We start from the raw sequence: 72,089 nt of genomic DNA on the forward strand, positions 1-72,089 counted from the left end.
TTCAATGTCAATTCTCTTATCAATCCGGTATCCAGCAGGCAGCGGTTGTTGACAAACATGAAGTCCAGCAGCAAATGAAAAACTGATCAAACTGACGTCTGCTATTTGATATGCTCTCTTTGGCCGTTGTACTGCAGCCTCAGCCCTCATTCTTTGATTTCACTACAGCACAGGATGCTGAAATCCGAGCTTTGATAAAAGGGTGAAACTGGACGAGCTCTTCAGTGGAAAGAGGAATGCGGCATTGAGTGCAGCTATGCTGGTCCCTTTTGTCTGAGTCATGTCATAAACTATTGTCTGAATATTTTTATGATCACATTATAATCTGCACATAAACCATAACAACAAAAAGGGACATGAGACATTGTTAGTGGGAGAACATAATATTAATTCAGCATGTTTGAAACTGAACAAAGAGATCGTTTAGTAGCTTTTTGCTCCATGTGACAATCCCTTGGTTTCACTTTTATATTCTTCTTTTATTTCTATTCCAACCTTGTTAATAAAGTAATACTTTTAACCGGGTTGTTTATGTCTTCTGTATGACACAACACCTTAAGAACACACAGGACGAAGTATCTAAGATTCACTTTTTTATAATCTATCTCCTGAACATTGTAGTTTCACTGCTGCAGACTAACTCCTCATAAATTCTCCTTCCCATCTTTCCTTGACCCTGTGACGTTTTCCACTGAGGCAAGGAACACTGGTTTGGGTTAGACGTTGGGAGGTCATTTTTTGGCTGACGACCAGTTATCCTATGGTTTGGCCTTTTGTGATCTACAAATTATTTCAGTTTTCAGAATAAGAGCACAACGGTTGTAAGAATCATTATATTCATTTATAAGAATAGGTAATAGCGTCATCATGTTTAAAACTGTACCCCATAGTAGCTTTAAAGGCCCTTTACATGTCAACGACATGCACTCATACACAATGCAATTAGCAAAACAGAAACATCCAACATCATTAAGATGAATTTGTTTTAATTTTCAAGTATAGAGTATAGAGCCAAACAAACTTTAAATCTAGGTTGCAGTTCCTTATATCATGATCTTTGCTATTTCACATGTATGAAATATGTCAGAACTTATACAAGGTTTCCTTCTGTCTAATTTTTGTACCAGCCTTTAACGCACGTTTGCTTGATGTAAAGCTGTGTAGAATTTAAATGATTTAACCCTTGTGTTGTCTTGGGGTCAAAATGACCCGTGTATGAGTGTATATGTATATGTGTTGATGGGTCATTTTGACCCCAAGACAACACGAGGGTTAACTTCACACAACAGACTTGATGTGTATTGTTGGCATAGCCCCTCTGAAATCACACCACCCTATTTATATTCATATTTTTCACACTTCACAAACACAAACAGCCACACCTATTAAATAACACTGTTAATGTCATTGTCTTAAAAGAAACAGCAGATTGAACACAAGCATGATGAGGTGTGTAAAAGTATTTTTTCTGTTCTAAAGTAAAAGTGTCTCTTTCCCCCTGCAGCAACTACAGCAGCTTTAGTTAGCTGACATCAGCAGAACCAGCTCCTTACATCACTCAAGCATGACTGTTCTGCAGTCTGACTGCAGCTTTCGGAAAATGATTAACTTGACAATTATTCTTTTTTATTTATTGTAGATCAACTAGCACTGTATAATTAAGCAAACAGTGTAGTGGACAGAAAAAAGAAAAAGCACTAGACTTTCCTGTAGTGGGACAGAAACATAACGTGGCATATAGTGAGACAACAGCAGTAAAAGAAAAACAATGCAGTGCCATATGTGCCTGTGTTTCTGATTCATAGCCAACTAATCACCCATAAGAGGTAGGAATATATGAAGAGTGTATAAACTGATTCAGCAGGAGAACCTCGAGAATAGGTCACGCTCTGTGCTGGCAGTGATAAAGGTGTGTGTCGTGTGTGAATTTAAAAGTGACATTTTGACTTAGAGCATTTGATTGTGTGATTAAAAGATTATGAGATGTGAATTATCACTGGATGCGCTCGCTCCAACCACGTACACCAAAAGTACCAAACACTCAATTCCACCGACACGCTTGCAACAAAATGTTACCTGCTTCTCTCATCCGCTACCTTTGTTACAGGGCAGTAATCAATTATCTCAGTATGATGTCATTCTGCTAACCCTCCCCCATGCTGTTCAACCCTCTTCCATGTCTATAGCATCACATCAGGAGGGGAAACTACAATGATAATCTTAATTGTGAATAATCTCTCAACACTAATAATAACTCAGGTTTATTTTTGTCACCATTAAGTCATATATACACACAAACACACACACACACACACACACACACACACACACACACACAAACACACACACACACACACACACACACACACACACACACACACACACACACACACACACACACATGCACACAGTCAGTACATCACGTCATAAGCAGTAATTTGATTACCGCTGAATGAATCCTCTGGCTTGATCACACTGAGTCATCTGGCCGCCATCCTCTCTGACAGGATAATTGAATGAGGGATAGTAATGAAGAGACATGGACGCCAACATGAAGGGCAGCATAGGGTCTTTGTTTTTGGGTTGCCTCTCTTTCTGAGTGGTTCTTAAAGCTGGATGCTTGCCCAAGTATAAATAACACCTCCATTACATGGTTATCCACATGACTTCACAACAGGCAAAGTTCAAGCCACACACATGCGGTAATAATTGCCATGGCAGGTGTTGTCATCGACCACACCAGTGCACGTTTCCTGCAGGAAACAGACAGAAGAGCTCCAACATATACACTGCTGTATGACTGAGGAAGCTGCTGTTCCCTCACTCTATGCAGAGCAGAACCCTGCAGCAATATGAAGATAATCCACTTAGCTTCTGTGTGTGTGTGTATGTCAAGATACCAAGTTGCCCTGCTTTTTCTCAGCAGCATTCACTCGGGCCCAGTGTAACAGATAGCAAAATGCATATTGATAAAAAAAGCCAGCCGCTCTGACAGAACAAGCAATCCGCAAAAATAAAACAACACGAGCCCGAGCAGAACATTGAGATAAACTGTGTTCCCATTTTTGGCAGCATCATTTCCGTCTCTAATTATGATTCCATGTGACACTTTATCAGCATGTGTTCAATTTATGATAAACCCTGGATTAGCTGCATCAAAAAACTAAACCCACTGAAGCCTGAGAGATGTTGTTGGATTTAGTCTGTAATCATTGCTGTTATTTACCCCATATGCTCATCAAAAGGTGCAGGTTTAAACCACTTCTTTATTAAAACCCAGTTTCAGTCGACTTTGTTGGCATTTCATTTTGTACAGCAGGGCACCCCCACATGGCATATCCGTCTTGGAGATAGCTGCTCTGCTCTGAGCCCTAAAGAGCGGAGCTAATCTTCTCAGTGCTCAGCTGCTCCAGTTCCGATTTTCCGAAGTCGAAAAGAAATCTTACAATCAAGAGCACACACATTAGCTTGATCCCTAACAGGAAATAATTGTATGAAACTTCACAAGTTCAGAATAAAAAAAATAAAAAAACACTATATTATTGTAGTCATTCAATCATGTTTCAGTTTAGGAGATATATAAAGCTATAGGAGCTGAGAAATAAAGATCTTGGCAGTAAAGCTATAACCCATTGGGGTCAAATGATACCATCTAGTTTGTGATCTGTTCTCAATATCAAATGACATCTTGTCTCTGTGTCTTTGCTGGAGACAGACTTGTTATTGATCCCTTTATCCTTTCGCTAAAACAGAGACCCGTCAGAGCAGACAGATGGAGAGAGAGATGCAATGTCTATGTGGATATATATGTATATATGTATACATACGTATATATATATATATATATATATATATATATATATATATATATATATATATATATATATATATATATATATATATATATATATATATATATATATACATATATACGTATGTATAATATATAACTTGTCCATATCTAATTAATATGTGATGGTTAAAGTGCATTTAAAAAAAGAAGACTATAATTCCCCTAAGACTCATTCGTATGTTTCCCCTCCCATAGTATTGTATTGATCCAACCCATTAATGGCAATACTTGGATACTAGCCATAACTCTTGCTCCAGTCTGTAACAGACATGAGGCCGTTGGGTTTTATAGCTGAGCTCTAGTAAGTCTGGGCCAATCACATTAGTTGAAGACCAATAAAGCCCAGAGGAGAACTAAAGCACAATTTACTGCCCTTATTTTATTTGTATGAGCCATAACGGATTCATGACAGAAAAAAAGAACATATTTGCCTTGTTTGTGGTAACTGAATGAGGTCACTTCCGGCAAGATCTAGCTTGAGCTTGGTGAGTGAGTCTGTCTATGAAAATACTTTGTGTGAATGTTTTATGTGGGTGATGTGGGTTAGCTGTCGTGCTGTCTGTGCAAATTACACTTATTAATGTGGTTCCTGTAATTACTGCAGGAGATAATCACTTATTTACCTGAGATATTAACACAGAGACAGTAAGCAATTTTATTCACACACACACACACACACACACACCATGGATTTGGGGAATAAATCCCTGAGCTGGCCTGGGAACGCCTCGGGATCCCCCAGAATGAGCTGGAGCATGTTGCGGGTGAGATGGAAGCCTGGGTCAGTCTGCCGGCCGCTGCCACCGCGACCCGACCCCGGATAAGCAGCTGATAATGGATGGATCCCTGAGCTCTGAAATTAGTTATCCAATGTCACACTTGTTCAGCCTGTATTTATAGGAAAATTCGACACAGGCCAGGTTTAAGTCATCTTATTTCTTAGCCTTGATAAGCTCGACAGCCATTGATAAATATCTGGCAAAGAAGACACCAAAAGAGCATGTGAAGTCCATATTGATACGTTTCGCTCATTGCCAACAGGCAAACATGTTCTGTTTGTTTGTTTTGTTTGCTTTGTCTTTCCATTTTTTGTTTTGTTCTGTTTGTCTCTGTCTCTTGTCCCCAGTGTAAAGCGTCTTTGAGTATCTTGAAAAGCGCTATATAAGTTTGAATTGTTATTATTATTAGACATGTGGCTATTATCAGAAATGGAGAAAGTGACAGTGAAAAGTTATGACAGTAAGCTAGTTTTCCTGTGCGAGCACTTATAAGGGAAAGCTCTCTATAATAATGTTGTAATATGGAGTCAAGGGACACCAACTGTCTGCCAGCAGATGAACCCATTTTTGTCTCCCCGCCATACAAGGTAAAAAAAAGAAAAAGAAACCTTGAGGATGAGTCTAATATTGAGGGGACAATTGTAAATGTGATAATATTTGTTGTAGTGTGCCACTTTCTGTGGAGAAAAAAAGCCCACTTTCACTTTTCTTACTCACTCATTCTCTTTTTATTCTTGCCATCACACATTTCCTTTTTCTCCATCCTTCCACTGCCCTGTCCATTACCTCATGCACTCTGCTCCTTTTACTGCTACCTCTACCTCGAGTGGGGTACATGGCCTATCGCCATAGTAACAGACAGCCATGACAGGTGCAGATAGGTAGTGCGGCGATGCATGACTCCCCCTGGGACTGCAGCATGCCAACACTATAGAATGAGAATGAGCAGAACAAGATCTCTTACACAAAGTCACCCTGCAAACTGAGAGTACTTTCAATTCATTAAAGCTTATGATCAGAGGGGTCCGTGCCTTATCTGTATTCTACACATGCAGCAAAGCCACACTGCCATTGTCTCTCTGTGTGGCCGGACACGAGGCAGAGAGGAGTTCTATGGATTTACGCAAGATGTGTGTTTCTATTTCGTTGCTCTCTATGGCTATCTGAACCGGGCCAAGCCAAGCCAATCTGTTTCATGTCAGCGAGGGTCTGGATTCTGCACTAACAAGATCCTTCAAATCCTCTGCAATGGGCTGCAGTCTTAGTGTGTGTTCAAATTGATTCTCTTGGAGATAGGAAATTATCGCAATCTAATTTCACACAAACACACACACACACACCCCTGCAGCAACTTATTTACATGCACTTCACATACATGCCATTTTCACACCCATATAACAAGTAGCATTTCATTACATGACATCTGTCTCAGGCACGGACACCATGTTCAGCACCACATCCCAAAGCCTGCAGTGGTCTTTGAGGGATGTCCCACACTTCACCACTGCATTAGTTGAACACGTGCTGGAGTTAGACAAAAGCTAGAGTTCTCTGAGTTGGATGCAAAAGACAGCCGTTTCTTTAATACGTAAACCGGCTTCAGAGCCTCACTAGGACGTTATAGGAGGATTTGGGGTTTGCAGATAATAAAAGGGCAGGAGCAAACAATCAACATAATTTTCAATGATATGACAGCTCACCGCTTGCGTTAGTGGCTTCATGAGCATTTGCCATGAGGAGAGAGTGATGAGAAAAAGCCACAGCAGAGAAAGACAAAAACAAAGACAGACAGTATACAGTGTCTGTAATACTATACCCCTCCGAGACTCACCATGAGCAAACCTACGGCTGATTCAGGCATGAGTTGGACAGCCATGATGGGATCCTCCTATGGATTCTTGTGAAAAGAGAATGTCGCCAATTTGCCAGAGGGTCTTCTTATCCTCTTCCTCGTTCCTCTTATTCTGAGGAGTCTTCACGCAGGAAGCAAGCTCACCTCTGTCCAGATGAAGTCGGTTTAATGGTCCGCCCACTCTGTGTCCTTAACCAGTCAGTGCTGCAGACAGCCTCTGGTCTCTAATTGCAATGCCACAACCCTGGAGAGCCTGTGACTCCCCAGTCTCTCTGCTGCTCTTCAGACTGAGCGTAAAGCAATCCTCCTTCCAGTTCTTTGATCTGAGAGCAGTGCAGACCCCCCCCCCACACTCCTCCTTTCACTTTTAAAACACTCCCCACAGACCCCACACCCACCTCCCCCAAACCCCTCTGACTCTGGCGCCTCTTGCTAAATGCTCCCCTCCCTCTGTTGCTGCCTTCTGCCTCCCTTTTCCAGTCAACTCTCCTCACAACACAAAGCACATCCAGGCGTGCGCGTGGGTTTTCGGTCTATTCTTTCTACTGAGCCTGTCCGGTCGCTGCTCCACAGGATGTAACCTGCATCAAGTGATGCTCCCCAGTATAAAGCACTCCTCCACTATGGTGGGAAAGACAAACGCTCAGCTCTCCACTCAGAGATCCAGCACAGAGAGATCTTCTGTAGGCTGATCCTCTGCCTCATATATCAGACAGTTTCCGAAGGGCAGAGGATGAGGTAAAAAAGCAGCCAGGAGGAGAGAGATGGATTGGAGAGAGGTCCCCACTGGGCTGAGCGTAAATGATGGTGGGTGGAGAAGAGGGAGGAGAGAGAGCAATGGAAATGCAAAGAGCGAGAGCAGACCGCGCCTATCGATACCAGACGAAACAGCAAGGCAGCATGGGATGCGAGTAATACACCTCAGCTCCCTTAATGAACAGAGTGTGCATGTGTGTTTGTGCACATATGATTTAGATTCATGGTAGCTGTCATGTTCACAGACACCTGGGCTCCAGACTGTGATTTTTTTTTAGAGTGGTGTTTGGCATAAATAATTTAGACTGAAAACAGTCACAGCGGCGTTTGTCTTGTGTGTGCATGAAAGAGCACACGACAGAGAGATACGTAATGAGAGAGAGAGAGAGAGAGAGAGAGAGAGAGAGAGAGAGGAAAGGTAGGAAATCATGTAATCATACAAATAATGAAGGCTGGAAATAGGCTGGAAATAAAGCTCACTGCTCAGATAACAAATATTGTATGCTCACATGAAGCATTTTAACAATCAAATACCGTTTTAAATATATTACATTTTTTCATTTGTTTGTTAGTTAGTTGTAAGCACTTACGTGTGTTATCCTCCTTGTTTTGTGAGTGTTACCATTTATTTTTAAAAATGTGTGTCACTTAAACAAGTGTCTAACAAAAGCAAATGGAATATACTTTTTAGAGTGTATAAAAAAAAAAAATTGAAAATTGAAAAAGAATAATTCACATTTACTCACAAGTACTTTGAAGTACTGTCATTTATTGACTAATATAACTGATGCACTGCCAGTCTCAGCTAAGCTTGCTAGTATAGATCATACCAAAAGAAACGAGATTCTTACACAGCTCCACCCCATACAGCACATACGGATGTGCCCTTCATAAGTTCCTCTCAATGCATGCTTGCTACCACTCATGTTTTCTAAGGAAGTCAAAAGATACGTCACAGCATTTTTATAGACGCTGAACAAATAGGGAAGAAAAGACAAAGGAACAATAATCCAGTTTGTATTTCATAAAAATCAGTAATGACAGATTTAATGCTAATGTGTGTTATTTGAGTCTATTTATTTGAATACATAAGTAAATCCTACTTCCAACAAATGCTTGAGCTTGCCATTTTACATTTTTTTCCAGTGTAAACTCCTCCCTTCGACTACAGCTTCAGGCGGCAGAGAGGGCGCAGAAAGTGAAACTCCCTCGTCCCTGTTAACGCAGCTTTGGTATGAACCAACTCTTGGATCTTCATGTGGACAACATTTAAAGAGATACATGGTGAGTAGAAGCCAGCTTTTTAATTAAGTATCCAGAACAAACAAGGGGAATGTTAGTGGAACATGGTTGTACGTGTCTTTACAAGCAAAAGCTGCCGTTACTCTCATGTCCGTGTTTAAAAGCTATGGCACTGTAATTACAACAAAAACTAATATCGAAGCAGTCATTAAACCACTTTATTTATATTTAGCACGATTTTCTATACTTTTTTCTACATTTCGTAATAGATTTGGGGTTGTAGCTGCTCTACCTGAATCCAGCAGGAGATGGAGCTGCTGAGCCACGAGACTAATGAGCCAGTTGGTAACGCAAGCTTGGAGAAATGGGAGTCAGTTGGCCAAGGGGGATTCGGTCGTGTCTACAAGGCCAGGCACAAGGACTTTGGCGTTGATGTGGCCATTAAGATACTCCGTGATGGGGTTGGGTAAATGAAAATATGTGCAAGTTCTCTGTAACTTAAACTTTTATATGATGCATGTGTTAAATAGTAGTTCAAGGTGCTCTTTTGCTTTCTCTCTACTCCTTTCAACAATCCCCTGCCTCATTGCAGCCACCTCATGTCACTGCAGGACGAGGCTATTTATATGGATATGGCTTCCTTTGAGTTTGTGGTGAGACGTTATGGAACCTATCAGGGATGTCCGCCTGGAGGGACATCCACGCAAGAGGGACTAGTGATGGAGTTCATGGACAGAGGATCTGTTGAGTCCCTGCAGAAGGACCTCTCTGGCCCTCCACTGTGGCCCCTGGTCTGCCGCTTGGTCCATCAAGTGGCTCTAGGCATGAACTTCCTCCATTCACGGAAACTTGTGCACCACGACCTAAAGCCAAATAATGTACTGCTGAATGTCGATCTCAACGCCAAGGTAGAGTGCCTTCGACCTAAACTATGTTTAAGATTCAAGATATTTTTTTATTCAAGATATTTTATCGTCATATGCACAGATACCAGGCAGTTATTCTGTACAATGAAAAGCTTATTTTGCAGGGTCCTTCTAACACACATAATTACAATAAACTTAAGGCAAAAAATAAATAAACAAGTCAACTATGACGCTAATTTAATCATTTATTTGATATTATGTGTCCCTTCTTTCTCTGCAGCTAGCAGACTTTGGTCTGTCCAGAGTTTCTACCAGTGCTTTGAACAGCAACAGAAAAACAATGGACGGGATTGAAGGTTCATACAAGTACATGCCTCCTGAGGCTTTTGATGTATCATATAAACCTAACAGTTCTTTTGACATCTACAGGTGAGACATAACATTAACAAATAATTCTACTCTGTACGGTACAAATCTTAACAGCATTAACATGTTACTGAAAATCTCCTCCTCTCTCTTGATCAGCTATGGTATCCTGCTCTGGTCCATTATCAATGGTGAAGAGCCTTATCCATGTAGGTACAATCTGTTTTATTGTCCCATCATGTTGACCTTTAATTTAAGTTTCCAATATTTTATGCAATGAACTCACATCCTACCATCAAATGTCTCATCTGTACTGTTTCCCTCACAACATAAAACTTAACTAAGTCTGTTATATACTGTGTATGTCCAGTTTACTCAATTGGTTATGCTTGTATGTTATCATGCATGTCTTCATTGTATCACATGCACTGTAGGCGCTGCATTTGATCTTGTAGAAGTGAAGATCCCTTTAGGGCAAAGACCTTGCTGTAAGGAAATTGACCAGATGAGGGAAGAAGAAGGGTTGAAAGAACTGGTTGAGCTCATGAAGAGGTGCTGGGATGGCAGTCCTGTAAAGAGGCCCCTCTTTAAAGGTAAATATTCATCATTTCACAACATTTCCTAGTCTGAAAAATATGCTTAAATCAAATTAACTTTTTGTCGACTAGCATGACAGATACATATTTAAAATTAAACTTTGCTTCTGTTTCAGATTGTCTTAAAGTCACTGAGAATGTGTTTTCAAAGCACAAGAAGGGAATTCACGATGCGGTCGGTCAAGTCTTGACAACACTGGAACAACGCAGCAGTGTAATTTCAGAAGATTAAATATAGTGCAGATTAATCCTGATTTATAATGGTGAGGAACACTTCTGACTGGTTTATCGGTTTCTCTAATACATCATACTTTCTCCCTGTTTTACTTCAGAAGTCATCGACCAGTTATCAATCAAACACAACGTTGGCTCGCAATGTTCCTCATCAGCCACCAGGTAGATTATCAATACTGTTTGTGAGTCGAGGGAGTTTTATTCTCATAAATGATCTCTAACTTTCCTTAATGAAACCTGATGTTTTCTTCTCTTTTTCAGAACAGTCAAATGATACGGTGGACAATGTCCTATTAACAACAACTGAACGGTCTCCAATACGGGTATGCTGAATGCGTTTTGACCATTGCCTCACAGAAAGTTGAAAACAAACCAATGAGTAACTAATAAGTAACTTTATTAACAAAACCATTTAGCCTATAGTCAAACCGAAAATACAATCAAGAGATGAGAGAATAGGAATATTGTTAAGTTTTAACAATGTTTTTTTCTATGATTAATTTAAATCAATATTATTTTGATGCAAATGGACAGTGGTTTATTATCATATTATACCACCTGTCATTTAGTCAGAAAGAAAGAAACAAAAACCAACCTGCTTTTTTGGATTTGGATTCTGAAACAAGTGTATGATACATTAAAATAGATTTTACAATATAGACTGAGAGAGCTTTTTATTTTTGCCAACAGGAGTCTGTCAGAATTTCTACTATGAGTATTACAGCCAAGGGTGAGTATTGTTGTTACTGTATTGATGTCGTCATGAAAAGAAGCTTTTTTTTCCTTTGTGTAAACAAAGATCTAAAATTAGCATGATATTGACATGTATCATTTCAATCACATGGTGCCTCATTAATGATTTGATTAAGCGTTTCATGTGCGTGCTTCCCTTCTTTTGTATTTTAAAACAGCAAAATTTGTTGATGACAAAAGGGCAGAGTTGATTCAAGACGTGGCCAATGTCATGGCAATAACAGAGACGCTTGGGGACATGGTCCACAATGAATCCTACTCATTGATTAATGTGGCAGGAACAAGCAAGGCCAAAATGAGAGTGCTTTATCAGGGGCCATTACGTTCAGGAGGAGAAGTGGTCAAAGCAGCCTTCTACGACGCCCTCAATAAGCATGAGCCCAGACTAGTGGAGAGGCTCGGTAGGATTTCCGCCTGCTAAAATGACCAAACATGGGAGTTATGACATTTTAATCACATTTTTTAATTTCACTTTACCTTTTTTCTACCTTTTATCTTTACCCTCAGGTGGCTTATTCTAAAGAAATGCCGGCCTTGCTGCATTTCCTGCATGTGTAAAAGACTTCCCTTGCCTCTCCTCCTACACTTTCATATTTTGGCATATATATATATACTTTGTTGAGATTGTTTCTATACTTTCCTAGTTATTGAACAAACCATATATAAATGATGGTGCTAGTTTAGTGTACAAGGTGATCAATGATTTGGGTTTCTCTCCTATTGAAAGAGGAGGAAGGACAACCAACAGAGGCAAGAGTTTTGCAGATCAACCTTCTCTATTTGAGAAAGTTATATAAGAGTGCTGCAGTTTTACTCATTTGAAATCAAGTCTAAAAGCAACCCAATCATCAAGAATAAACCCAAACAATTGATGTCTCTTCATGTTGTCATATCTTGTTGTTGTAGTGAATATGAACTATCTTGTAATTGTCTTTTCTATACGGTGGTAATCTTCTTAACACATATGGCATTCTCTGTTTCCTGGCCAAAGTCTACAGTTGTAAATTAGCTGATAGCTAACCCCGGTTACAGCTAAGAAGCTGTGCACTGTCCCAGTGAAATAAACAAATAAAAACACTTTTTTATTTTTATTTTTTATTTCATTTATTTTCTTAATAAACATATTTTTTCATAAATTTGACATACTCTTTTTCTTTTTGTTCAGAAAGTAACATGGTGTTTTGTGAAGGGGATGTGGCTTAATTATCATCAACAATATTATGAAAAGGGGATGTTGCTTGTTTCCTCCAGTGGGTGGGAGGGAGAGAGAGAGAAAGAAAGAGAAAGAGACTGGATAAGAGGCTTTTCTGGTTCAATCCCTCAGTAACTGTCACAAGCAGTCAGTCAGTCACCTGCAGATGATGGTGTCGAGGGCCCAGGAAACAAAGTTGCTCTCCTGTCTCAGTTTAATCCAAAGGTTTGTTGTTCACTACATTCACATTGACTACTGGACCAAACGGTGAACTGAAAGACAAAAAAAGAAAAGACAGGATGGAATTGTGTAAATTCATTCATTTGTTATATGACTCGTGGTGGTACAAATAACATTACCTTTAATTTTGCTGACGCTTTTCTCCAAAGAGATTTACATTTTTGCTCTATACACCGTAGACAGAGAACGGGGAGCAATTCGGGGTTAGGTGTCTTGCTCAAGGACACATCGACGTGGAGTAGTGGAGCTGGGGCTTGAGCCACCGACCCTCTGATTGAAGGACAGGCATGCTAACCACCGAGCCACAGTCGCCCCCGCAAATCTAACAGTTGACAACCAACAGTATTCTCCAAAGCCACTCTTAACTTCAGTCTAAAGGATCAATTATAACATGTTCTGCTTTTCTTCATGCACACACAGACACTATTTATGTCTGTCCTCTGTCTCAAATGAGCAAAGCTGGCAGCGTAATAGCATTCTGGGAGTTGACCTTTGTCTCATTCACAGTTCTGTCTCCTTGAGCTTTGCTAAAAAAAAAGAAAGGAAAAAAAAGCCCTCACACCTCTACACTCTGGTAATCCTCAGAGGGGAAAGTGTGTTCAAGTGTTATCCTTCTCTCCCTCAGCCCTACTGCCTCACTCCACCCTGCACACCCATCTCACCCCACCTCGCTGTACTAATGCTCCCAATCCTCTTTGTGGGAGAGTGACGTCTGCTACTGTCAGAAACAGAGTTAAGCTCGGCAGGCACTGGGAGAACAGAGTGGAGAGAAGCGCCGCAGATAACCAAGCAGCTCTGCATTCTGGGCCTCCAAGGGGACGAATCTCTGCCACCTAAGTAAGACCTGACTCCTCTTCAGCGGCTTCTCATGCCTCCGGCTGGGGGTTGTCATGGATTTCTAAATTTTGTGTGCCAAGATACTCAACTTCATCAACAGGTCAGCTGCGTGAGGACCTAGCTGGCCTTAAACTCCAGGGATGAGAGCTGACAAACTGGAATACAATCTCTTCTCAGGGCAAACAACTCACTTTCGAATTATTTCTGTTGCTGCTGCCTCTGCAGTTTTCAGATTTTACACGTTTTCAGAAAACGTAAATTTGTGAAATCTTGTAATAGCGGCTGTTTTGGTGAAACTGCTGCACTGGCCACAAAACAGATGCCGAGACAGCTTCCTCCAATGTCAGATGTGTCTGAAAGGTGTTTGTGTGGACATGTACTCAAAGCATTGGTTATTTATTAGGGCTTATAACTGAACAGCAATTTGAGTGTGTTGCTGTGTGTGGGACAATTATTAATTTTGTAAGAGTGTGACTTTGTCTGACTTGGAAACAAGTCAGAGTTGCTTGAAGAGTGTTTGTGTGTGTGTGTGTGTGTGTGTGTGTGTGTGTGTGTGTGTGTGTGTGTGTGTGTTAGTGAGTGGGGCCCTGTGGAGGCCGTAGCCCTGGATTTCTTGGAGATGGAGGGTCATGGTTATGACCGGTTTGGTGATGGGGAGAGGGACACTTATCAAATTGACTACCGGAGGATTGTAGGGGACATGGAACCAGCACGGCCACGCATCCCGAACAGAGATGGGGAACCAACTCAATCCTTCGGGTCCTTTGCCCACCCGACGCCACACGGACATGGGCATGAGACTGCAGCCCAGCGATACAGTGCGACACGTATCCAAGCTGGATACGAACCAGAGAGGTCAGTCTCTACTCTTACTCAGTCCATCCAAAGCTTTATAACTTGTATCTCCAGCAACAACGGAGATGTTTTCGCTTTGTAGCAGAGTCGGTTGTGTGCTTTTACAGGCCTGATTATCAGCTAACTGCAGCCAACCAAATCCTCTTACCTACTTCACTGCCGTCACAGGTGTATTGAAAGTTTTTCCAAAGATAAGAACGGATTTCTTTTGTTAGCGTTTCCTGTCTCCACTCCAACATTTGTAATAGGATCTGTTTACAGCATGTGCGTAAGAAACAGAGGTCAAGAATAAGACGGCAAAACAACATGTATGTCTTTGCACAAGAGATGAACACATCCAGACTAAACAAACATGCATTCTTTTTGTGACATTAGAATTATGCCCATTCATTATGATGCTCTGATGTACATGACATTAATTGTTGCATCTTTACACACCCTCCAAATATTCAGACCTGGTACTTAATACTTTTCAGTCACATTGTGTGTGCACATGTGCATTTTTCTATTTTAGCATGGCAGACTACTTGATCAGTGGAGGCACAGGTTATGTTCCTGAAGATGGATTAACAGCACAACAACTCTTTTCTATTGGCGATGGACTTACATACAAGTAAGTCCACAACAGAGATACATTTACTGCCTCATTTTATGGTATGACACAGTAAACACACGTGTGCACGTGCACTTATAGAATCACACGTTAGCGTTATGCAATGTCTTCCATTATTAAATGTTTAGTAATATCAGTGATGACACATCTGCTCTGGTTTTATATGGAGGATTATAATGAGTAATACTACTTTCAAGGATGACTCTGAGTGGGGTCACAACATTAAAAGCAATGTGTGAGTATTTGTGCATGTATCAGTGTGTTAATGGGTGTTGGTGTAGTTTCCTTAATGGAGGCTATATGCAGAGTTTATCAGAGTGCAGAGGATAAATGCAATGGGCTGAAAGGCTGACAGATTATGTCTGCTCACTGTCAGCTAAATTTAATAAACTGCTGCTTTGCAGGAATATCATGTGCGCTGTATAGTTCACATACACAACTAAAGCTGCATAATCCTTGTTTATGGTGATTGTTAGGAGTAATATTGATTATTCATAAAGACATGTCTAACTCTCCCAGTTCCAAAGCGAGATGTTCACATGTGTCTGTTTTGTCTCCCTTCTCAGTGACTTCTTGATCCTCCCTGGTTTCATAGATTTTACTTCTGCTGAGGTGGTACGTATCATTACACTGCTCTGCATATCACAAGCCACAAACAGGATACTGTTCCCTGGTTCACAGGATACCTTTTTCTTTTTTTAAGGTTCTTTGGACAAACATAATCAGTTACAATTCCTTTTTTTCATGTTCATTTTGGCATGTCATTACTTTGGGCCACAAACATGTTCTTGGCCTTGACCTCAATAAAACAAATGTTTACTGATATTTCATATTTCTGACAATATGTTGCATGCACGGACAGCTTTTGCTGTATGCAACCCTTATAATTCATCCCTAACTATCTGTTATGTTCCGTTGAGCACATGGTTGTTTGTTTGGCTTGCTTTGTTTTCGTCTTTGCAAGCTCTGCTGGGACATTAAATTAATTTCATGCCTGGGTCACATGGGTTTTTGCTGGATAGCAGGTGTTCAAAACAGACACACACTTGCGTCATTGAACACTCAGCAGTTGAATCCAACAAGTCAACCTCTAATCAGTGTAAACTGGTTCATAGGTTCATTCAATGCAAAATAAAAACCAGCCTCGGCATTTGGTTAACAAATGTGTTGCAGCTGCAACACTGTGGGGACGTTGTTTGTCGAAAATCATGTCATCAGTAGGCAGTGTTGGGGTAGTTACTCAGAAAAAGTAACTCGTTACAAGTTACTAGTTACTTCTGAAAATTGTAACTAGATTACTTTACTAGTTACTGCATTTGAAAAGTAACTTCACTACTAGTTACTTTACTTTCCATTTTTTTAAGCAAATGTCCAAATTAACCGCAAAGATACATGGACAAACATCATGGCCCTTTCATCACTTTATTTTCAATGTTCAATAAAGGGCATCTCTTAGCCTTTCCACATAGTGTATTGTAAACATGTAAAACAAAATGGCATACAAAACTCAGCCATTAACTTGAACAAACATTAACCCTGTTCACACTGTCTGACCAAAGAAGTATGCCTCACTTTAAAATCCACAAACAACAGGATACAAGAGGCTGCGTATGGTGGGGACATTCAGGTCAAACAGCATAACACATTAAAAACAGGCTTTTGGAAACATGAGACCCCACTAAACCAAATGGGGGCCGAGTCCTAAGAACAAAACCAACTTGTTATAGGAATCATTGTAGTGGTTTAAGAAAAATAGAAAAATGAATGGCACTTTTCCCCATAAAATAGAAACAGAAATGCACTTAACCCAAAAAATAGAAACTGAAAATGCAATTAAATAAACAGAAAATCCACTTCATCATTGCCTAAATAAACAGAAAGTGCACTATATCCTATGAAGTTAATCATTTTTCTCTATTCCCTAACCCTTCAAAATAGCGATTGTATCGCATGAGTAAAAGTCTCTTGAATCTTTTATCCGACAGCCTGCTCCTCCTTGGGGTCAGAACAATACTGCCCAGGCTGAAAAGCCTTTCGACAGTGTTGTAACTTGTTTTATGACATGATTTACTCTTATTGTGAAGAGCATGTAAACAGGAAGGGCTTTTACTTTGAAGGCATAAAGTACAATGATACGTGCTTGTTGACGCTAACTAATGGTGATGTTACGTATGGAAAATATATACATGTCGGGTGCAAGAGCGCATTCTCAATCGCTATAACAGTTGTAATACTGCAGTTCACCAGTAAAGTGATTCCGTTCATAACAGACGTGTCTTGTCCTCATTAGAAGCTCCACGTCATTACAGACAGGTGCACTTGATGGTATTGGAGTGTTGTATTGCTTTGCAATATCCTTAATCCTAGGGAACCTGGAGAGAACCTCCCAGTTGGATCCGGGCACTCCGTCTCCGTCTCCTCCATTCCCCGCTTCCCTCCTCCTACGCACCAGCAGCGACGTCACTCAAATCACTCAGATCGAGTTCTGTGATAGGTTGTTCATGCAGGAAGTGTCATGTGACTCGCGCGCCGCTAAAAGAGAACTTTTCGGACTGGTACAAATGTCTTGAGTAACGCAGGAACGCGCGTTACTGAGGTCTAGTAAAGTAGTGTAGTTACCAATATTTTGAGTGTAATGCGTTACTTTACTTCGTTACCTATAAAAGTAATTACGTTACTGTAATCCGTTACTTTGTAACTCGTTACCCCCAACACTGTCAGTAGGTCATAGCGAAGCATTCAAGGTTACATTTTAGATTTACTTTGTTCTAAGTGTTTACATGTGCTTTATGATCATAGCATTATTTTTGTTTCTAAATGCATATTTATTAGGATCTAACCTCTGCATTGACGAGGAAGATAACCCTGAAGACACCTCTTATTTCCTCTCCCATGGATACAGTCACAGAGTCATTCATGGCCATCGCCATGGCAGTGAGTACAAGCACGCAGCACACACACACACACACACACACACACACACACACACACACACACACACACACACACACACACACACACACACACACACACACACACCTCAACAGATTGCTCACTGAGTTTAGCATCCACCAAGTGCACAAGAACATTTTGGGCCCTGGATACTTTTTCGGTGTTATTTCATCAATTCATTCTTGTCTCTGATTGGCTGGTTTCAGTTGATGGGTGGGATTGGAATAATTCATCATAACTGTACTGCTGAGTTCCAGGCCAACGAGGTGCGCAAAGTTAAGGTAAGATGGACAAAGTCGACAAACACATGGAGTTACAGTTGAATGAGAAAGTCATCTGTGACACAATAAGATGGAAACTGTACACTTAATGGGCTATAATCATTCAACACTTGTGGTTTTGTTCTCACCAGAAATTTGAGCAGGGCTTTATTACCGATCCGGTGGTGATGAGTCCCCGACACACAGTGGGGGATGTGTTTGAGGCCAAGACACGCCATGGTTTCTCTGGGATCCCCGTAACAGAGACCGGCAAGATGGGCAGCAAGCTGGTCGGGATTGTCACCTCCAGAGATATAGACTTTCTGTCTGAGAAGGACCACGACAGACCGCTGGAGGAGGTGGGTGTATAGCTTATGTGTTTATGAGTGCATGTGTGTCAAAACATGATGTATGCATCAATCATGTGCTGTCAAAGAAATGGGTGGTATATTAATATACATGCACTTTGTTTTGATTGCAGGCAATGACAAAAAGAGAAGATTTAGTTGTCGCGCCCGCTGGAGTCACACTAAAAGAGGCTAATGATATACTGCAACGTAGCAAAAAAGGTACATCTGTGAAGTAGGTCACGTTACAGAAGAGCACAAGTCACCAGCACTTGGACTCAGATACAGGCTTCGGCTTTTCTCTTTCTTCTGTCACTCGTTTTTTTCACTCTGGCTCTCCTAGGAAAGCTCCCCATAGTAAATGACAGCGATGAGCTGGTTGCCATCATTGCGAGGACTGACTTGAAGAAGAACAGAGATTATCCTCTGGCTTCCAAAGACTCCCGTAAACAGCTGCTGTGTGGAGCTGCAATCGGTACAAGGGAGGACGACAAGTACAGACTAGACCTACTCATGCAGGCTGGGGTGGATGTGGTGGTCCTGGTAGGTTTTGACTGGGGTCTGACTCAGCTTTTGGTTTATTTGTGTCACACACTAGTCAGAAAGGTTATCAGAAAGGTTATCAGATGGGATGAATGTAGTAGCTTTGGGGTTTCTTGATGATTTTATTAAGTGTGAACTGCTCTAATTTACGTAAATATATCTATATATTTTAATTAGACATACAGTAGGTGCTTCATCTTTCATTGAAACTGTTTCATTTTAACAGGATTCCTCCCAAGGAAACTCAGTGTATCAAATCAATATGATAAACTACATCAAACAGAAATATCCTGAACTACAGGTAGTTGGAGGAAATGGTAAGCTCTCCTCATGTTTTTATGCATATGTACATTGGAAACACCCTTTAACCTTGTATTTGTATAACCTGTTATACCTCTGTCTATACACTGAGCTCTTATCTGTTTGTCTGTCCCCCTCTAGTGGTGACAGCTGCTCAGGCCAAAAACCTCATTGACGCTGGTGTGGATGCCCTGAGGGTGGGCATGGGGTGTGGCTCTATCTGTATCACCCAGGAAGGTATGTTAAAAAGGGCAGTACCGTAAACAACAGCTGGTTTAAGATAAACACTTGTGTACTCAAGAAAGCAAACACAACTGAAAATATAGATTATGCGTAATAAACCTAAAACAGGGTTGTAATACACAGTATTATGCTCTCGTTCCTCAGTGATGGCATGTGGACGGCCGCAAGGTACATCGGTGTACAAGGTTGCAGAGTATGCCCGACGTTTTGGAGTGCCAGTAATTGCTGATGGAGGCATTCAGACTGTTGGACATGTGGTGAAGGCTCTGGCCTTGGGAGCATCAACAGGTAGATACATGTTTTCTTCTGTGTACTACCGTTTCCTCAAGTCTTTGGATCATTCAGTGGACATTTGTTGTGATATTTTGAGCAGGATTCAGAAAGTCTGAAGGTGCTGTCACTGTTAGATAGCAACATAGTCTTTTTGTCCTTGCCTGTTTATCCTCCGCAATATGCATAACCGCATCCTATATTTTTGTCCTCCCATATTTCTGCCCTCAGTGATGATGGGGTCATTGCTCGCGGCTACCACTGAAGCTCCAGGAGAGTATTTCTTTTCAGATGGTGTCCGTCTGAAAAAGTACAGAGGAATGGGCTCCTTGGATGCCATGGAGAAAAATAACAGTCAGAAACGCTACTTCAGGTGAGGGAGTGGGGTTACAAAGGTCCTGAGGAAAATGTATAGTCATAGGATGTCACAATGATACCTTTATTTCTTTATCTCTCACTCTGTGTGAATTGTGTTTGTGTATCCAGTGAGGGAGATAAGCTGAAGGTGGCTCAAGGTGTCTCAGGATCAGTGCAAGATAAAGGCTCCATTCATAAGTTTGTTCCCTACCTCATTGCTGGTATCCAACATGGCTGTCAGGACATAGGAGCTAAGAGTTTATCCATTTTGCGGTAAGTTTGAAATGGTGTGTGTTTGTGTGTGTGCATGTGCCCAAGTGTGTAAATTTGTAATGTGTAAGGGCCTTTAGATATGAGCTGTGTGGTTTTGCACCAGGTCGATGATGTACTCTGGAGAGCTGAAGTTTGAGAAGAGAACCATGTCTGCTCAGATGGAGGGAGGAGTGCACGGCCTCCACTCGTAAGTCTGACCTCTGACCCCTGATCCCTGGTTTCTGACATTTCCCCTTCCTCTGGAACCCCTTCTTACTCTCTGTGTCTCTTTTCTGTATTCCCCTTTCTACTGTTTAAATAATTCTTTCATCATTGGTTTTCTCTCTGATTATTTACTTCATGACAGTAAAGGTACTAATGATGTGTGTCGGCTTCATTTGTATTCAGACATTTTCATCAGAAAACGTTTAAATGGAATTTATCTGTGCTTAGCAGCATCAAAATGTGTCTTCTCTCTTCTTCTTTTCTTACCCATGCTGTCACATTAGATATTCTTTTGTGCCATGTAAGTACATCCATGTGGTTATCACACCTGCATCTTCTTTGTTCATTTATTCATCTCCATCCAATATTGCTTTTATAGCAGGGAAATGTTATCTCAACACGGGAGACGCTTAACCTCTTCTTTTTCTCTTTCATGTTTAGTTACGAGAAACGACTTTACTGACACGGGAGGAAGAGGAAACACTCGAACAGGACCAAATGTCCCGTCCCCAGCAGCTATCAGCAGATGCACCGGGCGCATGTGATCAAACTACAAACAGAAAGCTGTTGTTTTAATGTAAAACCTACACAAATGTAAAACCTAAGACTGCTTTTTTTTGCATTCTCCCCTCTAGTTCTTGTCTCTCCCATCGCTGATCCCATCAAAGATAGACCAAACAACACACTTAAACCTCAATTTAAAGTTCAAACTTTACATGCAGTCACTTCTGCCCTTGAACTCTTTATCTGTCTTTCTTCCACTGTGCCAAGGTGCAGTGGAGTTCATGTAATTATCTGATCCTTTCAACAAGCAAACGGATGTTACTTTAGAATAAGCTCATCATTGCTGATCTAACGGGAGGCCCATCTCCTGGTTGACCTCTGAATTACACCCTGATCCAGGCGAGTAGGCAATACAACAAAGCTTGCAGAGGTGCAATGTCACATTTTCATGACATAATTTGTGTGTAGCGCAACATGCATTGACTTTTGGAGGACATCAAGCAGTTAGATACTTTATTTGGAGAATACAAATGTTTCCCAATTAATTTCAGAATAGGAGTAAAGTAACAGATACATTAAACAGCCTTATTACAGCTCTGTGCTGATATTTTGTGTATAAATATTACTTAACCATGAGGAAACATCTACATATAGTAAAATTGCGTTCTCATTATATTCTCACACCTGCTAGTTTAAGCAAACTATATATAATTTCTTTAAAAGATGAATATTTTGCTTTTACATAATGGATTCTCTGCTCTGATCACCCTGAATGTAATCTCACCTCCAGATTGGGATTCTTTGAATGTGCTGCTGCTGTTGCAAAAGTGACCAAAGTTTAGCATCAGCCTTAATTAAAATATTTGTGTCAAGGAGCGCTTTGTAAATTCATTGTAAATTAATTGTTCACTCTACAAACAAACTGTTTGGGTGATACAACAGAAAACTATACACACTTTACATTTCTGATTATCTGAATATCATTCCTGACATTATCCTCATTTTATATTTACAAATAAGTCTGAGTCACATTGGCTTGACATGTTGTAATCTTCCATAATTTAATTTAGCAAAAACACAGTGTTAATTACATGACTAGTGACTGTACATAATACATAATAAAGGTAGTTATTGTCTTTTTTTCAGGTTCATTTAAATATATATATATATATATATATATATATATATATATATATATATATATATATATATATATATATATATATATATATATATATATGTATATTGTGAGTCAATGAAATAGAGCGATAAAGTCAGTAAAGAAGGGTTGGAACGAAACAATGGCCCAGGATATATTTATTTATTCATGTAGTCAAAAGTTTTTTTGAAGTTGATTTATCATTTTTAAATGTAATTTCTTATTGTTCTGGATGTTACTCAACATATTTGGTATAACACAAGTTGTTCTATGATAAATAGTTTATCTTAATGCTATAGCTATACTACTAGCTGTACTGGTTGATCAAGTTTCTTAATCGCTTCTTATTTAAAGGTTACAGAAAATATTGTATTATTATATTTTCTTCCATAACCCGCTGGGTTCAAAATGATGTCTATGTTAATAGTGTTGGATGAATAAAGATAATGTTGACATGGGAGTTTAAAAATTGTTATAACAATTCTGTCAATTCACAAGTATAGAAAAAAGTGTTGTTTTTCTTTTCTCCACTAGAGGGCAAATATATTTTAATGTAACCACTTCACTTTTCACTTTCACCCTTTCACAAGTGTAAGATGATTGCTACTTTCTGACTGTAGTGCTGTAACATATTAAAGATACCACTCAAATGGTTGACTATAGAGGCAGTACACAAAAATCATCCTGTGTATGCGTGAATTTTCCTTGGATTTCCAAGTTTATTACACCACACTGGAATACTTTATGATAACCCAGTGAGAAAAGCAGTACATGCCAAAAGGTTGGCTAACTTTGGACACAATGCAATGGCCAGCAAGGTGCTGATCACGTGTCTGCAAAATATTATGCTTCACCATCACAAAGAGCTCCCTTCGGTGAATTACATTTTTATTTGTATAGTTATTGTTTAACACTGTAGATGAAACTATGTCAAAACAATCTCAATGGGGAAGAGGTCATGGTGACTTATCTTCTGAGCACATCAAATATTTTTCACTATCTAAAACGCAACAGTACATCAACGGTGTAGTTTGTTGACTAACTATTAAATAAGGCCATCCGTTAGCTGTAAATCCCTTTCAATTTCTCACTGCAGCTTCAAATATCACAAACATGTCAGTTGTACAAATATTAAAGCTGAGATGAACTGTGATGAAGACAGCCTTTAAAGTAAAGTTTTCAACATACATAATATCAAGAGTACAGTATTTATAGAAAATAAGTTAGGTCTAAATATTGTATCAATAATGTTAATTCTTTTTATTAGTTCACATAATTATCACAGGGTCACATGCATTTGAATCATAACTGAACATTTACAACTTTCTACAATTCAATGGTGTCACTGCAAACACTCAGAGTGTCAATTTGTCGGCACACATTGACAAACTCTGCCTGCACAGCCAGATCCCATTCCAGCTGTTTGCTCTCACTCAGGTGTCTAGTGCCTGCCAGGCGGCCAGATCCACGACTGTCCCGGGAGGCTAAGCTCAGGGTTCTGTAACGCCGGTGGTATGACAGGTGGGGGATTGCTCGGGGGAGGCTGCTCTGAGCAAAGTTTTGACCTCTGTTGGCCCACGAATGTGAGCGCAGCTTTCCGGTCTCCTTGGGATTGCTGCACAGGCCCTGTGTTGAACCAGAGACGCTCTCTTTCCAATCCCATTGCTCCGTTGACACTGGTGGCTTGCTGTGAGATGTCAAAGAACTCTGTGGCTGGGAAGGTCTTGAACTGGAGAGGACGTTGTCTTGCTCCATGTCACCACAAGAAGAGGTTCGGTATAGGGCATTTTCTATAGAGCTAGGACCTTCCTGTAATGCACCCTGGCTAGGAGAGCCCAAAGAGAGGCTGGAAGAAGCATGGAAGAGTCTTGGCCAACCAAAGATACTGCGAGAGAATAGGGATTCATTGAACAGAGCCTGGTCAATGCTGCGGGACAGGTCTATGGGAGATGGGGGCCGCAGATCAACAGTTGAGTAATTCTCCATTCCTAGGCTACCCAGTGACCATAGCTGAGACTCAGCTGCATTTGTTGGCTGGTGCGGTGGGCTTGGGGGTACAGGGAGAGGTAGTACAGTGCTCTGGGCTTGGCTGGACTTGGGGACAAGCCCATTCCCAGGAGGATCCACTATTGAGAAAAGAGGAAGAGCCTCTGACTGTCCCTTTGTTATAACATCACAGACCACCAACTTTTCCTGCTTACCCTGGGACCAAGAATTGTGAGAGGAGAGGACAGGAGAATCTGCACCTCCCTGAGAGGGCAGGGTGAGCCTTCGTGAAGGGGAGCTACAGGAGAGGCGGGACCAAGATCCTGGCCGGGGGTTAGTTATGGTCTTAATAGAGGAGTTGTTTTGACAGAATAGAGGGTGTGAACCAATGAGAGACAAACCTAGACACACTCCAATCTCACAGACCCTACTGCCTACTTGGTAGCCCCACCAGGGCCAGGGCTGGAACCCATAGCCATCGACCCCGCCCAAACCAAGGGCATGCAGGATCCCATAAAACTGGAGGCCTCCACACCCTAACAAACACAACGCAGCCCCTAATCCAGCTCCTGCTGCCCTTCCCCAGTCCTCCGCTTTGGCAAAGGGGCAACGTGTAGGTGACATCACTGCAGAAGATCCTCCACTCTCTCCATTGTCATTCAGCCGGTAGATGTGTTTAGTGTTGAATTGCATCAAGCAGTAGAAGACGAGGTAGGAACATGAGAGAAAGATGGTAAGACATACAAACACACCCTGAGGAAATAGCAGGATCATTGAGGGGAGGCTGTGGAAGAGCTGAAGCATGCCAACACACCCAAGAGAAACCCCAGAATACAGCATGGACATACACAGTAACAGGCACGGTCTGGGAAAAGCTGAGAACAAGGTGGAATTAGCAAGTGGGAATGAAAGATCCATGCGTGAGCGTAAGGAAAGAATAATGAAGGCGAGGGAGAAGGCTGAAATCAAGCAGGGAAAGGGCAGCTCAGAGAGCAGCAAAGAGCCCAGAGGGGGAAGCCGATCTTGGTGATTGTAAGCATCATAAAGCAAACAGAAAGCTTGGATCCCTGCAAACGCTAGAAGGAACAAGTGTAGCAGGGTGAAGTAGGGGCTTCCCGGGGGACACCGCAGGGGCAGACCTAACAGGCAAACCACAGAGATTAGGCCAAATACAGTAAAAACAGACCCTAGGCCATAGACGTGTGCTTCCCATGCAAATCCCCATGTGGCGAGGGCAGAGTTCCAGTCCGAATACAGAGGGACGAAAAGGACAGAGCTGAGAGTCAGATCGGGGCGCACGGACTCGGGGGTAAAGTCATCTGGGTAGGTGGGAGTCCAGGACTGGTTTGATGTTTTGCAGGGTGTGGCAGGCGTGCCACTGGTCTTTGGGAGATGCGGGTCATCATTCTTGGAGTCATCTGCAAAAGCAAGAACGATACATTTAAACATTACCAACAAACTAATTTGTTGTGTCAACAGAGTCCGAAGAATAGACATTTTAAACGCAGACATAACTGAATGTGTTAAGTGGGAATATTGAGAATGTATGCTAACACACTAAAATAAGAGGATAAACATTGCTAAACTTATCCTGTGGAACATCAACATTAGCTTTGTCATTATGAGCGTGTTAGCATGCTGATGATGATTTTAATTATGGTGACATTAATTTACAGATGAATCCATCATAGTTCGAATGAATACAGGCCAAAGTGAATTATATGCACTGTATTTTTATCCAAAAAGAGAGCAGGGGAGTATCTGCCATGTGTGAAGTTAATCTATAATACAACAGAGCAGGCTTGTAACTGGGATTCTCTAACTGGGTCACAGAGAGAGGGAAAATGAGGAAGTAGTGTCGAGAGAAAATGTGTGTTGATTAGCCAGTATTGACCTCATTGATGCTCTCATTCTGTGTGACTATTATTAAGCACGGCCACAAGGTGCACGGCCACAATGTTGCATTCTTTCTACAAGAACATGCCAAGGTATTCAAATTTCATAACTGACTATGATTATGTAACCAATAACTAATGTAAGCATCTCATTCTCTTGGTGAAATAACGTTCAGAGTAAGCTGTATGACACCAGATACTGGTTATAACTGGGATGTGTTTGGTCCTCCATTTGCAGAGGAGGGATTGTGTCAAAGCAGAAGCAGCAAACTGTAGTATTTGATATATTTACTCTCCAAACTGGCAGTAAGGTTGTGTCTATACAGTTATTGTGTCTGATACTGTTATGAGTATCATTATTGAGAATAGACATATTTATTTGTTTCCTCATTGCATTTGTGTCCATAGTCTATACTTACAGCATGTTACAAATGAAAATGCCAAATATTTAATTTAGATAATAGGGTTTTAAACTAAAGTGTACAGTTGGCACGAGGAAAGAGCTATTGATTTGGTTTGTGTGTAAAATTGTGACACAAAAATAAAATGTTTAGAAGTGCTTAAAATGAAGTGTCTGCTTTTGCAAGAGTGGCAACATATTTTGTATTTTGTATATTTGTTCATGGTTTTTGTGTGTAGAATTTCAAAAATTGTGTTTTAGCAGTCGCAAACTGCAAATGCTTCGTCAACTTGAGGAAGGGTAAGTTCTCACAGAGTTATGTCAAAGCCCTCCTCCCTCGATGCTTGTGGACACAACACATCATTTACTTTGACAAGTGAGTGCCATCAAGTGTGTGTGTACAGTAAATACTGAATGTGCAGGTGTGCACCACATTATCCAGTAACCTTTGGGTGTGGGTAATGGACACTGACTGAATGAAATGTTTTGACATCAAAAAGATAGAGAGAATCTGTGACCAAATGATTGAGAGAGAAGGAGAGGGGAGAGAGGTTTTTGAGGCGTGTGAAAGCTTGGGGGCTTGTGGGGATTCTGTAATGTGAGTGTAATGTGTCTGCCAGCAGAATAGCTATCATAAACAAGTGGCAAATAGTAACTGTGATTGGTGTTAGGTTTAGTTAATGATAGATGCTCTAAATATATTTAATTTAATTCAAGACTTACCTTTATCTGCCTCCATGCTTACAACTCCTCTGTTTAAAATATCACCCATAATATCAATCAATCCATCTCCGGTCTCTTTCACTGGGACTGTACCCTCCTGTGTCCCTTCTTGCGTGACAACAGCAGGGCCTGTGGTCTGTTCCCAGACAGCTACTGGTGGAGTGGAGCGCTCAGGGCTCGGCCCAGTTCTAGGAGACAGTGGTGAAGCGAAGTCCGGAACTGATGGCAGTGATCCAGACAGAAGAGAAGGTAACTGTCCATCAGTCGTGACATTCTGAGAGGCTGAGAATGTTGGCGGATTCTCTCCTGTCTGTGTTGAAGACAATATGGATTGAGTATTTGTCTCAGCTGGCTGGTACTTTAATGTTTGTTCCTGGGTGGATCGAGGTAGTGCTCCTCCTGATGAGGATCTTGTTGGTTGTGTGCTCTCCTTCTCACCTTCTGTATCAGAAGGTCTGGATATGATAAGTCCCTTCTCATTAGGATACAAACGTGATGTCTCTGTGCTCTCCTGGAAATCAATGTATTCACCAATCACACCTTGACTATCGTATTCCTCAGATGACAATTTGGGCCAGCTGTCAGGCAGACCCAGGAAGTCAACATTCTCGGTCCCAGAAATGGGATTCCCCGGTGCTAAACCAGATCCACGTGGTCTCTGTGATGGCTGTGTGAGACGCCGTACTGCTGTGTCGGTGTCTGGATGTTGTGCATCCTTAACATTTTCTCCAGTGAAGGCTATGACATGAAGTGAGAGAGGTAAGGAGAGGGGGAGAAGAAAATATAGATTCCACAGAGAGTGCATGGCGAGGGTCTACAAATACCACTGCAAAGTCACATGCTGAAGGCTTTGAGGGGTATTGTCCTGTCACAAGCTTGACCGATCTTTGACCTCAGATCTCTGAGGGATCTCATGCTTAACACACCTGGGGGTGTGGGGGTGGGGAGAGAAAGGTAAATCACAATCAAGACGCAGTCTATGCAACCACTCATCAAACATTGTGCATTTCTAGGATATTTGCAAGAAATAACTTGTATTTCTGTATATAGGTCGAGTACTAAAATGCAAATATGAAAGCATTCAAAACCTCATACCCTTTCCCCTAGAAAGTCCCATAACATACACACAGTACACACGTCAAATGGTCATTATAACGAGAAATTAAGAGACGTTAAGTACACAACATCTTTCTTACCTCATCATCAGTCCACTCTGCTGCAGCCTCTTTAAACATGTATGCTCCTTCGTGTTGCTGCTTGCCTGCAATCTCTCTCTGCGTAGCACTCTGTGTCCTTTCATACTCACTGTGCTGTGCCTCTCTTCTCTCCATCAGTCGACACATGGGACAGACCCCACCTCCTCGAGACAACTCCCGCTGTCCCACTCTCTGCTGCTGAACTGATCTGACAGTCAGATTGACTGTTTGCACGATCCCATTCTCCTAAATGTGAGGCATCATCCACACCACACTCAGTATCATCGTTTACTGCTGTTTCTTTTCATCACATCCCTCTGGTGTGTATGTGAACTGTGTGTGATCTTTAATATATGAGAAGAGAAAAGAAGAGACAAAAAGAGAAATTAAGAGAAGAGAAGGACAGGGAAGAGACAAGAAGAGAAGAAATAAGAAGAGAAAAGAAGGACAGAAAAAAAGTAAAAAGGCGTAAATATGTAATAGGGGCCAACACATGCTCGTCAACCATCAGGCAGGCAGTGCCCTGCACTGAACTAACCAGTGCTACAGTTCAATACACACTATTGACTTTAATTTAGAACGGATGCTGTGCCCTTCCTCTTAAAGTGGCCATCACTCAGTTTGTGTCACGAACAGTAGTTAAATGACGCAGGAAATTCTCTTTGAATGGCAGACGTGCATAATGTATGATAGTGGTTACGTGTACATACAGTACCTCTGAACCAAGAGGATGCACTTTTAACAGAGAATATCTAACCGGAATTCTGTAATGACCACTTGTGACCTTGTTGCCATGTCATTATTGTGGGAAGAACCTTTGACTTGAATGATCTCTCTCTGATGTTGCCATGCTCACTTTCCTTATTTTCTTGTTCATTGCGTGTAGTTTTAACCCAGTGGGGGAAATCCAATAGCCTCGTGGCCTATTTATATTCCCAAAGGTAGTTCTAAAATAGACAATGATCCACTTACCTTTGGATGCATTTAAAGTTAGAGAGTTTAAAGCATATATTCACACATCTGTGCCATCTCTTTGAGGCTGAGGCACTGAAAAGTCCTCCACTGATCATTTCTGAACTAGCAGGACACATATTTTTTCAAGCCAGAATTATTGTTGTGTGTGCATTGTGCCAAAAACACATTGATTCTACTTCCATCCAAAAATATTTGATAAATACAAATCTGCCAAACATATATTTAGCACCACACACCAAAACGTAAAGGCTGATTCTTCATGCCAAGAATGGAGTTGGCTGTGACAGTGAATACCACAGTCAATAATAAAGAGAGCAGTTTACCAACTGTCTCCAAAGTTTATACAGTCAGTCAGTGATGAAGATAAGAGCTTCCCAAGGGGTGTGATCAACCCGCTGTCCTATGAGGACACAGGAAAGCACCAACCCAGCCGTAACTAAAGAGACTGGATAGGAACAATGACAGGCCAAACATATGAGCTCAGTGAGGGACATGGCCAAATTATTGCCGCCTCACACTTGCTATCCTAATTCATTGGGCAACGGGTTTCTGTTTAGACAAGTCATCCTCCAACAAGACAAAGTCAGCAGGGATTGGGGTCCAGCTGGGAATGTGGACAGTCAGGACAAGACACAGAAACAAAGCTGCACAAGCAAAGAAAAAGAGGATAAAAACAAGGTGCACTGCTGGGATGAAGGGTGATAACGTTTTATGTTGTGTATAGCATGTCCATGTGAGCAGATAAAGCCCTCTAGCTGATTTGACCTTTAACCTTGATCACATTTCTCCTTTGTCATTAAATCATCAAATCAGCCAGACCCAAAACACAGGTCCAACAGTGTCACACTTCCTCTTCAACATTTATAATCTTTGTGCATTTGTAAATGCTAATTCCAAATGTACAGATTGCATTTATGAGTGTAGTCCTTTTAAGGGTTAATAGAGGTGAATTAACCCGCAGACAAAATCACAACCACAACCAAAGATTTGGGATAAAATTTGGAGGAAGGAAGCTCATATGAATATTTGGAAAATAAAGCTAATGCCACTCTGAAGGAAAGTAGTCAAACATGTCCTGTTGGCCTCACTGCTACCCGTCACGATCTTAGTTAAGTTTGTTTCCGGTTTTATTTTGAAATTATTTAGCTTTTGTATGTTTTCCCGCCTTTGTAATTGTCTGCCCCACCCCTGATTACATCTTCCTGTGTCTGCTCACCTCTACCTACCCGTGTGTGTATTTAAACCCTGTGTTTCTGTGTTGGTATCGCTTGTGCACGTGGCCGTTTACCTGCTCCTTTTGCGCGTTTTAGTTTGACTTTTGGATGTTCAGTTTCTTATTTTTCCACTCGCCTTAACTACTGTGTAAGTTTTGTTTTGCACATTTTCTTCATCCTTCTCAGGGCTCTCAAGTTTTTAAGACAGGTAAGCGTGACATCTCTCTCTGTCTCCCCCCGGCCGCGCCTCCGGGGGGCGGGGGGGGGCACGGCCGGGGTTACATTTCACCCAGATACAACAGATACGTTTTTCTGATTGGCTATTCGTGTAGCCCGTTTCTTTTTTTTGATTGGCTGATGAGTGGCACCTCGCGGCAGAAATCCAGGGGATTCGGGGGAGACGTGCTTGATTCCTCCATGGTGAGGGCAGCGCGACCAGGTCATGTTTGTGCGCTGCGGCACATTAAATAGCCTAGAGTTTTTTTTCAGCGTGAGAAATACGATGTGTGGCGGGAGGGCGTGACTTAAGACCGAAATGCGTGACAGTCACGCTCAATGCGTGAAACTTGAGAGCCCTGCCTTCTGCTCGGCTCCCCAGTGTCCACCTTTCCTTCCCTGTCGGTGACGTCTTTGATACCAACATGCGCTTTATAAACGCTTTAGATGGGAGGAGCGCGTCAGAGGAGGGATGGGTATATCCCAGACTGGTTAGGCTGGTTCGACTTCTTTGAGTTTCTTTGTTTGCCCAGCACTTTATGTCCGAAGGAGGGCAGTATTTAGCTCAAGCTGCGACTTGCACCCAACTGATGGCAACACTCATCCGATGAAGAGGGAAGAGGAAGAGTGGGGACGCGATCACTTCGCTGGAAAACACTGACTTTTTAGCCTCGCTGACCTTAAACTGTGGCCAATAACGTGGTTTGGAAAAGCGCCCTGGCGGCCATTAACTAGCTAACGTTGGCGCATCATTGGCACACAAACACACTCAGGTTAGTAGCTCCGCCAGCAGAGAGGATAAAGTTACAATCCGTTTGGCCGTCGCGTTAAATTAACTTGACTCACGTGGCGAAGGCGTTTGTTCTTATACATTGTAATTATGCTGGTACGTTATTGCCGTTATATACGACTTAAATTTGAGAAGACACAATTTAAGCTAAATGAATGTGATTAAAAGCTGCTGTTCTTTGCAGACTATAACGTTAGTTTACCATTTTTAGATGTAATAATGCTGCCGTTTGGTTAATCCAGGAATGGAAATGTCTTGACTTTAATCCATTATGTTTGTCCATGATGATGTTTGATCAGTGATGGGTGAATAGAACATACTATCACAGCCTGTTACAAAGTGTCACTACACATTTTTGGGTGACCTGAAACATGTTATCTGCCACTGGCAACACATTTGTAGCCAGTGACAATTTCATTTCCTTGTTGATAATGTGAGTAGCTTTGTCATTGTAATTCACTTGTTTTCATTCTTGTCCTTTTTTAATTTTTTTTTTTATGTTCCTCTTTTGCAGACACGCATCACATTTCATCTGATGGGAAGCCTGGCAGCAGCTACCATGTTGGGCAGGGCCGTCATGAGCAGAGGCATCACTGCCCATCGCCTCAGTAAGAATGTAACGTTCTACATCAATGAATTGGCTCCTCCAGTCTCACAATGTCAGACCAAAGTCTCCGAGGACCATAAACCCCTCATGCTCATGCTGCCCTGGTTGGGTTCACGTCCCCAAGCTGTGGCTAAATACTGTGAAATCTACTTCCGCACCGGCTATGACGTGCTTGTAGTAGAGAGTGAGGTAAGGACAATGCATATTGTAAATGCATGCAGGATGATTCACAAAAATACACAATAAGGCTGATACTATACATAGTCAGTGCTTTGTATCACAACCAGAAATAGATGCTAGTTTTAGCTCAACTTAAGCCAACTTCATGAAGTTTGACTATTGTATTACGTTTCATCATATTTTTTTACAAAGTTTTTTTACTACTTTTCCACAATACACAAACGTAAGACGAAACAAGGCACATCAAAAGGTACATATAGGCACTTGGAGATATTTCAAATAGAGATATCAATGGCATGTTTTGTTAACAGTAGAGGGTGACACATATGTACATGCACAGATGGATACATATTGTACCCCACAAATAGAATTCTCCCACATTCCCTAATGTGACCAGTGAGAAGAGGAAAAAACTGAGAGGGTAGACTACAGGGTTACGTTTCATCTTATGTTAACAGGATAGCTGTGGATGCCCTTTCCCTAGGTTAGCTATTAGAGTGTAAACAAGATAAGGAGCCCCTGTATTTAACACCAGATGTATGTTGAGCAAGACAAAGGTATGCTAAATGCATTCAACAAAATTTTTCTTCGTCTCCTGTCGCGTCTGAATGAGCTATCGGACGCGCCCTCTTAGTTCCTCATTAATACAGTTGTATTAAAGGGCATATGGGAGCTTATTAAGTTGCAAAGGTTTATGTCTGGATAAGAGCGTCAAAATCCTGGTTGGTTATCAGGTCGTTACCCAGGAACTATCGTTTACACTGCCGCTTTTACGATCAGTCATCAATGTAAGGACTCAGAAGGTATATCTGTAACCTCTGTGATTGCTGACAGTAAAGTCTATAAAAGGATGGGCCCTGAACTCGGACTGCCTAAAGCCAACTATTTTTACTCCAGGTGCAAGAGTTCCTGTGGCCTCGCTGGGGTCTCGATCATGGAAGGAGGTTGCTGGAGTTGCTCCAGAGTGAACGCTTCGTGTCCCGCCCACTGCTTATCCATGCCTTCTCTATCGGTGGCTACACATTTGCTCAGCTGCTGATACATGTATCCCAGGACACAAATAAATACCAGGCGCTCACGGAGAGGATCAAAGGCCAAATCTATGATAGCCTTGTGGTGGGTTCGGTGGAGACAATGGCTACAGGTCAGTGCAGCATTGACATTATTTAAGACTTTACATTTTATTTATACATTTGAGGGCTGCAAATAACGTGTGTTGTTTCTCCTCTCTGCCCAGGTCTAGCCAAGACTGTATTTCCACGATGGGAGACTCCGATAAAAAAATTAAGCCTGTTATACTTTGACATGTTCAGACGCCAGACGGTGGACTACTTTAACAAAAGCATTGATACTTTTTGGAACTCTCCCGTCACTGCACCTGCGCTGTTCTTCTTTTGCGAGAACGATGCATTGAGCGACCCACGAGCCATGGAGGAGCTGATTGATCACTGGCGGAAGCGTGGGATAGACCTCACAGCCAAGAAGTGGGAGGACTCGACCCATGCAGGTCACCTAAAGAGGCACCAAAAAGAGTATCTGACCACCCTCGAAATGTTCCTCCACTCACTCCGCTTCGCCCCCCTGAAGGCCAAGATGTAAGATGATTACATTACAACACAAACCATATAAGCGTGACTTTTGTCTAAAGTATGTAGTAGCATATGATGTGTTCTCACAATTCCTTGCAGGCTCACTCATCAGAATGTATTGCAACTAACGACTGAGCTGAACACGCATCTGTTTAAAAATATTTAGTTGAGTGAAAATTGTAAACAAATTTCTTCAGAGTTGTATGACTCAATATATACAGAAACCAATATAGCTTGAGTTCTTGGTAATCTTTTAAATCTGTCTGGCTGAGCTCAGACCTGGGGCTGCTGTCAAAGTCCTTTTTGCTTTGGAAGGTTCCTAGCAGAGTGACATGACCCGGAAGTATCTTTAGTGGCCGCCTGGATCTTAATAGGTTCGTTCGAAATGAGCCAGTCCTGCGCAGAATCGATCACCGGCGATCGGTGCACAATGCATTCTGTCTGACTTGATCCCGACGTCATGCACACGTGGTCGACGATAACCAAACAAAAACCTCCACTGACTGCGTGACCCAATGCATGATGGGGAAATGCCTGGCTGTCGCCAGATCAGAGAGCTGATTGGTTCTTAGATTTGACAACAAACGCCACATTTTGTAGAAAATCCTATCTTTCTGTGTAGTTCTAATACTTGACGCTCGATTGTTGGCTGTTCTCAGGTTTAATGTGTTGAAACTATAACGAAGGAAACGAAGCTAGGTCAAATTTAAGTTACTTGAATTAAAACGTGGAGCAAGCAGTGGTGTGGGGAGACATCTGTCTGAGAGAATGAAGGAGGTGGAGGAAGGGCATTTTGTTGGGAGACATAAGGCATTGGTTGACTGGGAGCTTCCTGCCGCAAAGAATGAAAGCCAGGTACATATAACCCTACATGGGTCATAACACTAGTGAGTACATTGATGTATGGTACCTTCTCGTCAATACTCCTGAAATATGTTGCAAATTGTTTCCCGAAGCCTTTGTGTATGCACTATATTTTCTACTTGCTCTAAGCCAAAACATAATTTTGTCACTGCACAACCTCATATTTACACAAATGACTCCAGGCACTTGGTTCTTCTGATGGTCTACCGCTGCATAGAAGAATGTCTTACTCCACAACAAATAACACGTTGACGGTGCTGACCACAACATAGTCTTGAGACAACGACAGCGTAGTAAGCGTCAGTGTAAACCTGTACAAATGACGGTGTTTTTACAAACTACCAAAGCAGTAAGTGACGGGTTTGAATTGTTCTAACCTTTTACAAATTAATGGAATGTCTGTTATTGAAAATGTGCCTATAATATTGTAAGAATTTGTCTGATAACTTATTTGTGCAATAAAATCGTTAACAATTCTTTGTCGATGTTATCTATTTTCTATTCAATTTTAGTTGATTTAAATAATTTGTCCTTTTACTTTGTACTTAGTCATAACTTACTTGTTTGTGTGTTTTATGTGCAGAATATGTTGTAATTCATGCAATTTAACCCTTACCCTTTTGGTATTAAAGTACCCTACAATCTATGTACATACATGAATCAATGAGAAATTAGCTGGGATTGCAATTCATAAACAAAAGAGGGTAGGGCAGTTCAAAACTGAAAGAGTAAATAATACACAGGTTGAGAATTGGCACATCAACCTTAACATTACGCTTCTATCATAGAAACACATCAAACAGGCCCTTGAAGTTAAACCTCTTTATAGCATGCAGGAAATGAACCGGAAACACACGACATGGTGACACAACTGCGGGAAATGTGGCGGGTGGGTAGAGGACAACGTTAAAAAAGGGAGGAAGTGGATATTTGTTTTTTTGGGACAGTTTTAAAGAGAATGGACACGTCACGTTATGGACGTGTGAACCTTCGGGCCGCTAGGCGGCGCTAGATGCGAGAAGTGTCGGCTCGAGACCATTTCCGTTTAGTTTTCAAGATGGCTGCCCACATATGTAAACATGCGACCTGATCTGCTCGCTGTTGGTGTTCACGTTTAGCGTTTCTGTAGCATGTATTCATCGAGCCGATTCGCGTGAAACCGAGTGTTTAGATATTAACATCCAGTGCGGGATTGATTACATACAGACGTCAGTTTGGCAGTTATAACCGAGTCAGAAAAGGCGACCATTAGCGAGCTAACGGGTAACGTTAGCCGGGCCGCGGAGAGCCATGCATGCACGGACCTTGTACGTTAGCCCCTTGCCAGCCTCTGCTTCAAATGAACGACTAGAGGAAATATTCTCGGAAATTGGTCCGGTAAAGCAATGCTTCGTGGTCACAGAGAAAGGTAATGTTGTCCCCGTCTTTCAATCCGTCATAATTTGACGAGAACATTTACTCTTAACTGGAGATACGTTAACTTCACTACTAGACGTTTGGGCCTGTGTGTGCATGTGTGTGTGTGTGTGTGTGTGTGTGTGTGTGTGTGTGTATGTATGTATATATATATATATATATATATATATATATATATATATATATATAAAATAAATGCACTTTACCAAATACAACGAAAACAGAAATGTAAACATTAACAACCTCTTTTTATTTATAAACCAGGCACAGACAAATGTCGGGGGTTTGGCTATGTCACATATTCCATGGAGGAAGACTCACAGCGAGCTTTGAAAGAAGTACAGGAATACGACGGAAAAAAACTTTCTATTACAGTAGCGAAGAGGAAAATTCACGAAAAAAGGAAAACAGGTGTGTATAAAGGCATGTATATACACTGTATATACTTTGCATTTTCTTTATTATTTAATTTTCTTGACTTTAATATGTTCTGCTCTGCTATTTTATTGTATATATTGAGTATTTTTCATCCGTAATATATTTATGTTTACTCTAACTTTGCTTGCTGCTGCTACAATCACGTTTCCCCCTGTGGATGTAAATATCTCTCTCTCTCTCTCTCTCTCTCTCTCTCTCTCTCTCTATATATATATATATATATATATATATATATATATATATATATATATATATATATATATATATAATGTGTGTGTGTGTGTCCAACAACTATGGGAGCTCCCTCACCATGTCTACTTGATAACCTTGTTCATGTCTTCCATTAAGCGCCTAAAGCTCCAGCTCCAAAAGAGCCCGGTCCAGCTGCAAAAGAGCCTGGTCCAGCCGCAAAAGAGCCTGGTCCAGCCGCAAAAGAGCCCGGTCCAGCTGCAAAAGAGCCCGGTCCAGCTGCCAAAGAGCCCGGTCCAGCTGCCAAAGAGCCCGGTCCAGCTCCAAAAGAGCCCGCTCCAAAAGAAAAGGAGCAGAACTCCAAAGGCGTCAAGAAAATCAATCTGAAAGCTAGACTCATCATCAGGAATCTGAGTTTTAAGGTACCGAATGGTTGTGAAGTGCTTCAACTGATGAGCACACTTTGAGTCAGCATCTGAATTTCAGTTACATAGCTGCTGTTAAATTGGCACACTCCATGCTTGACCTATAACATATGCCATTGTGTCACAGTGCTCAGAAGCTGACCTGAAACAAGTTTTCTCCAGGTTTGGAACCGTTCTTGAGTCCAAAATTGTCCTCAAACCAGGTAAAAGTGGTTTTAAATTCCTACTGGATGCACAAATATGCCAAAAAACCTTTTGAATAAGTAACTAGGTTGACTGGTTATTTTCTTATGTTTTCTTTTCTTTTTGTAGATGGAAAGATGCGCGGATTTGCATTTGTTCTTTTTCAAACTGTGTTTGAGGCAGGAAAAGCACTTCATGCCATGAACCTGAAGGAGATAAAAGGTTAGTGATTGAGACACTCACTTTGCTTTTGTGTGAGAAAACAGTTAATTGTTTGGAAAATGTACTTTTATTTAGGTTGTATTATGTGAGAGGATTTTAAATGTTATTGTTTCCCTCACAGGTCGGCAGGTAGCAATTGACTGGGCTGTGCCTAGGGACAAGTACATCGCCACACAGCCGCCATCAAGTGCAGGTAATATTTCACATTTTTCATCTGCAAGACAACTACTAATCATTTTATTATCCACTCCACGTTATCTTTAACAAAGCATTGTGTGTCTTAGTCGAAATTAGATTCACATAGTAATGATTAACACTGTTATGTTTACATCATAGGAAATAAAATTACAGAAGCAACTACAAAAAAGCCAGATGCAAAGATTGACACTGAAGATGAGGATGAAGAAAAGCCACAAGCAGCACCTAAAAAGAAAAAGTATGAACCTCAAATATGTTGAATATGTTTCAATATGTTGAAAATGAGTTTACTTTACCGGTTCATTTTATTTTTGACATTTTTCTATAGAGTTCCTTCCAAACCATCTGTAAAGCAGGTTGAAGAATCCCAATCTGAGGATGATGATGAGGATGATGATGCTAGCGAGGAACAAGACAGTGAGGAGGAGGAGGATGAAGAAGATGAAGACAAAGACATGGAGGAGAAGGATGTGTCCCAGGAAGAAGAGGACGGCAGTGACGACGATAAGAGTAGCCATGATTATGACGATGATGATGACGACGAGGACGACGACGACGATGATGATGATGATGACTCAGAAGCAGAAGCAGATAGAACAGGTATCAATTCCCTGCTTATTTTTTTTTCATATTTTGCATGGAAATATTAATCTCCATATGAATGTTGTTTTGACACCGTTTGTCTGCTACTTTTATCTCTAGCTAAAAAGAAAGCCGCAAACAAACTTCTCCCTTCAGATGTGAAGGAGGGCAGAACAATTTTCATCAGGTTTACACTTCTTTTCACTACGTCCTCTTAAACCTGCTTTTGTTTGTCGTAATCTGCTAAAAAAAAATTAATTTGCAAATTATCCACGCATTTGTACCAACTTATTGTTTTATCACCATCGTTGTTCATCTTTCTCCCGGCTGATTTAGGAACCTTTCCTTTGACACAGAAGAAGAGGGTCTTGAGGAAGTTCTGTTAAAGTATGGAGAGCTTAACTACATTAAGATTGTTATCCACGCAGACACAGGGCATTCAAAAGGTCAGTCATCTGTGCTTGAATAACCAGTCTTCTCTTAGTTGTTTGAGAAAACAGGTTGATTAACGTATCTTGGGTTTGTTGTTTTAACAGGTTGTGCATTTGCTCAGTTCAAGACTAAAGCGGCTGCAGACAAATGCTTAGCAACAGCAGAGGACGAGGCAGAGGTAATACATTCTGAATAATTAACAAGAAAGATTCCCTAAATCTGCCTTTTTAGGGCGGCATCTGTCGTCTTGTTTTTGCAATGAGTTCTAATGCTGCCTTGTTGTAACGTGGGGTTATTTGGTGCAGAGCGGTGGCATCCGTGTCGATGGCAGAAAGCTGTTCATCGTGGCAGCAGTGACCAGAGACGATGCTTCCAAGCTGAAAGTGGACAAAGTGAAAGTGGAAACGGGAACCAGGAATATGTATCTGGCCAGAGAGGGATGTGAGTAAACCCATTTCATTCTCTTCTTTTCTTCTTCTTGGCCACTTGTCAGCTTTGTCATCAGCTCTACTAGTGAACCTTTCACCTGACACGGTGACTTGATTCACTGTCAATATTAAATGTATCACTTCATGCACATTTGAGTGAACATTTATAACATTACACATGAAAACTCTTGATCAAGATTAACAACGACTTAGGAAAGCGATGTCTGTCTTGTGTTTTGAAATGGGTTTAGTTGTTGCATTTCTTTGCTGAATTGTTTATAAATCTGTTTTTATAATGGGTGATATTCTCTTCTGACCTCCACACCCAGTGATCCGTGCTGGAACCAAAGCTGCAGAGGGTGTTCCTGAAGCAGACATGACGAAAAGAACCAGAGTGAGTTCATTTTTCCTTTTTCATTCAAGGCAATTTTTACTTGCAGAGTTGATTTAATGCCCACTTGTTTATCTCACACGCATTATCTTTCAAATGACTTCAATGTTGATGCATATATTTGGTGTCGTCTATTTCCCTTAGTTTGAAGAAATAAAGAGGACCAAGCTTCGGGCCTTAAATGTGTTTGTGTCAAAGAATCGTCTGTGTGTCCATAACCTGCCCAAGTCAGTGGACAATAAAAAACTCAAAGCACTCTGCCTCCAAGCAGTAAAAGGAGTCACGGGAGTCCGCATCACAGAGGTGAGAACCAATACGACATTCTGGTCGACCTTTCATGAAATGTAGCAGTGCTGTTGGAGCCAATATCATTAACTTGCAGCTTTGTCCAAACATTCCTGGAAATAGTTTTAGTAAGTAGTATTCATGAACGTTGGCTATCATAGAACACTCTGTGTGTCCAGTAGGGGGTGTTGTTGTCATTCTTGTTCTTATTCTGTGTGTGTGTGTGTGTGTGTGTGTGCCTTCCTTCCGTTTCTCCTTTTAGTGCCGAGTGATGTATGACAAGAAGCCAGAGAAGGGTCAGGTGATGGGACAATCATTAGGTTATGGCTTTGTCCAGTTCCAGGCCCATGAACATGCTCTCAGCACACTTCGTTACCTTAACAACAACCCTGACATCTTTGGCTCACACAAGGTACATTTCTGCAACAGAGTACTTGAATACAGAGTACACTAAGGGCTGAAATCCTTATCGGCAGGTTTTGCTTTGTTGCCACTGTACTTATTCACCTATTAGACTTCATACTGTCGTAATTATTTTGTTTGTCTCACTGAATTGTGTTTTGATTTCATCCTGCAGAGACCTATTGTTGAGTTTTCCCTGGAAGATTCAAGGAAACTCCAAATGAAAGAATTGCGTCAACAAAAAAACAAGGTGCGTTTGGATCAATTTATGAGAGTTTCACCTTGGAGCCCTTGTTCAAATTGACAGATTTTTTTCCTTCTAAATATAAAGTAAACCTCTCTGGATATCTTTGCAGGAACAAACTCTGGCTTTTAAAAGGGCAGCAAAACCTCAGCCTCAGGCAGTTGGAGAAGGAAAAGGACCCAGCAAAGGTGGAAATAAAGCACAATCCTCATCAGAGCAGACAATAAACGAGAGCGGTATGAAAATATTACTTCAGTTTTTACATTCTTTTAGCTTTTATCCAGTTGAGAGAACATAGGACGTTGGACATGAGGATTTAATGCAGATGTACTCTGGTTTTCTGTTCTCGGGTCACGGCACAGATACAGTACAGCACAAGTCTATTTCCCTTAGTGCGGAGAAACCATACTACGCTTGACACACTGCATTAAACTCAACTATGGCCTTTTTTATTTTTACTCTTTATGTTCACATCTCTTTACTTCTTTACATCATTTGATTTTCTCTCCATCCACTTTTCTGTGTTCAGCTCCAGTTCAAACCCAGAAGGAAGGCGATCGCTATTCCGGCTTCCAGACCACTCCTGAGTTCGAGCATGTGAAGTTGGAGAACATAAAGCAACGAAGGAAGATTCTAAACTTTCCATCCCATCGCGGGCCTAAGATCAGGTACACTTTTTACCTTCATTAGTCTTCTGTTTACGATGCACTGTGTGTCTTGGCAAAACACATACACTTTGAGGATATGTGTAAAAACTAAATAAATGATTGATGATATTGGAGCAATCAGAAAATGAGGTGCAGGAAAATTACCTATTTTATTTATATATGTGTATATATATATATATATATATATATATATATATATATATATATATATATATATATATATATATATATATATATGTGTGTGTGTGTGTGTGTGTGTGTGTGTGTGTGTGTGTATATATAGAGAGAGAGAGAGAGAGAGAGAGAGAGAGAGAGAGAGAGAGAGAGAGAGAGAGAGAGAGAGAGAGAGAGAGAGAGAGAGAGAGAGAGAGAGAGAGAGAGAGAGAGAGAGAGAGAGAGAGAGAGAGAGAGAGAGAGAGAGTCTGTCTGTCTGTCTGTCTGTCTGTCTGTCTGTCTGTCTGTCTGTCGGTTTCAGTGACACATTCATTATGAACTGTTGTCCTTAACAGAATGCGTGACAAGGGAAAGCCACAGGCTCCGCCACCCAAGAAAGCAAAGCCTGGATCCAACAGGAAGGACCGAAGACAACAGATGGAAAAGCCCACACAGCGCAGCAACCAGGTTCATACATATTTTGTTGTTTATGCTTATTTGAGGTCTTTGCTCATATTCACATAACACCTTACAGTGAAGAATAGCTGCTGATGCACTGGTTTATCAGAATGTACTGGAAAACAATAGCTTTGTCAGTTCTCGTGTTATAACTCCATAGGCATGGACATTTGGTCAACCTCAAGATACATTTCAGCACACACACAAAAAGCTCAGCAATCTGTCTGACTCCTACTTCAAAGGAAACTTGCCAAAACCAAATAAAATCTATCCTAAAATGAAATAAAGACGTGATAATGTTGAGATTTAAAAAAAGCATCTCTTTATCTCAAAGATAGACTGGATTTAAAAATGACAAATGTTGCACTCGATTCATGTTTTCCAATAGTTTAGTCTTTATGAAATTGAATGCTTTCAATTTAAACAGTCATCCCCAAAGACTGGGTCAGACACACAGGTAGGTCCAAGGACATTTTCTGAATTTCTTTCTCCATCTTTTTATTTAACATTTATCTATATACACTCACCTAAAGGATTATTAGGAACACCTGTTCAATTTTTCATTAGCAATTTTGAGCGTGGCATGGTTGTTGGTGCCAGACGTGCCGGTCTGAGTATTTCACAATCTGCTCAGTTACTGGGATTTTCACGCACAACCATTTCTAGGGTTTACAAAGAATGGTGTGAAAAGGGAAAAACATCCAGTATGGGGCAGTCCTGTGGGCGAAAATGCTTTGTTGATGCTAGAGGTCAGAGGAGAATGGGCCGACTGATTCAAGCTGATAGAAGAGCAACTTTGACTGAAATAACCACTCGTTACAACCGAGGTATGCAGCAAATCATTTGTGAAGCCACAACACGCACAACCTTGAGGCGGATGGGCTACAACAGCAGAAGACCCCACCGGGTACCACTCATCTCCACTACAAATAGGAGAAAGAGGCTACAATTTGCAAGAGCTCACCAAAATTGAACAGTTGAAGACTGGAAAAATGTTGCCTGGTCTGATGAGTCTCGATTTCTGTTGAGACATTCAGATGGTAGAGTCAGAATTTGGCGTAAACAGAATGATAACATGGATCCATCATGCCTTGTTACCACTGTGCAGGCTGGTGGTGGTGGTGTCATGGTGTGGGGGATGTTTTCTTGGCACACTTTAGGCCCCTTAGTGCCAATTGGGCATCGTTTAAATGCCACGGCCTACCTGAGCATTGTTTCTGACCATGTCCATCCCTTTATGGCCACCATGTACCCATCCTCTGATGGCTACTTCCAGCAGGATAATGCACCATGTCACAAAGCTTGAATCATTTCAAATTGGTTTCTTGAACATGACAATGAGTTCACTGTACTAAAATGGCCCCCACAGTCACCAGATCTCAACCCAATAGAGCATCTTTGGGATGTGGTGGAACGGGAGCTTCGTGCCCTGGATGTGCATCCCACAAATCTCCATCAACTGCAAGATGCTATCCTATCAATATGAGCCAACATTTCTAAAGAATGCTTTCAGCACCTTGTTGAATCAATGCCACGTAGAATTAAGGCAGTTCTGAAGGCGAAAGGGGGTCAAACACAGTATTAGTATGGTGTTCCTAATAATCCTTTAGGTGAGTGTACACTGCAGTACACATTTGAGCCACATGAGGAAGCCTGCATGTTGGTATTGTTCTGATAAATGTAATCTACTTAAACATTACATTTAATATAAAACGGTTGAGCATCCGTTCTGTTAGCTTTACTAATGAGAGGAAAAACGAGAACCTATAAATTCCGCTTCAATGCATTTATTTGGTCTCATTTAAAAAGCATTTAACGTGTATGTTTTCAAGAACGCATGCTTACAACATAGTTGTGATTTTTAAAACGTACATCTCTTTTTTTTTAAATGGGTTGTTTACCTGTTTATGGTAATAGAAGGTGAATAAAAATGCTCAGCAAATTTGCTCTTCTCAGGATTTATAGATGAGGCCTTGGGTCACAATGGTTTGACATTTTTGTTTGACAAAATAAAACAAGTGCTTTACAGGAGGAGAGTAAAAAAAATCTGGTCCTTTTTAAAAAAAAAAAAAAAAAAAAAAAAACTTTTTGAAGATAATCTTTGCGTAATTGCAATCGCACATCTTCCTTTGCATGCATGCCGATCTCGGCCAGCCGTACTATTTATTTTAGGTTTTGAAGCAGTAGGATGCAAGTTTGGTGACACTTTATCAGAGTTGTTCTGTTAACGCCTCTCTATGTTGTTCCTGAAGGTTAAACCCGCAAAGAAGAATTTCAAGAGAAAGGGTGGGGACCGTTTTGACAGCCTCGTGGAGCAGTACAAGAAAAAACTGATGGGTAACAGTGACCACAGCAGCAATGTCAAAAGAAGCAAGTGGTTTGATAGTTAGTGTGTGTATGTATGTTTGTGTGTGTGAGAGAAACGATGTGTTTGGATCTTAAGTGTTTAAGGCTCCTACAACAGAAACCCTTTAGAATCAACATTCTTTAAAACAATAAGTATTGTAGTTCTCGTAAAGTAGTTTTGTGGCACATTGTACAGTATGTGGCGCATCATGCGTAAAACTGTACTGTGCCCTAACTTCCTTCATCCTCTTCTTGCATTTCTGTAATCCATGTTTTTTATTTCTAAAACAAACTGAATAATTCCTGTACTTGGCTTTTTATGAAAATATATACAGTTTAAAAAAAAAAACATGAATAAGTGTTTTATTGTCTATACTTAAAAAAAAAGTAATGTAATCCATATTTATTGAAGTCACAGATGTGATGGTTCATTATGAAAGTTTCAATTGCATTCACTGTTTTAGATACTAGTTTTAAAATGGAGTTAATCATAAACCGATTGTTCTGGATAAACACGTTCCACTTATGAACCTTGAATACGTGTAGCAAGAGATGAATACCCACAAGTGACACGTAACCTAGTCTACGTGCCTTTTCACTTCATTCTGATCTCTTTTCTTTCACTCATTAGACAACACTGACACACTTGCATATCGCAATATATATGTTTGTTAAATATTGACTCAGTTTTAATCCAATAGAAAAAAGACAAAATATATATATTTTTTAAACATCCACAAATATAAATAACCATTTTCAGAAGAGCAGATGATATTGCACTAAAATGGAAGTTGCCCTTTTGCCTTTCTGTCCATGTAGTTCTCATACAAACACACCTGCTATTCTTTCAACATCGTTTTCAGGGTTTTACAGGAATGATATCACTGCTAATTGTGAGGTTTCCTCTGACTGCAGCCAGCCAGATGATTTAGCATCCTGATGGAAGTACTACAAAGATCCATGTTTATCGCTGAGAGTGCTTTGTTGATAAAACAGTAGTGTCATAATACAAACACATGATTTATCTTTTTGTGCCAAGCACAGATCAGTTTGCATATAAAACAATCCTGCAGAAACTACACTACAGAAGACAATGTTACAAAATATATATTTTCTGAATAAACTATATAAATAAATACAAATGTATATAAATAAGTGCATGTTCAAGAATACATTTCCTTCAAAATACATTGCAAAAGTTCAACCATGCCAGGTGGGAAGTCAGACATCACTAATGCAGCCCTGACAAATATCATTACAAAATGAGGCCAGAAATGTACAGATTTTGGTCATAATGTCTCATTCAGCAAGTCTGAAGATGATCCAGATTTCTTAGTAGCCAACTGAGGATCTCCTTCACTCTCATGAACGCCTCAATGCTCACTGTGTGAATGTGAAAGTCCTTTCGACGCTGTAGCTCTTCCAACGGCCCCGGCACTGAGGGCTTTGGCCACTGCTCGCTGCAGTGCCCCTGCCTCCACTGATCGAGGTAACCCGTCAGCGAAGAGATGTCCAACTTGACCTGAGCGAGGTTGAGGGTGTCACAGATCAGGCTGTTGTAGCCCTCCAAGAGCATCACAATGGAGGAAAGTCCATCCAAATCATCAGCAGGTGGACGGAGAGTCAGACCAGCAGGGACCTGTCGCACCAGAGAGATCACAATTCGGAAGAAAAAAAAATCGTCAACTTTTGTAAACGCTTCAGGTTTGCGTTCCCCACATAGTGAACCATAAATATTACCTGGAAGTCTTTGTTCAGCCTCACCACCAGCTGTTCGGCCATCCATTTCACTTTTGATTTCATCTTCACTACTTCTCCTGGCAGAGGAGCAGCTGAGCACACATTTAAAATGTGCAGTAGAGAAAACAGGATGGCCAAAGTGGAGTCCATATTTTTTTTCTCTGGATGTACCAAATTCAGAATAGCACTGGTATGCCTAGAAGAAAAAAATTGCATATTATTCTTCATTTTAATGTGTATTTATCTCTCATTTGTTTGAACATTGTGTAGTTTACTAAGAGCGTAGGCATATCTGCATGTCATCATATTATACATACACAAATGCTTCCTTCCTGTAATTACTCAATATGTTTGTTTGTGGCAGCAAATATTTGGGATAGAGACACCTGTGAATTCCATGAGTGTGTCAACAAGTACAAAGATCACTGCTTTTGGCTATGACTATCTAAACCTCTGCTACATGCTTTGAGAAGAATTGACAGATGGGTAGGAGCTCATAAAAAGCTTGAATAAAACCAGCTACACAGACACACAATCTATTAGCAACAAAAGTTATCAAAAAACAACTAAACGGTCACACTTAGAAATGCTGTCAGTCATTAAACAAACAGATATCCTGGTAAATAAAGAAAGACCAAATGTGACTGTCAGCACAGACAGTGAAATGCAGATGGAAGAGTTGAAGCCTGAGTTAAGGAGATGTTGAATGAGATGAGGAGGAGAGTTGACCTTACCTTGGCTTGACGTCTGTGCACTGCCACTGTTGGGCCCCATGAAGACATCTTATAGTGGACGGCTGTTGACTCATCTCTTACTCAACTCTCTCCGACCCCCTTTCCCCCTCATCCACCCCCTCACTCTCACATCTCCCATACCCCTCGTTTCCTGGTGGTACTGCGGGAGACACGTTTTTACATGGAAGTCCATTTATTTATATTTGAGTCACTGGGCGAAACAATTGACAAAACAATTTATCCAAATTCGTAATAGTGATCCTCAAAGTTTACAGATAGAAATTAGACACAATGTTTCTCATGCTGTGACGTCGGCAGCTTGACATGCCATATATGTTATATCCTGTCCTCTCTTATCTTCACCTCTCTCTAAATATTGCCTAATGCCGCCAGTTAGGTCAGTATTTATTTAGGACGTTCCCACGCACAGTGTGTCTAAGCACCCAGCATGGGTAGCATACAGAAGCAGAAAGTGAAGAACCAAAACAAAAAAAACAGCAGTGATATGAAATAGGACACAACTCTTCTCCTGACTAATCTGTTAATGTTTGGAATATATTAATGAGCTGCATCTCATAAATGGAGATTGCCAGCCCGATCAGGTCTTTGTGTCCTTATATCTTTGGTTTTGTCAGTGAATCTAATATATACGCATTTATTTCATGTGTTCATAACTATCATTGTCAATTATTTTAATTCAGCGTCATTATTCATTCATCATTTTGTATAATTTTACATTATTACGTTGTATTTATTATTTTAGTTTGTTCAATCTGATTGTTCTTGTTTTGCAGAGTTTAATGTGATTGTATCACTGGGAATCAAATATCAGAGAAAGAAATAATTGCAAATTGAAATAATCAATATGTTTTTTGTGACTTCCAGCCAAACATACTGAGTCATCTACCCTGATCATATATAATGAATATTATACCAATGTATTGTGGTTTAGCTCAACAACACCACAAAACATAGAGAAGTTTGAACATTTTGAAAAACGTTCATGCAGTATTAGTCAGACATAAACTAAGTTGATGTTGGTCTGAGCATTTGCATATTACAAAAAGTAATCATGATCTCTTCCAGTTCAGTTTTGCTAGGAGTGTTCTGTTCTGAACATTGTCTAGACAGCAGTTTTCTCTAAACATCTAGAGCAAAGAAAAATAGTGTAAACATGTAATTGTACAGTTTTTTGTAGGTAATACATTTCCTTGAAATTATTGCAATGAATACTTGGTCATACATTTCTTATTTATTTCTTATTTTAGACAACATAACCTAATGTGGGTGGCAAAACGCTCCTAATGCTCAGTTTCTCCTTTTGTATGAATGTTTGCTACCAAGTCTTTTCACAATCACTGCTACTGCTATCCAGTCAGTTTAATTTTTACAGCACAAAAACTCTTATTCAACGTCAGTTTTCATTTACAAAGAATGCCCTGTATTTTATGTTTCCACATCACACATAACATTTGTATTCATACTTAATGAAGTTCTGCTGGATTGATTCAGGTCTCCCAATAAACAACAATAGTATTGTTATGTCATATCAAGTAGATGCCAGGTGTTTGTAGGCCTCCTGTCTTTATAGAAGTCTCATGTTGATTTGTTTCTGCAATTATTTTCTTATATTCAATGCTCTTCTTGTAATTTTTTTTTTTTTAAATACATTTCTCGTGTGGTTATTTTTTGGAAGCAGATGTTTGTGGAGAAGGAGGGGAGTTACTGTGCTGGGCAACTTTGTTCCTCAGAAGTAAAGAGTGGTCAGAGGCCAATCATTCGCCTGCATTAGAGGGAGGTTTGCAACTGCAGGGAACCAAAACATAATGGTAATTTAATAAGTTCCTCAAGGTGATTTACAGTAAGTCCCGTAAACTGTTAAATGCCTCATGCAGGGCACACGCACAGACTCATTCCCACACACAGAAGTCTCATAACATTCAACACGTGGTCATCGACGCACTTTGAGCAGAATCAGTTGTTGGGGGGGAAACACTAAATTCCATGTTTCTGGGAAGGAAAGGAAAGCGGTGACAGTATCCCGTACTTTCAACAGCAATAGTGTGCTGTATTATTCATAAGAAAACACATGAAGGAATAAATTATTGCAATGGGATAAATAGTTTAAAAATATAGTTTAAAGTTTCTGCAGAGTTTTCCCCTGAGGGATTAAGGAGCACTCTTGCCAGCAACAGCAGATATCATTGCACTGAAATGTCATGACATCTGTGATGAATAACAGCTGCCTTTCGCTAAAACTATTTTTAAACCAGGATCTAGCCTGCCGATATGTGACGCGTCAGTCATCAGGAAATGTCTGAACATAATGTAGATGGCCAGTCTTGACTCAGTTATGACATCTTTAATTCATTCCACCCCTCAGTGAAATATACATTCATTCTATCTTGATTGCTTATCTGTGAAAAAACAGGGCCAATTACCAATTTGACCTGAAAGGTAATTAAAATGCCCTTTTTAATCAGTTGATCCAGAAAAACACGGCTCATAAAAGCAGTGAGTCAAAGGCATTTCCTCATTTCCAGACAGATTGTTACTTTATGAATCTGTTCATTTAGCCCACGGTTCTCAGTAGGCTCTAATTAACAAACAGCAAAGATACACATTTGTGATTAGATTAGAAAACTGCAGCAAACAGCTTTGTGGGCCCAGAGTGTTATGTTTGGATGTCCCTCGTCCCGGGGATCATGGAGTATCAATCAGACTGCATCCCTGCAGGACAAGAAGTCACCTCCAGGAGTGTGACAGAAGGATGCTGCAAGGCGTCATTAAAAATTCATGGGGACTTTGTGTCACATGACTTATGGGAGCATATGAGTCACATCCCCAGAAGAAGTGTGTGCCCCTCTTTTATCAAAATGTACACACTTGCTTACACAGTAATACTGCATGAACAGTATCCATTAACCCTTTACGGTCAGCAGAATAGATGTAATTACTTTAACAGTGAGTGACTTGGCATAATATAAGACCAACATGTGAAAAGGTGTTGCTGACCTGCCCCATACATAGCACTGACTGTGCCATGGGAATGGGTCTTGCAGTGTCAGATTACTTTTCCAGATGCAGTATGGAAACCAGGAATTCCACTCAGCAGCATGTGCCTGGATGAGTCACAGGAATGACGGGAATTGCGTTTCATTGATCCTGCATTTCCTGTCGTTCAGGACGATTGGTTGTTTTTACCACATGAGGGATGTTAACACCATAAAACTGGTCTGAAAAGACCTGAATCAGCTTTTCATTAATGGAACGCTTTAGAATGAGTCAAATTTCTGTCAAATTCCAGTCACAGCCAGCAATATCTTTATCAAAATAACATGTGAAGCAACACTGGCCAGTTTTATGTTCTAACTGCAAAATAAATTGAACAAAAGATACCTCACAAACAATCAAGTGAGTAAAAGTGTTAAAGCACTTGAGTGAACTTCTGAAGACTATAACTGGCGACATGTTATGCGAGGTCCAAGATATTTTAGGGTTTATCTGACTGATGCCCCACCTTTTCTGTTAATGTTGAATAATACATTTGTAGCACCTTTACAGTAATCCCTGTTCTGTTCCAGCCAGTCAGATCCCTGCAGTGTAAAAGTTTTACCAAGCGCCTGTAAAGGCTCACTGGAAATAAGTCCTTGCTTTCTTTGAATTTGAATGTATTAATCATTACACAATACCAAGCAAAGAGACCGTCTTTGGAGATAACCTGTTACTTGGTATTTGTAGACATTTTGTGCGATGGGATACTGTGCACCTATTGTTACTATTATTTAATTTTCAAATATCCACTGCAGAGAGAATGCAGAGTATCTTGAGATATGATGTGACAACGTTGTTGTTCTGTAAGTTCTGCAATCAATGCAATCCTACACCTGGAAGCATGCTCATATAAAAACATACAAACCCATTACACGTTTGCATATTCACTTGGACACAATGTCTACAACTGAACCTTTTGCATGACTGGTTGTATAAATGCAGAGAGCTAAAAGTGTTGCTGGATGAGCATTTAACAACACAATTCACCACACATAACATTAACCTTGGTGATTTGAGCTCTTTCTTTCAGAATACATTCAAACACATTTTTTGGAGATGTTATGTTTTTATTCTGTTTATACCTTGTTTTATCATCAGCCTATTGAGTGCTGTGTTAGAGGTATGACGGCTGACATTGTTCCAGCTCATATACGAGGGTGGGTGGAGGACTTGGAAGGGAGGGGACTGCGGGGATATTGAGAAATACATTAAAATCATGTTATCGAAATTATGCTTCTTTTTTTCCCTTTGCAACACTTTGAATGTGTGATGTCTGAAATGCATGTAATGCACAATAAAAAGATAAAACAGAAAGTATACAGGGAATACTTCCATCCATCAATCCATCTATCTAGTCAGCTCTTTCTTGCGTCCTCTTGTAAGAAAAATATATTGTCCTTTAGTGTTTTAAATATGTTATCTATTATTTGGACATGTGTAGTGAGGTACATGAAAAAAATACTCTTCTATATGTGTGTGTCAAAATATAAAATGTGTTTTTGCTCTCAAACATGAATGTCCTCAGACAAATGAGTGTCCAAAACTGGACTGTTAGCTCTAGTGAGTGATGGTGCTTTGGACTCAGAGGACGGTCAGGAAATACAAGTGGTCCTTCATCATTACCTTTACATAGGCAATCTATCCAGAAGTAATGGCAGGTGTACCAATTAACTCCACCATCTGTTGATGCTGTAAAACAAGTTGCCACACATCATTATCTGCTGGGTTTCTAATCTTGTTTCCAATTAAAACTGACAGCAATCTCCGTCAGGATACATAGTTCTGTGTAAGTTTGTCACTCCCAGACTTCATCTCATATGGCTCATCATCGGCATCATTGCCGAGGTACTTCCATCATCATCCTTCCATTACATCATATGTGGATTGGTTCTCAACTGTGACCAGGTGTTGTTTGATGGATAAAGCCAAATCATAGGACGCAACGCAATACTTTATAAGTAAATTTCACAGAATCTGTATAAGAAAATACTGTAGCTGAAATTTCCCAAACCCCCAATGGCATTGATGCCTCCTGCAGTATCACACTCAATCTCTTTTAAAATCGGACCATCAGACAAATGGATGTTGCTGGTCCCAGCAGTTGTCCCATTACAAAGTTTTGACAAAGGTTCCGACAAATTTGCTCTTTACAAAGTAAAATAAGTTGCATATGGTCAGTTGTTGTTAATTGTGAGGTAAAATTCCAGCACTTTTGTTTTTTTCTTTCCCAAACCCCATGGATGAACTCCTACAAATGAGTCCTGACTGAGAATCAAGCAATCTGACTTAAACAAAGATTGTCATACTTTACAGGACATGTACATTGTTTGATTGAAATGTTTTGGAAGAAAATTCTCTTTTCCTGCTTCATTATTCCCATCTAGACGAATGGGAACTGGTTCCATTTAATTGAAGGTTCGCTTTAAACCAATTAACATTATTTTCTGTTTTCAATATGTGTATTTTAAGTCTGAGAAAAATCATCCATCTTCACTTCATCTATTCCTTTTTAGGTCTGCCTTAGAAAGTAAGACCAATCATTTTCATCAGCAGAATTTACTGGCTGATGGATGATGTCATGTACTTCCTGGAATACTTCAAAGACATCTTGAAGGAAGCAACACTTTTGCCTCCAACTTTAGTTAAAACAAGCTATTTTTTTAGGAGCCTGTCCTCATCTGGATCTGTGCTCAGTATTTTCTTTGTGGCATCTTAGTAAATGTGAATGTGGACAATAATCTGAATGTCTTCTTACACGATTTAAATGACCAAGTTACCGTCAGAGGTAAAATAAAAACAAATACAAAAAACAGCCTAATTTTTGGTCCAGTTCCAGTATCAAGGTAACAAGGATGTGGGTGCAGCTTTATGTGGTAGAGGGGATTTTCTTTAAAGGAAAGAAGTCTTCAATATGCGTATCCATGTCATATCAACAGAGCACTTCTCCACTCAACAGTGTCATGTGAGCTACATGTAACTGCCATTTTAATGGTCACACCACAACAGGTTTGAGAGAGCCTCATTTGATCTCAAATTTACAAACTAAAAAGGTGAAAACACACTGTGAAAATCATGATTCAAACAACCCCAAAACACATTTTTAATGACTGCAGATCCACAGAATTTAAATGAATTGACAATTTGTGATTTTGTCATTTGATTATTGCTCTTCTAATAGTATAGTAATAGTCTAATAGTTCACCTGTGTTAAACACTTCTAAATCTCTGAATATGCAAAAATTGGACTGACTTCACTGACAAAAGCAGGTTGAAAAAACAAACCACCATGAACCATCATCATTAGGATATAAAAAACAGATGTTTTCTCAAAATCAGGACATTAGAAAGTGAATTGGTTTTGCTTTTGTTGTGTGAGACACAAACAAGAATTGAGAATAAGAGTTCTGAGGTAAAACTAAGTTATTTCACACCAGAAGACCGGAAGCTGGCAGAAAGCGAAAGCATCGCCTCACAGTTCTGGAGTCAATGTTTGAAGAATGTTTTAATAATGTGATTGCGTGAGTTTAACTGGAAGTAAAATCGCATCACTGCCGGCCCGCATCTGATTGTGTTTTTATTCGTATTTACGAAAGCACTTCAAGGGGACATGAGTAATAATTAGGAAATGACAAATTTGAGCAGAAATGATTTATTGAGTCGAGACATGTTGACAGGAGCTCAAAATTCACTTCCTTCACCGATGCAATGCTGCGTGAGCTGCTAAAGAAGTAGCAGAGACAACAGCTTCTCATTCACTGTATGGACAAACGTATGCCTCCACATTTCTTTCTGTATTACACTGTATCTAGCTAAACAAATATTACAACTGGGTTACATGAAATCAGTGTAATCATGATAGCATATCATTTATAATAATTAATAAACTCATGGCATTAGATTTTCAACACACAAAGACACCATCATCAATATCATGGTTATCATCTTAAATGCTCATGAGTCCATGAGTTTGTTGTGTGTATGGATGTAAGTCAGGTTTCCTCATAGTAAAAGAAAACAGAGCCACACTGCCACCCTCTGGAGGAATTGTGTGTTGCTTAAGACACATTTAGAATTAGAGTAATGGGTCTCCATTCTTATCCAGAGGAACAGAAAACTGCTGGTTTTACGTGAAACCAACACATTTGCATCTCTTCAAGCCAATGGTTGTTAATGGTTCAAGCCAATGGTTGTTAACTGGTATGATTATTGCAGCTTAGACAGCTTAAACCACATATATTTTTTTACATTGAATGGGAAAGACAAACACAGTTTCACTATTGTATAAACTCACACTTAACTGATTTAAAATGGATAAATTAGGACTTCACAATATATAAATTAAATGTTGGGTGTCCAGAGGGAATTATATGCAAATCATCCTTGATGGTAGGGCACCTTGCAGATGCTTTTTGGGGTAAGGGCTTCCTGGATAGTCATGTGACAGCAAGCCCAGACCGCAAAAAGACCTGAAAAGAACAAGACTTCTCAGCTGATATCATGGCCGACAATCATACACAGTTGGTCCAGCGTCTGAAACACACAGTTACAGATCTATGAGACTGCAAGCATATTAAGAATCAAAGAAATCATGTAAATATCAATTCCCTTTTGGATTTCACATTATTTTTCAATGCCTCCTGTTGGAGTAAAACCTACTCAGATAGAGTGAAAACGTTATCCAAATGTCAAGCTTTGAAAAAGAATAGCAATGATGTTCAGCACTGGATTGTCCACTGCCGTGGCCAGTTAAGTGTGTTCACGAAAACAAAAAATTAAAAAACATTCCACTAAAGCTGGAACAAGTTGCATTAATATACATGTGATAACACAATCAAGAAGCAGACATTTTCACTGTGCCTTATTCCAGTAGGCCTCAATCCCATAAACATCTGAACATGATACATGTCTGATGACAAGTAGGACACAGTAAGTGTAAAATATCATATATAATGTTATTTCAAGTTCATTTTGATGCATGAATGATCAATGAAAAAGGTTTTTGTTAATATCTTCTACATTCATCATCTCACTGCTGCCTCTTCCTTTTTAAGTCAAAATTGCTTTTGTTTGACAATGTTGTTAATATAATAAAACTGATGGATAAGACAGACTATACAATTCCACATTTGAAATAAACAATTACAATAATACAGTATTTTAAATTGACCATGTCTGATCATTGTCTTACATTAATACAACCAGTCGCTGATCATTGCAGGACCCCTATCAGTATTGATAATCGTAGATCGACCACAAATACAACACACTCTGAATGGGAGAAGTGAATCATAATATTGTTTAGGAAGAGCTGCCGTACACCCAACCCAATACACATGCACACATGTATCATCACCAAGCATATCAATAAAATAAAAAACGCGTATCCCTTTAAAATGCACATCACTAAATGCAAATAATTATAGTTGCAAACTTTGTGAAATATTGTTTTCTAGGCAGGTTCCTAAATTCTGCTTTGTGATACTTTCCTTACATCATACACATCAGACACATATAAGTGTAAGGTTAATTGGCACAATATAAACTAACAAAGCATTTGCAAGTGACATATTTTGATTATTTATGAACAAAGGGAATTCAGTTAAAGTGGAGCACCTGGGAAAAACACTGAAAGGCCCAAGAGCATGCTGGAGCACTTTGTGACTTTCTAAGAGGAAAAAAATAATGATGTACTGTTTGTGAATGAGAAAAGGAGAGAAAAAAGTCAAAATGTTGAGAGTATGAGTACATTTGATGGGAAATGCTGTGTCAAATCATGATTTGGAACAAAGACAGAGAGGCAACATGTGGGTTTCAGGTGTTAATATATTAAATGTGGATCCAAAGGTTTATGTAAGGTGAGATGGTGCATGCACACAAATCTTCTGTGATTATTTAACCAAGTGTATATTATACAAATGTATTGTTTTCAATACACCAATTATTGGACATTGGTGCCAAAGTGTAGATGACTGCAGGAAAAGGTAAAACATGTAATGTCTGGAGCCTATCATTGATCATAAGGTGAAATATCTGTATTAGTGTTCTAGTAAAAATGACCGACAGAGATGGGCTGTTTAATGAAGTGCTAGTGCCAAACAAAGATGCTGCTGTCAGTGCGGACAAAAAAGAGAAGACCACACTGGATGATCTTCATGTGAGCTGTCCATGGTTCTGAAAGACTCACACCAGCTTTGCTGGTAAACGCCCTAACCCCCAACACACACACACACACACACACACACACACACACACACACACACACACACACACACACACACACACACACACACACACACACACACACACACACACACACACACACACCTCTCCTCTCACGACATTGTGCAAGTGTGTGTATGCCTGTTTGTGCGTGTGTCTGAATGTGTCCGACAGTGTGTGTACGTGTGTGTTTAAGCAGGGTCTTCTCGCTGCATGCAACATGCATCACTCTTGGGGGTTTTCTTGTAGCGAGGGGTTGAACTGTCATTTCATCCTGCCTTTACTCATCACCTGGCCGGTAGCCTATACTCACTGAAGAATAGCCATCATCTAATGCTGTGTGTGATCGCAATCATCGGGAAATAAACACACAGATTTGACAGCAAGAACACTTGACAAACATTTTGAACTTTGACTGTGGGGAGATTATCCACAGGCGAATTTAAAGTTTTGGAAAAGACGAAATCTCCTCGCATCACCGACGTTTGTCTGTGCGCGTCGGCAGGTCGCCGAGCTGCGAGCAACCATAACGCGCACAATCCTGAGCTACACTAACTGATATCCCTCTTACTACAATACCAATTCTGCTCAGCAGTTTAGAGACAAAGGCTGGCGCACGAACAACATCATGTAAAATCCAAGACAAGAATAACCGGCGAACAGCTGCATTAATTCATGAGATGAGGGAGAAGGTGCTCGTTACCTCTGTGCGTATAGATGCGAGCGCTTGGAATAGGTCGGGGTTGTGTAAAGCCCTTGGGAGAAAGAAAGAATCAGAAAATGGAAATAAAACACAATATAATCACAGGTAGGTAATGGCAGATAGATACAACACACAGCGTTACGCAGGAAAAACATCACAACACGTATAGCTACACACAAAGATCATACGACGAACGAACAGCAGCCGAGGCTGTGTACTACATCAAATTAAATCAACGCGACAAAAAATGTGATCGAAAATATTATTCCACAAGGCTAGTCACTGGCAGGTATCATCGCACAGATGCGCTGTGGATGAGGAGGGAAAAAAACATCCATATATACACACCTCCCTTACTATCGCTGATGCTCGAAGGGTTGGGGCGACGTGATGCCACTGTGATCATTTTCACTTCTGCATTTTGATTCACCTCTATTTTCGATGCATTTTGGAGGAAATACACTTCCATTTTGTACTCGTTTCCATCCTTTCTGTAGGAAATACTGCAAAAGCCCCAAATGGAAGCCACTCAATTCCTCCAGTCTGCGATTGACCCGCATTGACGTCATTGCGTCATTAGGTCTCCCCTGGAAACACGGGGCTCCCAAAAATAGCAACACATTAATTCAGCCTGCGCTGGGGTTGGCTTGGCGGGGGTGACTATTTGTATCAATCCATAACCCCTCCTCTGATTCTAAGCAATAATACAGTTCTCTCTCTCTCTCTCTCTTTCTCTCTCTTTCTCTCTCTCTCTCTCTCTCAAGGACGAGCTGATCACGACTCAAGGCTATTTTTGGAAAGAGAGAGAGAGAGAGAGAGAGAGAGAGAGAGAGAGAGAGAGAGAGAGAGAGAGAGAGAGAGAGAGAGAGAGAGAGTTGGGTGTGATGAGAGACGCCCGCACCTCTGCTCTCCTCTGCTGCTGGCTGAGAAACAGGAACAGCACCGCGGGAACAAAAATAGCCAAAAGAGCGACCAGGCCAGCCAGCAGTGGGAGTGGGAGGAGAGACAGGACCCTAAACCTAGTTAACGGCCATCGGTCACAGTGGACCAGGCTGTCACACAGTGAGATGGCCTCCACGACCACGGCCATTCATTTATTTTACAGAAACAAACAGCCATAAAGCTGAATTAATTCATTGTGATATATCATCAGAGAAACTGATTCCACTGCAAGGCATGGCCTCGGTCATACAGTGAGTTGAACATGTCAGCTGGCCACTGAAACTTCATCCTCTTGGTTGTCCTTTTGTCCAATAAATGCCCAGATTATGCACTCATAGAGCAGAGGGGAGGTATGACATGTGGACTGTTTTTGAAATGATTTTCCATTGGAATCTGTGTATTGATTTGTCTTTGGTGTCATAACAGACATTTGGTAATTATGTGCTTCTCATTGCAGACTACTGCATGTTTTATCAAGCACAAACCATTCCATTACAATCACAATCATAAAACAATCTAAATAATACCAATATCATATATCCCTTCAGTGATGTTCAAATGGCAAGCCAGTTGAATGTCAATATTGTAGTCTTGATATATTTACAATTGCCATGTCTAATCTAACAGCTATTCATATAATCTATGTTGTGACTATGATAGTGAGTTTTGTGGCCACGAGTGGTAATCTTAAACTGCTAATGCCATCTACTGGTTATTTAAGAGACCTGCATATCATAGAAACTCTTGCATCATCGGTCACAGGTGGATGCTTCTCTCACTCCCTCACCTAGTGGTGTAGTTTGGTATTACACATATTTTGGAAGTAGAGCATTTGGAAATGGTGGGGTGGAGACATGGTCTGCTTTCTTTCTCTCTCCTGTCCAACTGAACATTGGAAATTGATTAATGGACAGCCTGACCCCTTTTTATTGTTTTTGTTTACAATTAACATGTATTATCCTCTGCTGTAGACAGCTGAATGTTGGATTTCTTCTGACAAGCAAAGATCTGAACTCAATGAGAGCAGGGAAGAGCTGAACCAGTCTCAAGATGAGTGACATTCAAGAAGCTGCAATGGGCTCCATAAACAGCAGGTGGCAGGAGGGAACACTATCTGGAGGCAAACCTGTTGCAGCACATCCATAAAGTATAGTGCAGCTTATGTAAGCCTCTTTTTCTGATGACTTGCCAAAGCACGAGCCTCTGCAAGTTGTAAATAACTCGGTTCCTGAATATGCATGCTCACAGAAGCACTGATACTAGAGGACGTAAAAAGACGTTTGATTGTGGGTCAGTCGTGAGCCGGGTCGTCCTTCAATCAGAGGTTCGGCGGTTTGATCCCCGGCTCTGCTACCCCATGTCGATGTGTCCTTAAGCAAGACACTTAACCCTAAATTGCTCCTGTAGCTGCACCTATGGTGTATGAATGGTTGATAATCCTGATGTGGCACCTTGCATGGTAGCTCCTCTCCTCAGTGTGTGAATGGGTGAATGATGTCATGTAGTGTTAAAGCGCTTTGAGTGGTCGGAAGATTAGAAAAGCGCTATACAAGTACGGGACCATTTACCATTGTGTATGATAGAGATAGTCCCTTACTTTGCACATCTGTACGTATATGTAAGAGCCCACATCCTTTAGATTCAGATTCACCTTTATTGTCATTGCACATACAAGTACTATGACAACGAAATGGAGTTTGCATCTGTCCAGAGTGCAAAAGAGAATGTCGTGGATAATATAATGAAGACAGTATAAACATATATATATATATATATATATATATATATATATATATATATATATATATATATATATATATATATATATATATATATATATATATATATTTAGCCCAACATTCAAATTACAACTTCCATCAATATTATCTGTCTGCGACATTATTTTTTGAGTGCAGGTTGTCGCTGCATGCTCAAGTACCTCTCAGTCGCTGCTCTACGTCTCACTTTTATTGTTTTAGATGGTTGGTTTAGCTAACCGTTAACAGCTAACAGAACTTCTATTGCACACACTGCTGTACCTCGTTCCAACTCAGTCATGGCTTTTTTGCAAGATGTGTTTGCTTGTTTTTTTGGTTTGGTGGAATGAATAATGTTTTACTACCTCTTACAATAGTGGGTTGTATTCATTCAATCACACAATACAGCAGTGGTGGTTGCAGACACACCTGGCAGGTGCTGGACTTTGCTTTGTGCACCATTGTAGTTTGTATCAATTTTGTTCTTTTCAAAATTTTCCAGCTCATCTCTTACTAATGTTTTTTGTAATCTTCTTAACAGTAGACATTTTGTGTATTGCACTGCTTATTGAAACCAAAATTGCCCGTCATAGTGATCCATTTCACTGGCTTTCAGTGTGTTTTTAATTGCACCATTTTGTGCCCATATGGTTCAAATATAACACAGTAGGGTACTTTGGGAGACATCAGTGAAATTGCCTTGGGAGAAAATAACAGCAGCAATATCTATCCCCAGCCACAGAAATTAAGAGCAGACGCTGGCATCCATTACAGCTCCTGACGGTAAGCAGTTTAGCTCAGCCTGCTGTAAATCATTGCCACTGGAGACGTGTGCTCTGCACTGGCTTTATGTGTGGTTTTATCTCCACATATTCCTGATTTATCAGCCATTCCTTTTTGGCAAGGAATGAAAGTATCACAGCTTCACCTGGTATAGCGCCTCTGCACTAAAGAATATATTGATTTATTCACCAGAGCAAGCTATTCTTTGCATACAGTAGGAGGTTTGTCCTGCATCGAAAAGGTGTGTGTGTCTCTTTAACAGCTACATAAAGGCACTGCAGGGAGACATAGACTAGTTCATTTTCAATTAGCCAGAGACTCGCATTAACTGAAGATATTAAAGAGGAGAGTAATGCTGTTGTACAAGCCAATCGTCTGTGAAGGCCAGAATCTGCTGTGCCTGCATTGTGTATGCATGTTACACATCTGCAAACACACACCAACCCACACACACACTTGCCTAGTTTGAAGCTCAAAAAGCATTCCCCACTGACACATTTGTAATGCAGTCAGAGCCATTTATGAGGGAAATGGCTTTACAGTTGCATTCGGTGATATATGTTTTGCTCAATGGGTTTCTCCCTGCGGATTTCCAGGCTGCATGCTGCAGATTCCATGGGGAGCACCATCACGCCCTCCACAGCATTCATACAGTAGAAGAGCACCCAGTAGATTCACATGTGAGATACTGAAAACATAAATTCAACAGACAACCCTGTGGAGCCCGACCATCCCAACATGTTGATTAACGAGAAGGAAATTGTGATGGTGGACAGAGAACAGAAGCATAGAAGTTGAAAAAATGGCAGTTTAAATGAGCAACCTTGTTGGAATGTCAGGATGTACTTGGTGCTCATTTGGTCAGAGATCAACTTATAAGATGAACATAAATCGTGTGCAGCCTGAGCTTCATTCAGTGGATTAAAACATGTTGAGTATGCACGTGCCCCACATGCACTGTTTATAATTCATAAATCTTTAATGCATAATTCATGCATTTTAAATGATCTATACCATTCTAAGTAATCCCTGGTAGTATCTTGTTTCATGTGTCATACTTATGCATGTGTAACTACTGTAGGTCTGCCGTCCAGATGGGAATGCCACTGAGCCTTATAAAGAATTGAATGTCCCTGTGGTCAAGTAAGATAGGGGAACTGAGACACCCACTGATACATGATGTTGTTTTTATTCCTTGTTCTTCATAGCTAACCCCATAAACAACGGATGAGCATCTGTAGCACTCAAAGTAGCGCCCCCTATATGTCAAGACAAAGATTGGATTAACATGTGCATGTGAGTGCTTTTAGCCATGTTAATAACATGAGTCTATGGAAGGCAATGGCAGCACATTTTTGTCCAAATATCCACAACGCCCAAGGGATGAATCCTACTCCCATTTGGTAATATCCCAATTTTTCCTCTAACAGCACCAGTAGGTCAAAGTTTTAACTCCTGTTAGTGAAATATCTGAACATCTACTAGATGGATTGGCACCACAGTTGGTACAGACACTCATTGTTCGCGGAGGACGAATGCCAAATGACTCTGGGGACCTTCTGACTTTGAATAACTTTGAATTTGGTCCACACATTAACGTCCATGACAAGATTAATTATAATTACTTTGGTTTTCATCTAGCGCCATCATCAGGTTAACATTTTAATTTGTCCACTACTTTGCTTAATAACGGCAAAACTAACAAACGTAGCTGTACTATGTGTTTAGTGCTAACTAGCAAATGGTAGCATACAATGTTAGCATTGTCATTGTGAGCATGTTGACGTTAGCATTTAGATCAAAGCACCACTGTGCCCCACAAAGCCACTAGCTTGGCTGTACACTTTTGTTATTACATCATTTGGGTGTGCATTTTAAATTATGATCACAATTTGTACATTCTGGTGAATTGCCATCTTCAGAGTTATGTGTGTGTGACACACCATTGCTCTTTATTTTGATACCACATCTATGAAGCAGCTATGAGCGGGTCAGCCCAGGAGAATCTATATTGGCTCCAAGTTCCATTAATTACATTGAGAGAGGAGTCTAAATGAGTTGATTGTTCGGGGAGTGAATTAGCAGAGAAGCTATTGACTGGTGCAGAATGTGGAGATCTAACAGGATCGCTCCAGTAATTACTAGACTCAAGCTACAGGACGATAAAACTGAGAGAAAGCTGCAGTCAGGGTTTGTCCTCTGAGTTCTACCTGAATTATTTGCGATGCTTACCTGCTGAGTAGGACGAGAAAACAGCACCCACTGAGGGAGCGTAATTCACTTCTCAGCAATATTAAAACAATATCATTCATCATCGCTTGAATAAGCATTTGGTGTCCCACTGTTTGGCAAATATTGATAAAGTTGCATCATCCAGAGGAAAACGAATGAAGCTCTTTGTCAAGCAGTGAATGAAATGATTTTATACTTGCAGTGTGATGGATGATGAAACGCTGCCCTAAAAAACAAAAGTGAACAAACAAAATAAAACAGCAAACTCTGCTGGAATACCCAAAGGACAGTCACTGGAGAAGGAAAAAGGAGATTGATATTCTATCAACAGAGTTTGTTTGTTTTTCTGTGAATCTATTGAGAATATGCCCACAGATATTAATAGAGGGAAAACTCTATATGAGCTGTGTTTTCTTGAAGACAACTGTCTGCAGTATTGCTCCTCAGAAACATTCCTGACTTTTTTTTCCCTATTTGTACATATTTGTCCTTGCTTTGGTTTATGTAATATTACTATCAATATGTTAGAGTGAGCACATGATATATACCACTCAAGTTTGAGAGGAATATGCCCAATATCACGTTGCAAAGTTGGCAGTATTTTTCCCCAACTGTACATTATAGCTCTTTGATTATGTCTACTTAACATGTTTGCTGACCATTTTCAAATAGATACCGATTTATTTTGTATGTCTTTAAATATATACAGGATGTGTCTACTGTTTCAGACATTATGATCTATTCAATCCCACATGGTATGAATCAGCGTGAGGGATTACACAAGTAAAAACTTCTTAGGCTGAGAACTAGGGAATTGTGGCCAGGTGTTGCTATGATAAGTCAAAATGCCTGCTGTGAAATATAGCCTATTGGCTAGAAATATTTCAACTTAATTTCTGAAAAATAGTGTGTTTCCATCAGTTTATCACGCTGAATGGCTCTGAACACGACTTTCCATGAGTCTTAGCAGTTGCTGCGCTGGAGTACAGACCAGCTGGAAGCCCTCGAATCCTTCATCATTGCAATGGGGAGCAAACTACAGCACCATATGCTGAATTGATCCGAAATTGATTCAGAATCCCAATTGATTCAAGCTGCTGAATGCATTTACTAAAGTCTACAAAGTGCAACCTCTACTGTCAGCTAACCACTAGCCAACATCATTTTAAGCTGGACGATTGGATGTTTCTTACCGCAGCCCTCCTTGCGCAGTTGTCTTCTCTCCTCAAGATTTTATATACAGAGTTTTGTACCTATGATGATTCATCAATAAACCACACTTTTGTTAACTTAATCAGTTGTTCATAGTGTGGACTGATGATTCACACTCTCACACACACACACACACACACACACACACACACACACGCACGCACGCACGCACACACACACACACACACACACACACACACACACACACACACACACACACACACACACACACACACACACATACAGAGACACAACAATACAGTCACCTGGCTGGGACTGCCTGGGGAGAAAATGTCAGTGTGATCCACTCATTCTCCACCTTCTCAGTAGGGCGTCTGTGGGATGTGTGTTTGTTGTGTGTTGTGTATGTGTGTGTGTGTGTGTGTGTGTGTGTGTGTGTGTGTGTGTGTGTGTGTGTGTGTGTGTGTGTGCGTGTGCGCACGGATGGGTACCTCTCTGAGTGTTCATGCATGGCGCGCATAAGTGAAGAAGCAGCTGGAGTCCTACCACTGTTATCAGCCCTCCTGAGGGACGGGGGAAGGACACTGGAGAACTGCTTGTGTAAGATTCATTCTACATGTGTTAGATGTGCTTGAGGACACAAATCTGCCCGCAGTTGCAACCATTGTCCTGTGTGAGGCAGCAGAGATACAGCCCTCTGTTGCCGCACGATAGCACAGTGATGACTGGCACTGCCGCAGCACTGACACACATAATAAAAACATGTGCACACACATATGTGCACACACTGAGACACTCACTGGGGCTAACATGCCGGACACAGATTTAGACTGGACACAGTACATCACTGACTAGTCAAGTCTCTTCATTCCAAACTGACACAGATGGCGATGGTGTATAAAGTATGTGGACAGGGAGGAGGAGTAGGTGGAGACGGACTGGGAATTGTTATAAATCTTTGTCCTGTATGGAACAAAGAGATTTCATCCCACACCAACAGACGAAGGCTGTTTGTGACACCTTTGTAAGACAGCGGGGACAGATGTGTGTGCGGTTGATTGATGGTAATATTTAGCTTGAAGAATTGGAACTATAGAGCTAGAAATGCATTGAGGCAAGACAGAGTGGGCATGGAATACTCTCCTTCCTGAAACTCAGCTTAAAGGATACAATTCTGTCCTTGAAGAGGACAGGGACAGAGCTGCAGAATATGATAGTGTCCTCATGTAATAGGGAGGACGGAAGCCATTCTGTGAAATCAGTCATACACTGAGCAAATCTTCAAGCACTTATCATAGAATGATTGACTGTCGAGACATTTTCACTTCATTTTAGAGCCATTCTCTTTGGCCCCTGCGATGAGTGACAGGCAACACATTACTATCTCATGCCCCAACAGGTGGTGCATAATGATGTGGTCACACACACACACACACACACACACACACACACACACACACACACACACACACACACACACACACACACACACACACACACACACAGACCAAGGCATGTAATCAAGAACACCTGCAGCCCTGACAGTTGACACTAAAATTATAAATATTAAATGGTAATTTGGATATGCTAAATATGCAGCTAATTAACTAAAACGGAAGTGCCGAATGTTTTAACAGTGAAACTCACTGGATTGCTGGCTTAGTATTCTCATAAATAGATTCATGAGTTGTCTACTCAAGGTCCGCTGAAAAATCACTCAACGGCCAAGGTGGTGTGTGGGAAAATAATGAGATCTGCCTTTTGGTGATCATAAAAGGGTAAACTGTATATCTGCTATTTTTTAAATGTATTTACCTCTGCCCTCTGTGTCCCTCTCCCCCACTGTCCCAGATTCTGACTAATGGTTTACATGTTAGTGGAGGGTTTTGGGGAGGTCAGAGGCTGAAATAGAGCTGAACCATGTGGTGTGTGTTTGCGCATATGTATGTGTGTCTAAATCTCACAGCGCAGCTCAATAATGAGTGGCTGATTAATGACCACAGTGCTCAGAGGGCATCTTGTTGGGCTGTGGCTTACCACAGGGGCTCGACCCAGCCAGCACACTACGTACACACACCTATGCTCACACGTTCGCTCACCATGATTTCTTCTTACTACATGTTTCATCACTTGTATCACCCTCACTGGTTTGACTTACAACCTACAGGCCTTTTTTTCAACGCTGTCGTTTTGACTTGTCAAAGTAGGAAAAGCTTGGGTGTGACTAATAACATTTCCTTCTCAATGTCACAGAAGGTCAGTGAGCAAGAATGCACAATATCAGGACCCTGAAACTGAAGCAGCTAAATGGAATTCAATCATTATACATTGTATGATATACACCTGTGCTCCTCACACTTTAAATGTCTGTACTGAAAATGTAGTATTGTCAGAGAGAATGCTAGCTGCAGACTATTAGAGTTTGTGTATATGGAGCTGCTTTTCTTTTTTTCTGTGTCCTTCAAACAAGGCAGCCTACTGCAATACTGTCAAGATTATTGAAGTAAACACAAACAGGACTGCATTGGGTTTCAATAGGCTGCTCCATCACTACACATATACTCCGAGAGAAACCTTTGCTAACCACTGTGACTGCCAGAAAACACAAAAAGGAGAAACATCCAGTTGGTTTGTGTGATGGAAAAGTCACATAATCGTGCAATTACTTTGTGAAAGTGAACGTTTGCCAGATGGTTTGTATTTGTTTGTCCGTGTGTGTATGTTTGTCTCATATGTGTGTTAAGCACTTTGAAACTGTAATGTGTGACACTACACAGCTCAGCAATCGCCTCTCGGAAATCTAAATGGTGAGCCACTGGCAGCCTGCCGCAAGTTCTGACTTGTGGGATGTTAAGTGGCTTACCAGCTTCCCCTTAAAATCCCATGAAAGCCCAGTCCCTGTCATCAGCAGTCTAACTTATGCTTCGAGCCTTGGGATTCAAGATGGTAACCCACTATTGTCGAAAGCAAGAGACGGATTACCAAGAACACTCTAAGGGGTAGCATCTTCATCAAATATAATCAACATGACTCCTACTTTTGCCAAGAAGGCGATAACGGCTGTGATTAAAGAAAACTGTGTCAAATATGCAATGGATGCTTTAGCCCTCGAAACAGAGTAATTCACCATGGCATTTTAATTTCCACAGTTCCAATTCCCATTTGCACACACATGTGGAGTGGCATTCAGTATCATGATTCACATATGGAGAATTAGCCTCTCACTTGACAGGGTGAGAAAATATGCACTTCTTAGCAGAACATCTGTGTTATTTCCTCTCAAAAGAGATTTCTAATGAAATGGCTGTAGTCAGTGTACCTTTACAAAACCACAGATCCCTTTACTTTGAATGGTGAGTAGAATACAAAATGTAACAGCGCACAGTTTTGCAGGTAAGGACATACAACATCTTGCAAGTTCAACTGCAGAATGTAATATGAAAAAACATCCACCAAGAGACTGTTGAGCCCAGCAGCTGGAAACCAGACCAATTAGTCAACTACAGGGAGCCTGCTTGTGCAACTGTATGGCCAAAAAATATTCCAAAACAAATTCAGTAGAGGTATTAGGATGTATTTGAAACATGACATGTTGGAATGTACCAAGAAGAGAAATCATGACAAATTAAGGAAGAAATTTGCATGTGGTGAAATGGCTCCTATGTCATGACTGTTGCCTTCATAAAACCAAAAGAAAGAAAGATTTATTGTAAGAGCGAAGGAGTGAAGGAGGATTCTGTCAGTCATCTAATATGCATTACCACATTAACATGAATACAACCAAATTTGTTCTCCTCCAACATTTAACTCATGAACTTAAACTGCAGTCAAAGATAACATTTCTATGGTTGAATCTATCACTCTAACTGTAACTGTAACTGAGTGTCTCAATCATCCGCTACTGCGGTAAAAACATTCCTGACTCTCTCTCTTTCTCAAAGTCTGTCCAAAGGAAATTTCTGTTGAGTGTTGCCAGGACACAATGATTGAAGCAAGTGGTCTGGCTTTGTGAGGCCAATAAAATGTATCTCATGTCATAAAAAGTATTGCTAAGGATGTCTCTTTTATGGATGGATGATTGATGTCAAGGTTAAAAAAAACCTGAACATACCATCTGTCTCAGCCCTTGTTTCATTTCAACTGTTACAGTATTATACAGTACAATATTAAGATTTTATTTTCCAGGCCGGTCACGAAAGAAAAAAAAATCATATTCACAAGGACAGTCTGGCAAGATGTTAGCATCTTGAGGAGAAAGGTGATTGAATACGTTATTTACAGACTGACTCAAAAACTATAATTCAAGGATATGTCACTGAAATATTTATGTCTACATTAAAATACAAATGTCTCTTGAGCAATGAATCTGTCTGCTTGTGGTTACTATTGACAGATGCAAAATTAGATTTTCTGCGTGGCAGGTTGAGGCAAATGGCGCGAGTGCTCGTACACCAAGAGGTAGGAGAGGTCGAAGAGAACAGGCTTCACGTTCAATTTACACTTTAAACATGGGTGCAATCCATCATTCACTCATGTAAAGATTAAGGAATGTGAATTGTGTATGATGTGCCTTTCTTTTTATGGGATAATGATGGTGATAGACTACAGGAGGATGTCAGAACTGGTCCCTGAGAAGGAAGTCTGAGCACCATGACTACACACACACACAAAATGCAAGTACATACAGCATCACACACACGCACACACACACCTGCGCTGATCTGCTGTGTCACAGGCAAGTGAACAAAAGGAAATTGCAGTGTGCTTTGGGAACCCTGATGGGAAGGGGATGAAATTAAAGAAGGTGCTTAATTCAATGCGACACATCCAGTTACACAAAATAAATGGCTATTACGCACATGACATAGACTTTAAAACCCACCACAAGATATATGAGGAACCTGGTGGGTCGAGATAGAATACAACATGTGATGTGTAGCATGTAGTCCAGGTTACAGTCTATTCAATCCTGGTGTTATCGAGCAGAGTAGAGGAGGTCTCACTTGATTAAAGTCTGACTGCAAAACATGCTTTCATAAAAAGGGTAAATTTATGTTCAGCTACTCTGCACATATACAACTCTCACTGAGAATGCTTTCCCATTTCAGAGTCTACTAATGTGTTGTGATCCCTCGCGTTTCCCAATGCAAATATGAATCAGGAGCAATAAGCTCCTGGGCAGTGATGCTGAATTCTCTGTCTTCCCACATAAGACTCCATGTGCAGAGTGAAATAGATTAAACACACACATTACACAGTAAGCTTGCCCTTTTGCTTGTGATAACCCAAAACTGGAGCAATGGGCTGGCTGTAAGAAAATGTGGGAGTGGAAAATTACCTGGAGTTAAATATAAGCTTGACTGAGACATTCTTGTTAAAGCAGCCATTTAAGGTCTGATTTTCAGCTATATATTTACATCTCATAATACAGTTCTCTCTCTCTCTCTCTCTCTCTCTCTCTCTCTCTCTCTCTCTTTCTCTCTCTCTCTCTCTCTCTCTTACTCATTTAAAAATAAGAAAATATTTATAGTTATAATAAAATACTCCATTACAAGTAAAAGTCATGCATTCAAAATCCTGAAACTGAACTCAAGTAAAAGAACAGAAAGATCATCAGCCACATGCACTTAAAGTATCAAAAGTAAAGGTACTGACTGCAAGGAGACCGGGTTGCTGACTGAAATATGACTATATATGCCTTCATTACATTGTTAATATTGATGCAGCAATGCATAGGCAGCATTTAAGTTTAAATTTGCTAAGGTGAAGCTAGCTTTAACTACTGTACACAGTTTATATTTTAACCCAGGGTTCATGGAGTAAAAAGTACAATAGTTTGCTTTGAAATAGAAGTTCAAACTAGCATAATAAGGAGAATACCTCAAAAGTAGTTTTGGTACTTTCATCACTGTCTGAAAGACGTCAGAGTACAGAGAGAATGAAGAAGTAAGAGAGAGAGAGAGACAAAGAGGATACTGTAGCTCGGATTTAAGTGATTTCTGCCGACACTGTGTTTCCTGTCAGTGAAGGCAACACCAGTACACTGCATGAATCATAACACAATGGATGGGCTTAATGATCACCAATATCGATGCAATTCTATGACACTTGTACCTGGGGAAAATGCACTGTAATAGACAGTGATGCTGTTATTGGTAAGTAGTTTATTATTTTACATTAAGAGTAAGAGGACATCTGTTGAGGCTCCCTGGCCACCCTTGACTTTTGTCAAACAAATGGTGTGTTCCCTTGCACAACTATGGAGTTATCAGTACCACACAATATATTGTTGGCCTTCCCCCTGATAGGAACAGTTGGTGCGTTGGTCCGGTCCTTGAGAGGTGTGATACACTGCCAGTTTAGGATTATGCTGTGCTGTTACTAGAGAGAGGAGCAATTATCTGACACTATTATACCCTATGCATTAGTTGCTCATTACTCCTTTCTAAAGGCTGAGCTCTGACAGTATACAGCCACTGGGGCAGTGAACAGTTGCAGCTGCTCTGCCATGGTTGTTGCTTGCGCTATGGTCAAAACTGTGGCTGTGGATATGGTTATTGTTAGGACTACGGCTGCTGTTGTGATTGTTTTTATGGTGCTTTATGGCTATACTGTGGCTTCTCCTTACTACTCCTATTGGCATTAGCAGAGAAAGAGTTGTTATGCTTACCAAACCCTTGCATGTAGTTAAGTTACAACGTGCGACGGGTCGCTGATTAAAATATACCACCATCATCTCTTGTAGACATTGAATCACACACTACTACAAAAAGGTGAACGAAGGTGAACTCCATAAAGTTCAAGACATTTCCACTGTGGTCCTTGTAGTGCGACACCATACCAACTTGGATCGTAAGGTTAGACTTCAAAGTTTCCCGGTGAATGTGTTACAGAACAGCTGTTGCTCTTCCTTTAAATGTTTTCATACAGTGCATAAAAGGTCAGGGTAATCATTGTTTTATTCCCACTCAATTAAAATATTAGTTTTTTCTTCTTCCAAAGGCTTGAAGGGAACAATAGAAATGAAAAAATGCACACATCCACACAGACTCATCATCTCTCCCTGGCTGTCTTTCTAACTCTCTCTATTTCTCTGCCCTAATCCCCTCCTATTCAGTGTGAGGTGTTTTAGTCTGTGCCTGTCAGCAGTTTGAAACGGCAGGCTCATATCAATTCATGGTATTGTGTTGTACAATTACACTGACAAATGCTTGAGTGATTTTCTTGGCTGTGTTTCATAAAAAAAAGGAACAAGGGGAGGAAAAGAAATAGCTGGAGAATAAAACTGTGTTTTTCCACTACAGGGTCCCTCTCATAAATATTCTAATTGTCCAATGATAGAAAGAGAAAAAGCAGCCAGAGATATTTGTAGTTTTCTGGTTAGCACTGGACTCCTTAACTTGTCTGCAAGCTGAGCCTAGGAGATAATACGGGAATATCTAAACAGTATCTTCATCATTATGCCGTCCCATAAAGAGATGACAGCGCGGTGTAAAACATGCAGATTTAGCAAACAGAGCTCCATGAAGAGAATAATAATAACCACCTTCTGTGACAAACATAGAATCTACTATACAGTCAAAAATGTCTGTGGATATGTGTTTCTGCTATAAGTCTCATTGGATACACAGTTTGAATTAGACATACACACAAACACACACACACACACACACACACACACACACACACACACACACACACACACACACACACACACACACACACACACACACACACACACAGTGACGGGGGACAGGTTGTCTAACAGGATTCAAAATTATTAGTGTTCATTATTTGGTTCCTCTGTCGCAGCATTCAGCAATGGTTTCTGTCATTATTCCAGTTACAGTAAGGTGTGTGTGTGTGTGTGTGTGTGTGTGTGTGTATGTGTGCGTGTGTGTGTGCTTGCCTCAATGTGTGAGAGTGTCTGTACTAGCGGCAAATGTTATCTCTAAAATAAATGAAATGGTGAAGTGAGTTGCGAGGCAATCCTAAAGATAACACCGAGTGACAGCCAGCAGAGAGGTGCTAGGCTTCTCATCACCTTTAAATCATTTTTTATGGTCTTGTTACCCAGGCTGCAGGTGAACACAAGTGCAGAATCTATACTTACACACACAGACTCAAGCTCACACTGGCAAAAGAGCAACAAATAACACGACAATGGGTAGAGGCAATTATGATTATCTCAACTTGTTATTGTTGTGCTG

The 72,089-nt window shown here is 40.6% G+C and overlaps 6 protein-coding genes across 9 annotated transcripts; 4 read left to right on the forward strand and 2 right to left on the reverse strand.

Moving 5' to 3' along the window:
• Nucleotides 1-8,790: 8,790 nt before the first annotated feature.
• On the forward strand, nucleotides 8,791-12,414 carry LOC306741056 (receptor-interacting serine/threonine-protein kinase 3-like; the record flags this gene model as incomplete). The annotated part of the gene is made up of 11 exons (XM_079223309.1): nucleotides 8,791-8,948; nucleotides 9,075-9,390; nucleotides 9,629-9,777; nucleotides 9,874-9,923; nucleotides 10,149-10,307; nucleotides 10,427-10,524; nucleotides 10,643-10,706; nucleotides 10,806-10,867; nucleotides 11,235-11,274; nucleotides 11,456-11,698; nucleotides 11,805-12,414. The coding sequence occupies 11 exons, from the start codon at nucleotides 8,791-8,793 to the stop codon at nucleotides 11,816-11,818; spliced, it is 1,353 nt and encodes a 450-aa protein (XP_079079435.1). The 3' UTR covers nucleotides 11,819-12,414.
• Nucleotides 12,415-14,935: 2,521 nt separating this feature from the next.
• Nucleotides 14,936-21,328, forward strand: impdh1a (IMP (inosine 5'-monophosphate) dehydrogenase 1a; the record flags this gene model as incomplete). Of its 4 annotated transcripts, XM_079223225.1 has the most annotated exons (15): nucleotides 14,936-15,034; nucleotides 15,601-15,649; nucleotides 17,867-17,968; nucleotides 18,193-18,267; nucleotides 18,399-18,605; nucleotides 18,728-18,815; nucleotides 18,937-19,136; nucleotides 19,363-19,453; nucleotides 19,578-19,673; nucleotides 19,824-19,967; nucleotides 20,181-20,322; nucleotides 20,436-20,579; nucleotides 20,683-20,766; nucleotides 21,068-21,084; nucleotides 21,225-21,328. In XM_079223225.1, the coding sequence occupies exons 1-15, from the start codon at nucleotides 14,937-14,939 to the stop codon at nucleotides 21,326-21,328; spliced, it is 1,641 nt and encodes a 546-aa protein (XP_079079351.1). In that variant the 5' UTR covers nucleotide 14,936. The 4 variants fall into 4 exon arrangements, with proteins under 4 accessions (XP_079079351.1, XP_079079352.1, XP_079079353.1 ...); XM_079223226.1 differs by lacking the exon at nucleotides 21,068-21,084 and having other exon boundaries at nucleotides 21,225-21,254; XM_079223227.1 differs by lacking the exon at nucleotides 21,068-21,084 and having other exon boundaries at nucleotides 18,193-18,252; nucleotides 21,225-21,254.
• A 2,444-nt stretch (nucleotides 21,329-23,772) lies between these two features.
• On the reverse strand, nucleotides 23,773-28,164 carry prrt4a (proline rich transmembrane protein 4a; the record flags this gene model as incomplete). The annotated part of the gene is made up of 3 exons (XM_079223310.1): nucleotides 23,773-25,850; nucleotides 27,889-28,028; nucleotides 28,136-28,164. The coding sequence occupies 3 exons, from the start codon at nucleotides 28,162-28,164 to the stop codon at nucleotides 23,773-23,775; spliced, it is 2,247 nt and encodes a 748-aa protein (XP_079079436.1).
• A 4,224-nt stretch (nucleotides 28,165-32,388) lies between these two features.
• Nucleotides 32,389-35,496, forward strand: LOC306741613 (transmembrane protein 53). The gene is made up of 3 exons (XM_079223924.1): nucleotides 32,389-32,637; nucleotides 33,526-33,772; nucleotides 33,866-35,496. The coding sequence occupies exons 1-3, from the start codon at nucleotides 32,401-32,403 to the stop codon at nucleotides 34,225-34,227; spliced, it is 846 nt and encodes a 281-aa protein (XP_079080050.1). The 5' UTR covers nucleotides 32,389-32,400; the 3' UTR covers nucleotides 34,228-35,496.
• An 875-nt stretch (nucleotides 35,497-36,371) lies between these two features.
• Nucleotides 36,372-44,872, forward strand: rbm28 (RNA binding motif protein 28; the record flags this gene model as incomplete). Its single annotated transcript, XM_079223902.1, has 20 exons — nucleotides 36,372-36,489; nucleotides 36,762-36,908; nucleotides 37,446-37,546; nucleotides 37,677-37,752; nucleotides 37,862-37,954; nucleotides 38,076-38,147; nucleotides 38,291-38,390; nucleotides 38,481-38,752; nucleotides 38,855-38,921; nucleotides 39,071-39,180; nucleotides 39,271-39,344; nucleotides 39,472-39,607; nucleotides 39,924-39,988; nucleotides 40,130-40,288; nucleotides 40,533-40,682; nucleotides 40,848-40,922; nucleotides 41,029-41,152; nucleotides 41,446-41,584; nucleotides 42,094-42,205; nucleotides 44,449-44,872. 20 exons carry the CDS (start codon nucleotides 36,372-36,374, stop codon nucleotides 44,584-44,586), a joined length of 2,328 nt encoding a protein of 775 aa, XP_079080028.1. The 3' UTR covers nucleotides 44,587-44,872.
• A 973-nt stretch (nucleotides 44,873-45,845) lies between these two features.
• LOC306741323 (leptin-like) lies at nucleotides 45,846-46,432 on the reverse strand (the record flags this gene model as incomplete). The annotated part of the gene is made up of 2 exons (XM_079223600.1): nucleotides 45,846-46,181; nucleotides 46,283-46,432. The coding sequence occupies 2 exons, from the start codon at nucleotides 46,430-46,432 to the stop codon at nucleotides 45,846-45,848; spliced, it is 486 nt and encodes a 161-aa protein (XP_079079726.1).
• Between the last annotated feature and the right edge of the window lie 25,657 nt (nucleotides 46,433-72,089).

This window comes from Taurulus bubalis, assembly GCF_910589615.1.
Source record: "Taurulus bubalis genome assembly, chromosome: 9".
NCBI classification, from domain to species: Eukaryota; Metazoa; Chordata; class Actinopteri; order Perciformes; family Cottidae; genus Taurulus; species Taurulus bubalis.

What these genes read in the sequence shown, in the direction of transcription:
- LOC306741613 (XM_079223924.1), top strand. Translation starts at nt 32,401, where the DNA reads ATGTTGGGCAGGGCCGTCATGAGCAGAGGCATCACTGCCCATCGCCTC. An exon ending in TGCTTGTAGTAGAGAGTGAG is followed by an intron (nt 32,638 to 33,525) that starts GTAAGGACAATG and finishes TTTTTACTCCAG; the next exon opens with GTGCAAGAGTTCCTGTGGCC. An exon ending in GGTGGAGACAATGGCTACAG is followed by an intron (nt 33,773 to 33,865) that starts GTCAGTGCAGCA and finishes CTCTCTGCCCAG; the next exon opens with GTCTAGCCAAGACTGTATTT.